Here is a 72089-nt window from a genome sequence, read left to right on the forward strand (position 1 = left end):
CCATGCCTTCATGTGTGCAAGAGTGAAGATGAGGGAGAAGACAAGAAGAGGGAGAAGAAGAAGAAATCCAAGAAGCCATCACCTACATGCACACACCAACAATCAAGCAAGCAAGCATAAACCTAGACAAGCCTACCACCATAGCCACAAGACAGTGTGTGAGAGAGAAGGAAAACTCAAATATGATAATTGGATTGTCTCGTTTCATATTTCTATGTCACTTATATACATGAGCTCTCTTTTTACAATGGTTGGCTTCCCATTTAGAATTGGGGGCCCAAAACTGATTTCCTAGCTCTATGTACACCTAGGGTGGGCTGACATTACACAAGTCATAAGCTTGGTCATCCCATATATCTTTTACAAGAAGTGCTTAGTGCGGTTACATAAAATGAGTCACATGAAGCATAACCATGCTTAAAAACAATGTTAACCAATGTTGTTAATGTTAACCAGTGTGGTTAACACTGATCATAGTTTGCCAATTGCGTATAAGAAGGGTGATGGCCTCTTGTTTTTGGGAAGCTCACATATGAATTTTTTCTCCACTCATAGTTTAGTTTATTTAGAAGGTTTGATGAATCTTCTCCCACCTCCAAAAGTTTGGTACATGTTTACTTCTCCATGGAATAAGGAACTATCGGTGTCTGAAACTTCAATGATTTTTGGTTGAATAAGTGGCCTAATTTTCTTTATTTCTATAAGTTCTCACTCACCTAATCTTGTATTTTAACTATCAAAGTAGAAGTTCATGTAGACTCATGTGCTAATAGTCCCTGTTAGATTACAAGTTTCGAAGTGCTTGCATGCATAAGATTCATGTGCTATTATCCCTTGAAATTACAAGTTTTAGGCACTACGGCTTTGTGCGTAGTCTTCTAAAAAGATCTAGGTTTCAAATACCTGATGATATATTTGTTAAGCCCTAGATTTGTCATCTATATCTACATTTGCTCTGGTGAAGCCTTTTTTGCTCATCTTGGAGTTATGTAGAATTGTTAATGAGCCAGTCATCTGGAATGTCTAGTTCTTACCAGGAGCCAATTATCAGGAGCCAATTATCTGGAATGTCTAGTTCTTACCAGGAGCCAATTATCTGGAATGTCTAGTTCTTACCAGGAGATAATTTCTGGGAGTAGGGCTTTGGTGAGAGGTTCAACCTTGAGGATTGTGGATTACCCCTTTGGGTCACCTCCTTGGATCCATCCTTCCTTAACACTAGGGAATGTGGTGTTTACTGTAATGTGAGGACTAAGAAAACTGCGACTTCTGAATTCTTGGATTCACTTTCATGTTTAGAACCTATGTCCTAAGATGTAATGTGAGAACACTAACCAATATCTATCTATACAATCAAATAGGAAATTAGGGCGACATTCCATGTATACTAGGCCATTAGACATAGAGAATTTAAGATACCCTATTGTGGCATCTCAAAGGTTCTATGTATACTAGGAAATTAGGGCGACGGCATCTCAAAGGTTTCTATGTATACTAGGAAATTAGGGCGACATTCCATGTATACTAGGCCATTAGACATAGAGAATTTAAGATACCCTATTGTGGCATCTCAAAGGTTTCTATGTATACTAGGAAATTAGAAATCTCAAAGGTTTCTATTGTGGCACCTCAAATATTTCTATAAGATTAAATAGGAAATTAGGGCGACATTTCATGTATACTAGGCCATTAGATAGAGAGGATTAAGGCCCCCTATTGTGGCATCTCAAAGATTTGTATATCATTGATCCAAAAAAACCTCGAGGGGTTCAGGTCCTAAAAATATGCATAGGGAAATTATGAGCTCATTTTGGGGCCCTCTAAGGAGTTTCATGCTCTTTCTCTCTCTAAAAAATGGGGCTATGGTGAGACCTACCAATTTTACGTGTGTCAAAACCCTTCCATGTGTGACATATGATTGAGAGGCTTATGATGAGTAGATTTCAAATATACAATCTCTGACAACTTTCAAGTAGTAATGCTCAAGATACACCATAAACAAGATTTATGATGCCAAAATGTAACGTTACATGCCACTTCACTATCCTATGTTAGAACCCTATCATGTTATATACCATTGGAAAGATCTTGAAGGGTACATTCTAAATCTACCAACTCCAAAAAGAATTGGGAATAATGTGCTCAAATTTCACCGTGGATCCATTTTTCAAAGAGAGAAAGAACATGAAACTCCTTAGAGGGATCCAAAATGAGCTCATAATTTTCTTAATGCTAATATACCACGTGAGTTCAAATGGAGGGGTTTTTTAATTCTAGAATTTAAGGTACATTAATAGAAGGGGTTTTTTAATCGATTAAAAGAAACCTGTTAGTCTAGGAAAAGGGGTGATTTTATTCATGAAGAATTTACAGATAAGGGGTTTTATAAATACCCCTTGAATGCACATTATACATAGGATTCCTTAGTAGTGTATGCCCCGAGAAAATAACAAACATTACTGATGCAAGTAGACCTTTACGGAAGAGTGGATATATGCCAATTGTAAGATAACATCTATGAGCTACATGCATACCTTCCTTAAGAGCTTTGTCTCTAGCTTTTAAAATAACAACTAGAAAAGGAAGGAAATGGTTATCATCTTGAGAATCAACAATTGCAAAATTACCTTGTTCCTAGATGAAATGAGTTGATGCTTTGAACTAGAAGATCTTAGACTCATAGATCATTTGTGGGTTGATCTCAATAAGTTTCCATTTTGGGTGTGGATTTGACTCATCTCAACAAATGACTAGATAGACGTATGCACACCACTATATACTTTAACGAGTTTCCTAGAAAAGGACCTAGTCATGCTAGATGAAGAAGAAGAGGCAAATGGGACTAAAGAATTAGTGTTCTCGTTGGTGTAAGCCACCATGAGATTTTGATAACTTCCAAAAAGATATGGAGCGGTGACCTCCAATATATAGAGCTTGATAACTTACACTAGTTTCTTAGAAAAGAACTTAGTCATGCTAGATGAAGAAGAAGAGGAAAATGGGACTAAAGAAGCAGTGTTCTCGTTAGTGTAAGCCATGAGAGTTTGATAACTTACAAAAAGACATAGAGCAATGTCCTCCAATATATAGAGATGGTTAACTGAAAAAAAAAGATGTGGTGAGCTACTAGGATGATCATTGCAATTATTTTTGAGCTCTACTAATATATTATTCAGCTCTCCCTCGTACTTTTGTCTTTCTCTTGCAAACCATGTTTTACATTTCTCATCCTCTCTAGGGGGATACCTAATGTCTAGATAGGAGAGAAGAGATGCAAATCTAACCTTACTAGGTGTACATTCCAACTTGTTTCCAAATATCATTCTAACTTGGTCATGATCTATTAGTGCTAGATATATGTTCTGTAATGTTGATCCTCCCATGATTATATCATAACACTATGTATTATGATCAAATAGCTTGACTTTAAAAATCTTCAGATCATTTATTTTTAGCCATATGTTGTTGAAGTACCTTGTGAGCTTGGCTTGTTGTTTAGACCCATACTGCCATTAGTTCTTTGGCTATCGAGTGTAAAGGTAAGATGGAAATACTGCTCTTTTAACTAGAGACATGGATGCCCTAGTGTTAATCATTGTATCAACAAATAATTCCTTAATGCCTTCGAGCTTGCATGAGATGCTAATGATGGGGATCTTACCTAAGTCATGGTTTCCATGCATGTTACAACTAGGCTTAGCCAAGTCCCCTTCTCCTTGGAAAACCTACTAAACTGCATGGTAAGATTATTCATGATTTCATTAAGCTCATAGATTGTACTATTCAGATAGAACAATCTTGTCTTCACACAAGAATATTGATTCTAAATTTTCAATCTTGCTTGGGACTTGGATTGATATATATTTTCAAGAGTATGGTTCTTGTTGTAATTGAGGCTCTATTTTTGGCCTGCCCTTGTCTAAGAGGGCTGCATCTTTGGTTAATTATTTCTACCTACTCCTCTCTTCTTTGAACTTCTCCTTTGAGAAGAGCATCTCAAGTTACTGGTAAGAATTCCCTAAGAGGGCTACATCATCTTTGGCCAATTATTTCTACCTAATCCTCTCTTCTTTGAACTTCTCCTTTGAGAAGAGCAGTAGGGAAAAAGGGAGCTCATTTTGGGGCCCTGTAAGAAATTCACTATTTTTTGATTTATTTCTCTCCTAAAAGACCTCAAAAATAGTAAAATACGGAAACGTGGCTCAGAACTTTCAGTAAGGACTACCGAACTGTCAGTTTAGAAAGGAATAAGATAATCTTTTGTCTAACTAACACAATTTTGCATTAAATATCTCCTCAGTTTTTTTTTTGTTTCCCGAAGATTCCGCATCTCTTTTGACGACATGTGCAGGCCTCTCATAAAGAATCCATCACTGAACTTGATGATTACACTTTTTCAAAATATTTACATGGATACCGCCACACTTCCACGATTCATGTTACAAAAAGACTATGAGATTGACAAGCAAACTTTGCAACCTCAAAAGCACAAAAAATGGCCGATACTAGTGAGTCACAATCTCAGAAGAAGCGATTACACCATCTTCACATCGACTTAGAAGAACAATATGCTCCAGTACAAAAAAGATGAAAGGATACGGTGCTGAATGCTCAACAACAGGAAAATCTGAGAAGAGAAGGGCTTCAACATATTGACTTATGGTGCGATGTGGAGCTATGAGGCATTTTGTATGTGAGCAAGGCCTAGTTGTATTCATAAACAACTTAATAAGCAAGCGTTTGTTCTTGTACTTTTTGAGTCTCTCCTCTCCACACACTTGATCTAGCATGAGAACCACATTTTCTCAACATGGTATTTAGAGCTTAGGTGATTTGAACCACTTGTGGTGTAGAATAGGTCAAATATCTCCAATTTTTGCTTATCTTTCTTGTGTGGAGCTCAACCCTCTTCCATTGGGGGCCTTCCAACAGCCGGTAGAGGCAAAACCTTGAGGAAATGTCTTCATGGAAGATGTACATAGAGGACTCATAGGCGTTGCATTTCGTACGGCCAATTGTGTGTTCCCTCCTTACGTCGCTGCGGCATTGATGTCTGTATGCGCCGACTGTTGCTGCGCTGGCCGTACAGCCATACGACGGTTGTAGGCCATGATAAGGCAAGTAACTTTAGGGCTTTGATAGTCCATTGAGTGGAGGTGCTACAGCTCTGATTTGAGCTCCAACCATGCAGCAACGCACTGGAAATCAAAAGAAAACCAATCGCCTCTCTCTTTTCCACTCAAGCTTCCATTAAAGCATGTTTGGTGATTTTTTCTTGCTCATATCATCACCTCCTTTGCTCTAATCAATCAAGTGATGAAGTAAATGTTTGTTGTTGCTGAGATTTCTCTTGGTTTTGAAGAGATTCCAACCACATGAGATATTCATAAATCTCATTCCTGTCAAGCTTCAACATCAACATCAACTTTTAAGCTTTCAAAGCTTTCAAATTGTGTTTTTAAGCACTAATTGTGTTGTTTAACATTAATTAAACTATTAATCTAGCAAAGGGAGGTTATAAAGTGTTGTTAAACACTAATAGTGTTATTAAACACTAATGGTGAACTAATCACCAAAATAAGTATTGTTTTACACTAAAAATGTGCTTTTTAGCACTAATTGTGTTTTATACACACTAATGGTGATATTAATCATCAACCAAAGTGTTGCTTAACACTAAGGTGGTCTTAACCATCAAAGGAGGAGGTCATCTACATTAAGGAGGCTCTTCTTCATCAACATGGAGGCCGGGCACACATCATAAGTGCCACATTACAAGTCTTTATTGCCAACCTGTTTCTTCCAAAGAGAAATGGTGCAACCATGAGCCATTGTCTTCATCTCATAAGTCAAAGAGGTTGAAGATTTCTGGTTTTTCATCATAAAACTCAGATTTTTGAGTGTTCTTAAAGTTGGGCACATGTACATTAAGTGCTCATCTTCAATGTTTATGTGTATTACCCTTGAGGCTCTTGTTTGTAAGAGGCATAGGCATGCCATAAGCCATATGTTCATTTCCCAAGCCCAAGGCAAGTTATTCCACTGCATATTCTACATTTTCATCGTATAAGATGAGTTGTAAGGTTGAGCATAGTATCCCTAAATGCTCTACCTTGTTGTTTGTCGTGATTTTAAGCATCTTTTGGCATTGTTTTTGTAAGAGGCATTGGCAACATTATGAGCCATGCCCTCTCCTTCTTGAGCCAAGGATGATCAACCTTATTGGTTTGAGCATTTACCTCAACCACTTACTCACTCTCATTAACCTTGTAACTTCAAACCCTAATGGGTATCATGTAACTAACATGCACAAAAGTTGTAGACACTGCCCTTGACCAATCCATAAGGCAAGTGGTAAGACCCTCCATTTCCCTTTCCCATTTAAATCTACCTCATTACACATGGAGGAGTTATATTATTCAAGGAAGCATAAAGCATGTTGGAGGACCATCTAAAAGCAAACCACTTAAGCAAGGGTGGCAGCCTTGTCATGATCATTGTGTGAGAATGGTCAAGGTGGAAAGGATGCGGTGGAAGCAATGGCATGTATGTCTCAACCATGCCATCTACAAGAAGTCAAGCAAATACAAAGAGTGGGGTGCACCATCATTGAGGTGTACATCTTCATCGACAACAACAAATAAAGACTTAGATGGCAACATTGTATTAGCCTCTAAGGCCCTAGGAACTCTTTTGTAAATCCTAGATAACTACACCTATATTCCAAACCTTGTACGCCTAATGTTATAAAGGCATCCTATGTCCAATACCACCTATTCCATTCTTTCATAGTTGGTATTGAGGGGGGGTATTAAGAGACTAAGGTTATGTAGAAGGGGAAGAGAAGAGTGTGAGTGTGAATGGACTTGAGGTCCACTTGCTCACCTATTTAAAGGTGGAGCTATGAGGCATTTTGTATGTGAGCAAGGCCTAGTTGTATTCATAAACAACTTAATAAGCAAGAGTTTGTTCTTGTACTTTTTGAGTCTCTTCTCTCCACACACTTGATCTAGCATGAGCACCACGTTTTCTCAACAACTTGCCCTTTTGAGTAAGTCATCGTCGCAAATGTCTTGGGATTTCTTCTTAGAGTTTTGGCTCATTTTCTTCTTTTGTAGCAGAGAGTCTTCTTCAAAGACTTCTTCTTTAGGCTTTCTCCATTTCTATTCATATTCCCATGGATTTCACTGGAATTCCCTTTTCTCCTCCTCTTGATTCCATGTTTCATGCCTTTTTCTATCTAACCATGATCTTTGGGTTTGCCTGTAAGAATGGTGATGATCTCTTGTTCTTTGGAAGCTTTCATATGAATTTTTTCTCCACTCGCTTTGAGTTTCTTTAGAAGGTTTGTTAAATCTTCTCCCCCTCCAAAAGAGTGGTGCATGTTTACTTCTCCATGGAATAAGGAAGTATCGGTGTCCGAAACTTCAGTGCTTTCTGGCTAAACAAGTGGCTTAATGTTATTTATTTTTTCTAGAAGTTCTCACTCATATGATCTTGTGCTAATAGACCTTGTTAAATTACAAGTTTTGAAGTTTCCATTTTGTAATGGGTCTATTTTTTGTATGCTGAACTATTCCACTTGAACGGATTTTTCCTTTTTGGGTCACCACTTTTGAGAAGCATCTATCATGACATATGTAGTTTCAATTTCTGTTAGCACTCTATATGATAGCCAAGGCAAATTGATACTCCCTCCCCTTCCAAAAAGGTAGTGCATGCTTTCTGGTGCAAATATTTCCATGCAATAATGACGGGTGAGTAGACAATGATCTTTCTTTAGTGAAGTAGAAGATGTGCTCACAGTCTGATTGCTAGAGTTTTCCATGATGATTTGGATGGGTGACTAACCTGTCAGTTGGGTGTATACACTAAATTGAAGTTTTATTTAGAACCTTGTTGGTATGTGGAGCAAAGGTGGTAGTTTTGTCTCCCATGATTTATTAGATATTTGTTAGTTTGTGGATAAGATGATATTGAAGTAAAAACTTGCTTCTTTCTTTGAGGTGAAATAGTGAACTGTGCAGGCACTAGGGGTTTGTGTGCAATTTTCTCAAAAGATCCTAGCTTCAAAGGGTTGATGATATATTTATCAAGTCCTAGATTTGTCATCTATATCTGCTGAGGCTTTTTAGCTTGTCTTAAAATTGTGCAAAGCTCTGAATGTGCCAATTATCTGGAATGTCTAGTTCTTGCTAGGAGATAACTTCTAAGAGTAGGGCTTTAGCAAACCTTGAGGATTGTGAACTACCCCTTTGGGTCACCTCCTTAGATCCATCTTTTATTGACACTAGAGAATGTAGTGTTTATTATCCTAAGGACTAAGTGGACTATGATTATTGCCAAATCCTTGGATTCACCCTTCAAGTTCCGGGTCTAACTCTTTTCTTGAGTAAATCAACAATTTGATTTTGACAAGGCTTTGTTTCCACTAGGGGTTTTTGTGCAGTCTTTAGAAAAGTTGTTGTCTTCAAAGAGTTTATATATTTATCGAGCCCTAGATTTGTCATCTGCATCTATTGAGGATTTTTTAACACGTGAGGATGAGAATCAAATACTATGGCTATAATCTCCTCCATTGGCTCCTCGATCATTTGAGATAAACCCTCTTCCTCCTCAACTTGCACGTCCACATACTAATGACCAAAGTGTGTTCTCTCCCCCTTTGTGAATTCCACATTGTTAAAGATTAATATGAGCTTGATCCATCCTTCAATACTAAATCATTGTTATGATTTCGAGGACCAATTATGGATTCTTGGACAAAAAAGCATCTGGCTCAATATATCACTGTAGATATTTCCATCAGTCATCATCATCATCAACGATGATCGCCACACTTATACCAAGGGCCTGTAACTTTACCCCATGGTTTCATGGAAATTATTTTCAAGGAAATAACATCGATGTTCTTGTAGTGCAAAGTATAAAAATCAAATTTATTAATTATTTTAGACCTATAACTATTAAAAACTATTTTAAATTTTTTAATTTAAGATAAAATTTAGAAATTAATAAATATTAATAATTTATGATATTATTAAATGTACAAATCTCATATATTTTGGAAAGTAAAATGTAAAATTCAAGATTTAGATTTTTTAAATCTTCCTTAGGGTTTACTCAATCAAGGTTGTCTTCTTTATTTTGACTTGACATGCCTCACATAAAAGCAAGTCTTATAAAGGTAAATGGAGTCAAAAATGTTTCTTTTTTTCTTGGGAAAAGAGACTTCTATCAAATATGAAAAAATAAACGGAAGGGAGATTCGAAACCAAGAAAATGGGCTTTTAATTTTGTACAAAATTTATGTTTATCTTTTTGGTACAAAAAAAGATTTATCTTTTTTATTAGAAAATTATCTTTCATATAAAAGAAAATTTTATTTGAAAGAAAGTTTTATATAAAGTGTAAAGCTCAAAAAAATGTATGTAAATTCAATGACGTGTTGGCAAATTATTCAATCAAACTATTTAATATTTTGATTCACTTGAATTAAATGCATGAATCAAAGTTTGGATCAAAATAAATGCCACCTAGACTGACACATTAACATCCCCTAAGTATCCACCATAGCTTCCTTATGTATAGAGATGACCAACTTGAAGAGCCAAACATAAACATGTATATCCCATTAAAGGATAATGTTCATGCATTTAGTAGCTAGGACACAAAATAATTTGTTAGATGTTATCACATTTGTGGTTGTAGACTAAGGTTCATATATGGTGATTATAATAATGGATAAAGGATATGAACAATTATGGTTAGTCCAAAGTTTAAGACATTTGACATTCCTCTGCAGGGCTATCTAAGCAAGCTCAAGTCATTATATTTGGTACATACAGCTATCTAAGCAAGCTCAAGTCATTATATTTGGTACATACATTAACACTACACACACTCAATACATAGTCAATAAGTCATGTTTATGCTCTTTTATTCATGAGTTAAATCCATCTTGTTATGATGAGCCCCTTCCCACAAATTGATATCAGAGCTTGATGGATAATGCGGGAAAAAATGGCATTAACCTCTTCTGTGACTTTGGGTAGATGGTTAAAATTCCTTGCGTCCTTTATAGTTTTAGGTTATAAGAGAGGATAGTCTCAAACTAGCCTTTAGTAAAAAGATTCATTCTCTTTATATGTATTCAACATTGGTTTTTAAGTTTTGTGTAAGAGGATTGCAAGAATTCTCAAGCCATTCAGAGATATGGAGATTTTCCAATTTAACTTTCTTTTAATGCAAAAGGACATCTTTTGTTGATTCCAAATTTAGCATCAAAATTTACTTTTAGTTAAGCATCACATAGACCATTCAAAAACTAAGAAAATAAGACAATTTGCTTAGGTTTTAGAAAGATTTAAGCATCACTTAGACCATTAATTTTTTTAAAAATAAGACAATTTGAGAGCAAGAAGTAATCCCCCCCACATCAAGCTTGTACCATGCTCATGAAGAGTTCAACACACATCTTATTGTGAAACAATTTGATTTTCCTCTCACAGTTGAAGGCCTATTTTAATCCTAACACTAATGCTCTCAAATGTTTCATTCTAGAAAATAAAGCAATCCAAAATAGCCTACAAAGTATCACTAGTCTTGTATTTGATTCACAAAAGTGGATTTAATCAAAGAAGTTTCCTTATGCTAATTGATACATTTTAGAAATACAAATACCTATGGTAAAAGTTTCAAAACAATCATGTACCCAACAAATTTACAACTCCCAAAAATACTAAAAGTATCATAAAAATAATGTAATAGTCATATCCTTAAGGAGATGCATATAAAGCATGTCTTTTTGGTTCATAGAAGGTACATGTTAAGGGCCTAAATGCATAGGAAGGAAACATTTTAATTGCATTTATTGTATGCTCAAAAAATAATTTGATGTAAAATTTAAAAACTAGATTTTTAATTATGAACATGGAAGACTATGTTTTTAAAATTACCTTGGCTCTTAATTTGTTTTCCAACGAATATCTTAGGTTGAGATTACTAGCAAGAATATATATTAAAGGCTCTAAAAGCCACAAAAAGTGGTTTTTTTCTATAGAATTATTAATATGCTAAGTAACTATAGAAAACCCTATTCCCAAAAAGTGATTTTTCTACAAAAGCTTAGCAACTATAGAACACCCTATTCCCAAAAAGTGATTTTTCTATAGAACTATTAATATGCTTAGCAACTATAGAAAACCCTATTTCCAAATTCACAAAGAAAATCCCATAAGAAGTTTCATAAATCATAGCTACAACATAGATGCTAAAAAATGCTTGATGCTCCACCCTTGTGTTGTTACTGTGGATGAGGGACGTGCTTTATTTTGTAAGGCCCACTTTAAGAGGAGGACTGGGCCTTCTGGCAAGCACCTAGGCAACATCAAGTAATTACCAATTTAGACACCATATGGTTAGAAGATGACTTATTGAGACTTAGCACTCTACTAAGTAGGATGCATACTTGTGCTAACTATGTGATTGTATTAGGGAGTTCTGGATATAGTACAAGCCCAGAATACACTGTTCTCGAGTTGTAGGGCTCATTTGAGAGTCCATAAAATCTCAGATGGCCATGTGAGGTGCATTTATAATTTATAATGGTACTAGTGAGACGATATGATTGGTTAGTCATTTTGGACCAAGTCATGGGTACCGATGTGGCCGACCCACATCCATGCTGCAACCCTGGGTACTATATATTAACTAGTTCGGCAACCTTAGCTCTTTATTGAGTTTATTGTGTTTAAGCACTCTTGTAAGCAAGAAATCCTCTATCTAGAGTCTATCTAGATCACCATTAAAGCTCCTTATCACCTAGAGCACATGGCAGACAACCATTAGTTTGTAATCAAAGTTTGTAAGCAATAATATTGTTTACTATTTCTGTTTACTCTCCACTATTTGTGCTATTATTTATTGTCCACTATTTTTGCTATTCGGTGCTTTTTACTGTGTTGATCCTGCTTCACCAATTTGTTTTCTTGAAATTGGAAAAACACACTAAAAAGTCACCCATAGAAGACTTGATGGGATTCCCTTGCTTGAGGATAAACCAAAATCTACCACACGTAGACACCATGTGAGGAAACAAATCCCACACGCCTTTAAATCCACAAAGGGCCCCTCCCATATAAAGGGCAGAGTGGGCACATCATTTGTACAAGGAATTATGGAGAGAGAGAGAGAGAGAGAGAGAGAGAGAGAGAGAGAGAGAGAGAGAGAGAGAGAGAAGTTCCTCTATTCCTATGTTAGGCTACATATAATAGGTTTGCTCTCGATGGACTTGTTTTACAACCATTATATTTGCCACAAGATTGTGTGCCATTTCTCTCTTTTTGGTTCATACTGACTGATTCTCCTACTTTCTTTGTTTTGTGTGAGGCAGTTGGTGGCCTAATAATGCTTCTTTTGGAGAAGCTAACCATGAAAATTTCCTCCCCCACCAAGAATGCAACTAAAGAGGAAGAACCAAAATGACCTTAACTAAATGATGAAACTCGTTATATATCCTTCACAATGGATTAAATCCTTCTATTTGATTCCTACATATGCTTCTAGTTTTGAATTTAATTCTCTTTCAATTCACTTGTCACACGAAAGTATATATGCACACTTAGTCCTCTCGAGTTGTTCCAATGGCCAAGTGTGAGAGGGCCATAACATCTTCATATGGTCTTCAATCCCCAAGCTATGTAGTTTGTTGATAGTGACCCCCCAAGGTACAATAATTTCATCTTAAAGATTGAACAATGAAAATACTAAAAGATTCCTTTAAGCTGCTTTGGGACAAAGAAATCAAAATTTGTGGTTGTAATCTTAGTACACCATTTCTATTTATATTAGGCATAAACAATTAATTGATTATGAGTTCTCAAACAACGACCACCACCAGTTAACTGCAAAGTGTTTTTGTACTACCAAACTAAATTAGGTGATACACACTTATATCGCTTAAATGCTATTACTTTGACCATTTATTAAATTATATATTTTATTAGAAAAAATATCTATATTGAAAAAAAATGTTTGCAACAGGCTTATCCATAAGGAATGAGAGAATCCACTACAAGAAGGTAGCCCATGTAGACAAAATAATGCAACATTGTACACCTAATACAAAAATGATGCAATATTGTACATCTAGTACAAAAATTGTACACCTACTACAAAAAGGATGTAACATTATACACTTAATACAAAAATTGCATCCTAGTTTTAGCCTTTCTCATGGCTATTGCATAAGGAATTATGATAACTATGAAACATGTATAGAGGTTTTAGTGTAGATGCTAATTTGATAAGATGCCAATAAAGAAAGGAGTCCTTCTATGATCATTAATACCAATACAAAATTTTCGCTTAAGTTTACAACATTGTCATTATGTTGATTCTTGATATCAACTCTAGAACTAAGTTTTTACTTTGATATCATGTGTGTTCAACCTTCTAAAAACACGTAACTTGGTAGAAAAAAACTTGATTAGATAAATGGTAAAATAAAAAATAACTTGTAGCTATAATACTAGATTTTTCACATTCATCAAGTTAGCTTTGTTAAATGAGTTCAAATATACAGGCAACATACATATGGAGTAGTTTATTTCTTTACATTAGTACCTACATCTTTTCTTTTGTACATGTACCTTTAAATGTTAGTGGCAAGCACACAAATTTCAACCTCCACTACTGAAGATTAAAGGATTTCATTACACTATAAATAATGCACACACCAAGTGTGTATATCTAGATAAGATCACATAGTTTAATGCCTCATGTTTACTATGCCACTAGTGACTTTGCCAAATATGATTGTTTAAAAAAACATTTTCTACAAAACTCTTATGCACTTACTTTTTTCTTTTTGTATATACAAATATTTTGAGCTTCTACAAAACCAATAATAACCAACCCACACTTGACAACACTCTTTGCATTTTCTATGTTTAAAAAAAGTGAATTTTCCTCCAACTTTGCTTGCAATATTTAAAATTAGAGATGAAATAGTATGAGAGTAGTTTTAACAACCATGACTATTATAGTATGAGAGTAGTTTTAAGAACCATGACTATTATAGTTTATATGGGAGGGTCCTGGGGACAAACTGATTTAGTGGACTTGACATGTCACCTACCTCCTTAGATGTGGAGAAAACATTTTCCAAACAACAATAAGGACTGAGTTTGGATGTTGGAGATGCATATGGCCACTTGAAGTAGAAGTTACCGCATTCAAAGTGACAAGAAAGGGTGCATCATAGATCATTGTTAAAGTACATGGTAATGCTTTATCAAGACATGAAGAGTATTTGATGGCGTCTACATGAAAAAGTGGATGTGGAATATTAATTAAAAAATAGAGTGCATGATGAGAAAGAAATCATGGGTAGTGGGTGCACGTGTTTGCCAAATGAAACGACATTAACTTGGCGAATAAAGAAGAGGTATATATTTGATAGGAGTGCATCTAGCGCTATTGATTGGATCTAGAAAAGATTTCTTTTGGATTCACAAAAAATTAATGTGTATTTGTAAGCATCCATGGATTCTATTTGCCACACAAAGATTATTGTCATTTCTGTACCAAACTTTATGACGTTAGTGTTGAATTGCCATCAAACTTTGTATGTGGCCACTAACAAAAAATGTATAGTCAGTACATTAGCGTGGGAACCTTAGTGTGGCATGGGGCCCTCGTGATTGCGTTGTGGAATGGATGGACTCACAAGTCATGCACTAGTGTAAATCTAGAATAAAAGAAAGAGAAAGTCATGCACTAGTGTAAATGGATGGACTCAGAAGTCATAGAGTAGTGTAAATAGAAGTCATAGAGTAGTGTAAATGTAGAATAAAAGAAAGAGAAAGAAACGTTTTTTAAACGTCATTTCTATACCTAGAACAAAGGGACCTTCTGTTTCAAAGAGGGGGCCCAATATAGGGGGAGATTCGAAGCCGTTCTAGTCCTTCAACTCGTTAAAGTTGAGCTAGGGAGAGCGAGTGAGGAGTCGAGAAAAGCTAGAGGTGGTAGCGTGGCAAGATATAAGAAGAGCGCGGGAGCTTACGGAATTACTTGGTCCACACAACACACGCACCCACCCCGGCCCCCTCTGCCTCCCTCTCTCTCGCTCCCATCCATGGCCATCATTTCATCTCGTAAAGAGACGGCTCTTCCTGACGAGGAGGCGGCTGTTGCTGTGGGTGTAGACGAGATGATGAATCTTAATGGTATCGGTTTGGTATTGCCGCACTCAATACACGATGGCCCTGCAGTTGATACGGATATCGGTGACAAGAAGGAGCATCACGCCTTTCCGGCCATCAATCCCTCATGCCGTCGCAATATCAACAGAAGAAGCCCAAGCCCCACTGACTGTGCTGCACATGACCATCACCACCACTTTAATCATTATCTTTCCAAACCCACTACTATAATACCGAGTGATGCTGGCCTTTGCATTTCAGCTAGCTCGTTGGGCGACCAAGTGACACAAATGGGAGACAAACCGGCCGCCGCCGTCGCCCCGCCTCCTGCAAGCTTTGCCCTTGCAATCACGCCGGATGCTGGTCATGAGATAGACCTTAAACGGAGAGGCTTTGCTGTTGAAGGCGGCGAGGGCGTTTCATTGAAGCACGGAGAAGGAAACTCCACCTTCACGCAGGCAACGTTTAATTTGACGAGCCTCCTCTTAGGTAAAACGCCATGTATTAAGGTGTCTCCTATCCGTATAGTTGACGAACTAAAATTACTTTGTGCTTTTTAACTGCCCATGCAAATAAACATAATTAGTAGCTACATAATTAGTAGCTTGGAATTTCATTATCCCCTTTTTTTTGCTATTGCGAGCCGGTTTTCCATTTCAATAATCATTAAGATTCCTATGGGCCTTCTTAGTTTTTTCATAACCAAACGCTTGCCACTCCCTTGACATCTAAGTAATAACTCTCGATTTTTGCAATGGAATGTTCCTTACTCTTCGTCTTCCAAACTCCCTTGGTAGACAAAAATCTATTCATTGCTACATAATTTCCGAATTCCATTGTATTTATACCTTCTTATGTTGCCACTTCCTTTTGGGGGACAATGATCATTTGTATTTGTCTAAAAGAAGAGAAAATATTCATGTTTTGTTCATTACCTAAATAGGAATTATGTCATTTCTATAGAGAAGAAAAATTGCCTTGCATTTGCTTATTATGGGAGCAAAAAACCAACTAGGATTTGTAATTCTAAATATTTCTATTTCTTGATCTCACTTCACTCAAACAAAAGATAGAACATTGTATGGTTTGGATTTGCCTAATGAGACCTAAGACATATACAGCCACTATTGATTGAACTAAATATCACTTGTGTAATCTTACAATGTAGAAAATAATATATTTTCCATTTCTTAAAGTGTGCGTTTTTTTTGCGGGGGATGTGTGAGAGTGAGTGAGTGTTTGTGTGTGTGAGTGTGAGAGAGAGAGAGAGAGAGAGAGATTATTTCGGAATTTAGTAGTAACCTCTTCGTTTGTTTGTGTGTAGGGTTGGGGATACTATCGTCGCCATATGCCATCGCGCAGGCAGGCTGGTTGGGGGGCGCGATATCTTTGATTGTCGCAGGTACGTACGCTTACGCAGCGCAGTTACTAATAAGGTGCCAGGAAAACACGGGCTGCGGGACGTACCAGGAGTTAGCAAAGCTAGCAGTCGGACGCAAGACGAAGATCGTGATCCAGGCCTTTTTCTACATGGAAATAACGGGCAGCCTTCTCGGCTACTGCATCTCTGTCGCCGACAACCTCGGCCACATTTTCCCTAACTCCCACCTCGCCCTGCCAGGGCTCAACTGCCGGAATGTCATGCTCCTAGTCGCCTGCCTGTGCGTGCTTCCTACAGTTTGGATACGAGACCTCAGCGCCCTGTCCTTCACTTCCGTCTGGTCCATTATCAGCACCATCCTCCTGCTCATTGCCGTCATGCTGGCCGCCACTGTCGTTGACCAGATCGGTTTCCGGCATGCCATTCCGTTGGCGGGCATCCGCGGAGCGCCCGTAGCTGCCGGACTGTACGCTTTCGCCTATGGTGGCACCACCGTCTTCCCCAGCGTCTACAAGTCCATGAAAGACCCGTCGAGATTCACCCAGGTACTTCAGAATGCTCGACGTTGTCCATCGGTCTTCTTTCAAGTCCACACTCTCTCTCTCACACACACACACGTGCCAGTCATAAGCCATAGACTCGAGGTAACAAATTTATGAATATTCCTTGTATAGGTTGATGCCCTTTTTCCAGGAACATTGCTTTTAGTAGTGCTCTTGTGCATCTTGTTTTGTTTTGTTGGTCATATATTTTCTATTTTTTAAAACCAATAATATATATATTATAAAAAGAAAAAGACAGCTTTACATAAACTTAGCTTTACATAAACTTCTTTCCATCCCCACAGTCATCCCTTAGAAATAGAAATACATGCCTTTTTCTTGTTTTTTCAAGATAACAAATCTTTTTCTACTCTTTTCCTTTTAGTTTTTGTTCAATTGCCCATGAAAAGGAAAGTGCCAACCTCTCACTCTTATGAAAAGTTGCAATTTCTATTCTTCTCAACCCTAGCCTTATGTAAAAGAGCTTAGTAGTGCACAAAATTCATGCTTTGAGAGCCTTAGTCTGAATTCTAAAAGAACTAATTACTAGGGTATTGCTCTCCTCAATGGCTTCTATGATTGAAGAAATATAAATGTTGATTACAAAAGATAAGCCTTAGACACAATATGCTAGTTACATTCAATATTCAAGATTTGTACTTTGTTTGGGTAATTTTTCACTTAAGGTATATTTTCTTTCTCTTGGGAGCTATATATAATTTCCTCTTGCTACTCATTTGATGGTGCGAAGGACGTACTTATGAAATCACAAGCATATATCTTTGTGCTTTGGTGGCATGGACACTACACTTTTGACATCATAGCATATTCTCTTTTTATTTTGGTTCATTGCTACCTAGCACATGTCTCATGGGAAACCCCTAAAGGAACTACTCATGCATTAATCTTATGAACAAAATTGAACTTTTAAGAAACCCTCAAGGACCCACCGTGTAAGAGGAGAAGCATGCTAGATCTCTTTTGCAAGGGAATGAATATTTTTTCCAAACCATACTTTGAAGGTATACGGAGTCTAATATGATTGAATATTTCATGAATCGACATGGCACATGTGCATATACAGAGTCATCTTTTTACGTCTAAAAAAATCATTACCATAGACTCAAAATTGAATATTAATGATTAAGCTCAAAAGATAATGCTTTTACCTTGATTTGTGTTTAATCCAATGTGCACCAAAAGAAAGATCTCAAGATTTAAAAGAAAGAAAAAACTTTTGTGAAGTGACCATGAATTCAATCTTTGCTTTGGAAGGGTTATTAAAAATCTTCAACTTAGAGAAACTTGATTTGTTAGGTCATTTTGATGAATTTAATGGTTTATTCGAGACTGAATTTTGTAGTTGGTCGGTGAGTTGACAGCGGTTTCTCATTGATATGTGCACAGGCGCTGTTGATAAGCTTTGCCATAGCCACCACGTTCGTGTGTGGGTTAGGGGTAGCAGGGGCGTTCATGTTCGGCAAGGAGACGGCCTCGCAGATAACCCTGAGCATGCCGGCGCATAGGATTACTACCAAGATAGTGTTGTGGATGACGGTGCTCACTCCCTTGTTCAAGTTCGCATTAGTGCTGTCCCCAGTCTCAAGAGCCATGGACATCAAAGTCACGCAGCGCTTCAAAGATTACTCGCAAAGGGCTCAGCTTGGCATTACCACCTTGATGAGGTCCGCTGTGATGGCCCTCATCGTTATCGGTGCCATGGCCCTCCCTTATTTCAACTATGTTATTGCCTTGATCGGATCCTCAATCACCATCGCCATCTGCCTCATCTTCCCCTGCGTCTTCTATGTGAAGCTCTGTCGAGAGCGCCTCACCCGTGGATCCTTCGCCCTCATCCTCTTCGTGGGTGCCTTTGCTGTAGTAGCTGCTGTCTGTGGTACCATTGTTTCCTTCCAAGGACTGGTGGACAGCAAAAAGGGCCACTCTACTTGAAACGGAAAATAAAAGACCTTCAACTTACTCAAGCATACACCACCCCATGCATAACGACGCTGAGCAGGGGTGGAAGTCTTCCTTGAGAAAAGATATTGTAGACATATTATATTGCGACTTTTGATGTGTCACAATATACCTCTTTGCTCTCAAAGCCTAATTACTTTGGATACTAGGTGGAAAATCTTCTCTCGCTCACACGCTCTCTCTCTCTCACACTCACTCTCACACACACACGTACACATGCACACAACAAAGGAAGACACTTATATAGAGAGATATGGGGCCCTTATAGAGAAGTTCTTCTCATGTTCTATTGGATATGTGAATACTTCATTATATCACCGTAAAATCTAAGAGCACATCAACCTCCTAAACACTCTGGATATATTTCATAAGAATGTTGATATTAGTACCAACCTAAGGGTAGAGCTAAAGGCTATCTATAATCTCAATCACAGTCATCAAATAATGTTCTTTCTGTGATTGAAGAATCAATCAAACGAGTAACCAAAAAGTCTCCCATTTCTTGATCAAAAGAATTGAACATTTAGAACATTTGACTCTTAGAGCACTCTTATCAATTGAAACATCACACATTAGATCCTCACTAATTTCAAATGTGAGCACTCAAAAAATGGCAATGATCTTTTGTGTGAGCGACACCACTACCTTTGAGAAGTCATTTCTATCTTGACTAACAAAGTATAAAATCCATATAGCTTGTTTGACAAGTGTTTTGAGCCTCCCACTTCCACCATGGTGAGACTAACAAAGTATAAAATCCATATAGCTTGTTTGACACGTGTTTTGAGCCTCTCACTTCCACCATGGTGAGACTAAAAATTATATAACATGAGTCCACAAATTTCTTTAAGGCTCACTATGCAAGTTAGAAGTTTTTGTCATAATAAGAAAAATAGAGAATTTTATCAACTTTGACATGTTAGTGTATTGCATGGATTCCAAATGAAGGGTGCATGTATAGCAACTTTTAAATGAGAAATTTATCTTTATTTACCTGCAAAATGGGTATCCTAATTCACTCTTAGAAGTGAATGTGAACTTTTAGCAATTTCAACCTATCATATAGGCAATGCACATGGCACAAAATGGTTGATGTAGTGTGGTATGGCATGAAACATGATTAAGTAATCGATATCCTTATCCATGATTTGTTTTTCATAAAATGAAATGAAGGTCATTGATATGAGCTAGGACTTATCATGTTTCTTACTATTTGAGAAGGTGAACATTACAATTTATGGTTCTATTGAAGAAAGCAAATTTAAGTCAAATATTTTGCAAGGCACAACACAAGGAAAACTCATGGTTATTACCCCAAGTACATAATGATCCTCATTAGGGTTCCAGAAATGCACTTCTCCAAGCTTGTGTTCCTCTCACTTTTAGTTAACCTTATCTATATGGCAAAGATGCAACACACATAGAAGATGCATGCATTGTTTCTACTAAGAGCACCAAAATGATGAAAGTTATGTTTCATATTGTGTTGCAAACCACATAGATTAGGAAAAAACAATTTAGTGTTTCTAATTCTAATTTTGAGAGTTACTTGTTCGATTCACCATTTCTTAATCTCACCTCATTCAAGAATAGATAAACTATTTTCATTTGCATAATGTGGCATATAACTACTTTTGATTAAGATAAATACCCAAAAGGGGATACAACTTTTTACTTAAGGAAGTTCTTAATTAAAGGGAAATATTTTACACAAAAACAATGTAGGTATAATGGTGGTGTGTGCGTGCGTGCATGTCTAGTTGTGGCGGGTGTGTGTGGGGGGTGTGAGGGTTTGATTTTCGGTGGTCGACCCTCCCCTGCACTATCTTCCACGGGGTTATAAAGACCCCTTTGGCATGGTATCAACAATAGAAGGCCGATTGGCGAGCGTGGAGCAACAGGGGGTATCCGACCTCCAGTGCCTTTTTGTAAACTCGGGGATTTTCAAAAAACTATGGGAATACTTAGTTTTTTCATAATCAAACACTTGTAACTCCATGGACAAGTAAATAATAACTCTCAATTTTTGCAAGGGAACAAGTTGTGCATTTGCATAATGGTTACTTACTCTTCGTCTGCAAAACTCCCTTGGTAGACAAAAATCTATTCATTGCCTAATCACATTGGCTATAAGGATACTAGGTGGAAAATCTTATCTCCCTCATGCTCTCTCTCTCTCTCTCTCTCTCTCTCTCTCTCTCTCTTTCTCTCTCACACACACACACACACACACACACACACACACACACACACACACACACACACACACACACACACACAACAAAGGCAATAATTATAGAGAAGTGGGGCCATTATAGAGAAGTTCTTCTCATGTTCTATTGGATTTGTGAATACTTCATTATATCATTGTAAAATCTAAGAGCACATCGACTTCCTAAACACTCTCACTATATATTTCATAAGAATGTTGATATTAGTGCCAACCTAAGGGTAGAGCTTAAGGCTATCTATAATCTCAATCATACTAATTTTCAAATAATGTTCTTTCTATATTGAAGAATCAATCAAACGAGCAACCAAAAACTTTGCCATTTCTTGATCAAAAGAAATGAACATTTAGAATATTTGACTCTTAGAGCACTCTTATCAACTAAACATCACACATTAGATCCTCAACAATTTCAAATGTGAGCACTCAAAAAATGGCAATGATCTTGTGTGAGCGACACCACCACATTTGAGAAGTCACTTCTATCTTGCTAACAAAGGATAGAATCCATAAGCTAACACTTCAATTTTGAGCCTCTCACTTCCACCATGGCAAGACTAAAAATTATATAACATGACTCCACAAATTGCTTTAAGGAAACAAATCAAATGTATTTATGCTCACGTTGCAAGTTAGATGTTTTTGTCTCGTTAATAAGAAAAATAGAGAATTTTCTCAATGACATGTTAGTGTATTGCATGGATTCCAAATGAAGGGTGCATGTACAACAACTTTGAAATGAGAAATTTATCTTTATTTACCTGTAAAAGGGGTATCCTAATTCACTCTTAGAAGTGAATATGAACTTTTAGCAATTTCAACCTATCATGTAGGCAATGCACATGGCACAAAATGGTTGATGTAGTGTGGTATCATGAAACATGATTAAGTGATCAATATCCTTATCCATGAGTTGTTTTCCTATAAAATGAAATGAAGGTCATTAATATGAGCAAGGACTTATCATGTTTCTTACTATTTGAGAAGGTGAACATTACAAATTATGGTTCTATTCAAGAAAGATAATTTATGCCAAATATTTTGCAAGGCACAACACTAGGGAAACTCATGGTTATTACCCCAAGTACATAATGATCCTCATTAGGGTTCCATAAATGCACTTCTGCAAGCTTGTGTTGCTCTCACTTTTAATTAACCTTATCTATATGGCAAAGATGCAACACACATAGAAGATGCATGCATTGTTTCTACTAACAGCACCAAAATGATGAAAGTTATGTTTCATATTGTGTTGCAAACCACACAGAGTAAGAAAAAACAATTTAGTGTTTCTAATTCTAATTTTGAGCTACTTGTTCGATTCACCATTTCTTGATCTCACCTCATTCAAAAAAAAAGAGAGAATATTTTCATTTGCATAATGTGACAGATAACTACTTTTTGATTATGATAAATACTCAAAAGGGGATATAACTTTGTACTTAAGAAAGTTCTTATTTAAAGGAAAATATTTTGCACAAAAACAATGTAGGTATGATGGTGGTGTGTGTGCACGCGTGCATATGTGTCTACGTGTGTGGGGGTCGGTGGTCGGCCCTCCCTCAACACTCTCCCATGGGATCAACAATGAAAAGCCGACGAGCGGGCGGGGAGCAACACTGGCCGTCCGTGCCTTTTTGTAAGCTCGGCCAAAAATCCAAACTCGAGGCACTTAGTAAACTTGGTCAGCAAGGGAGATTCAAACCCGCGTCGCCATGGTCCCAAGGCAAAACCCTACCATCACGTCCACCCATGTTCATGCTCTGGACCGTCGGCCATTAGGCCATAAGCTTATTCCGCCTCGCTGAGCAATCATATGGTAAAGATCGGACGGCTCTTTACCAACGAGTCACGAGTCTTTGTGACAGCCGTGGGAGATAGTGCTGAGGGTGGTGGACTCTTTGTTTGTACGAATGTAGGGGGTTGGCGCAGGCAGGCTGATTGGGGGAGCCATATCTTTGCCAAGAATACACGGGCTCCAGGTTGTTCCAGGACTTAGCAAAAGCTAGCAGTCAGACGGAAGGACGGAAGACCAGGATTCTGATCGAGGCCTTCTTGTACATGGAGATAACCGGCAGCCTGCTCGGTTACTGCATCTCCGTCGCCGGCAGCCTGGGCAATATTTCCCCTAAATCCCGCCTCGCCCTGCCAGGTGTCAACTTCCGGAATGTCATGATACCGGTCGCCTGCAGCCTGTCCGTGCTTCCGATAGTTTGACTGAAAAACCTCACCGTCCTTTCTCTCACGTCCTTCTGGTACAGCGTCAGTACCATCCTCCTGTGCATTGCCGTGGCACTCCATTCCGTTGGTGGGCATCTACGGAGCCCCAGTAGCTGCCGGACTGGACGCTTTGGCCTTTAGTGGCACCACCGTCAGCGTCTACAAGCTCACGAAAGAAACCTCGAGTACTTTCAAATGCTGGACATTGTCCATTGGTCTTCTCTCTCTCTCTCTAGCCTTAAGTAGTAGGGCTTGTGAAAGAACCAATTTATTTATTTTTTGGTGAATTTTGATTAGATGATGTGTGGACGGTGGACCTATATATACTTTCCCTCTTTTCCAAAGTAATTTCTTTTGAAATCGGAAGGACGTATCTTTGAAATCATAACCATGTACTTTTGTTTTCTCTTTGTGCCTTGGGTGGTGGCAAGGACATAGTGACTACCTTACACTTTTGACATCACGGACATACTTGTAAGATGTGAACTTTCAAGCAACCCTCGAGGAACCACCCATACATTGGTCTTGTGGACATAGCTTTGAACTTTTAAGAAGGCCCCCAAGCAGCGAACCACCCATGCATTGGTCTTGTGGACATAGCTTTGAACTTTTAAGAAGGCCCCCAAGAAGCGACCCTAGTGCTGCACGGTAGACCTAAAATTTGAAGGACGCCCCTATTTTTTCTTTCGAAGGGCTTTTCTTTAACTTGCTTTTTTTTTGAAGGGCTTTTCTTTAACTCGCTTTTCTTTATGAAGAGATTGGAAGGGCATATAAGTAAATTTCCCAAAATCCTTTCCTTCTTTTGAAGGGTAATTGTTGTGAAGGTTTTGACCCTTGGAAGGGTATTGAAACCTTCAAATTCTAGCCTTCCTAGTAAGAGGAGAAAAGGTGCCTTTCTTTTCACATAACAGACTCTCTTTTGCAAGGTTATGAATAGAAGCACTACTCCTTATTAAGACTTTTCCTTTAAATTTACAAATACCCAAAAAAATCTACATTGAAGGTTACAAATTGTTAGACAGAAATTAACAAAAAAAAATTAAAAATCTCACATAATGAATTGTTCAAAAACCTTAAAATGCAAACTTATGCCTTTAAAAACCTTTTAATATTTAAATTTTAAGTTGTGATTTTTTTGGAGGAAGGCTTGAAATTAACAGGTAATGACACATTTACACCCAGCTTGTGTATACAACTCACACACACCATCGCCGATAATTTGTACAAGGATGCGCATTCATCGTAGTCAGCGAGACGAATGAGGATCAAACCCAAGTGATAGAAGCATAGTTGCAGTAGGTGCAACAAGAGCTGTATGGACAGGGATATCAACACAAACACTCCCTGCTTGCAAGGATGAGAGTAGACCAAGTGTCTCTCTAGAGTTAACCTCAACTCTTTCATCATATGGTCTGAGGTTAAGCTGTGAATATATAAAAAGAAAGGAGAAGATGAATTTTAAGATGTAAATATTATAGAAGGAAATATGAATATTAAATAGAGAATATATAAAACATCAAGGCTTGCAAAAAAATTGTTAGGTAGCCTAGCATTAAAAACGCTCGTATACACACACTACATTAAAGAAAGGCATGTGTTATGGCTCACCCAAACCCTCGTCGAAACACATCCAATGAGAAGATTACCTGGCGAACCACAACTATCGTAAGGATCTTTTCGATGGCCGAGCTCGTAACCCTTGAGGTTTCCAAGCACCACTACATGATGTCTATGTTCCGAGACGACGGTTGTCGCAGAGTTCGAATAAGCGTCTATAATCTAGTCTATATTAGCATCGGTAAAAATGTCTATATAGTTGTCGAAATTTCCATCGTTAAAAACGTTACAATGAAAGTCAAAATTTTGATTTTTTAATTTTTACCTTATTTATATCCTTACCAATATATTTATATATGTTTCTTTTTCACTTTTGGTATATTTAAATACTTGTAAAAAGTAAATGAAACCAATAAATACGTTACCATCAAATCATAACATGTGAGAATATTTGCATGTTTACAAAATCAAAGTTAATCATTATCAACTCTCTCATCTTCAAAAAGATCATTTTTAGCACGAAAAAGATCTTTTTAAAGGAAAATCCCTCCATCTTCAAATTGTGTGGGAATAGACAATGCATCTCTGTCGACCTCTAAATCTTCTAGCTCTGGCTCTAGTTCCTCATTTGTTGTTAGCTCTTCATCAAGATCACCATGTAATATGTCTAAAACATCTCATGTGTCTGATTGTTCGATCTCTATACTTTCATCTAGCCCTTGCTCTTGCTATACTTCGACATGTAGTGGAACTTGATCTTGTTGGCCCACACCAATCTCTACTTCATCTCCATCTATTTCCATGTCTTGATATATTTGTTTACTACGTGGTGCCACTTGGATTACAAACCACCATCTTAAATCTCTTGGGTCCTCCTTAAAGATTATTTGCTCACAATGCTCTGGTAGTACAAATGTGTCTTTTTGGTCTGTCCATATCTTTGTGAAGTCCACTTGAACTAATCCGGATTTGTCTCTTCGTACGGTTGCATGTGCTCCTGATGTGACTACCTTGAATCCCTTAACATCAAAGATAAACATATGCTCCTTTCTAAAGCAAACCTTCATGATATCTTGCATTTCCCAAAGTAATCGAGCATGTTCACATCTGTATTTGAATCACTTGCACTAGTCCTACTTTCCTGCATGAAATTTGCTTTAACACCATAATCGAATGTTGTTCTCTTCTTATCGATCCACTCCACTCGAAAATGGCATCCATGTGAACATAGTGCTGCGAATTTTTGATACTAAAAGAAAATAACACCGTTAGATTATGGAGAAGTTATAAACAATATTTGGAAAACATGTGAACATATTGACGCTTAGAATGAATGAAATCACCTACACGGTAGTCACAACCGTATGCAAGCTCCTCTTCCCCATCCGTAATAACTTCATCACAAAGTTTTTCTTCTTGTAAGGTTTGTTGAAGCCATCTACTTGATGGAAAGTCTGGAAATATAGCAAGCGATGAAGGGTATGGTTGGCGAGCCATAGTCCGCACTCCTTCGAAAAGCTTGACGAGCTCGATTCCTTATATTTGTATGGTTAAGATGTTGGTTGGGAGGAACTTCTCCACCAATGTAATTGCTTCTATGGCATTTAAGCGGGATACTTCCAAAGTGTCTTTTCTTATCTGCTTCAATGAAATCCAACAGACCATGGTGCCAATCTTGTATAATGTATCCCTTATGATGTCAGTGAGGCAACCTTTTATGGCCACAAGAGTTCTTGCTTTCGTGTTTTCTTACACCTACATAGTTTTCTATTTTTTGCTGGGTTTTTTTTTGCAGGTTGTATATCTCTACTATCTATCCTTAATCTTTGAAAGGTAAGCCCTTTTTTTCTCTCCCTAATCTCTCCATATTATTTTGATTTTGTGCTTTTAAAATGTAGTTAATTAGCATGCTGATTAGTGTGGGTTTTATGTTTTCGTGATGCAAGAACTTTGACAACTAATCTCAGAGGTAAACCCTCTAGTCTTATTCTTTAAAAAAAAAAATATTTGTTACATGTCACATGTTCGTATGCTCCTGCTCATAACTTGCATATCCACCTGGATAACCATATCCATACACATATGTAGATGGATGACCATACATATACCCCGAAAATCACCCTCGGCATTAGCACCCAACCAACTATCCCACCTACTCCATGTGTCATGAGTCCTAACAATTTTTTACTTTCATTGCACAAGCCACCCCCAGAGCAAGCAGCAATGGCTAGGGCCTATTTTACCCATGGCGAGCCGAGTGTAGACCCATCATCAACCACGACCACGGTCACACCTACACCCATACCATCCCCTACTCAAATCCCCCAACCCTTGGGCTACTCTAACCGCGTAGTTGTCATAGGGGTGGTGGTGGTTGTGGTGGTGGCAGTAGTGCCACGGATGTATTTACCCCTCCATGAGAGCGTCCACCCATACAGAGTGTGGCAGCGATCTTGTCAAAATTTTGGTAGTAGCCCTCTCCCTAATGCAGATCAGCATCTTTACACGGTGTGGGAAGAGAAGGTCATTCTTGAAGATGTTGGTCAAGAGATGCGTAGTCTTGTGAGAGGGAACTATGTAAAATAGTATTTTCCCATGACACTTTAGCCAAATTCCTCCACCTTCCATCAGAGAAGAAAAAAAGAATTTGCAATCAACTCAAGAGTGAGTTCAAACCTAGCCCAAGTAGCGAGGAAGTACCTAACAAGTGGATCTACGATCTCATGAGAGATTGCATGAAACACAGGAGGTCCGATGTCACCCAAGCGGTGAAAACAGGAGGAGAAAATCCTTCGTTAATTGACCAAGAGAGATGGGATGAGGAGGTGAGGAAGCATGATGAAAATCCTCAACGATACTCACAGCAGCAAGAGGGAGCAACGACAAAGCGACTAAAGAGCATGGGGAGATCGCACCTTGGGAGAGCAGTGGATGGGACTCATTTTATGAGTATTTTGTAAGTATCCATGCTTTCTGTAGCCTCTCGTTTGTATGTCAACTAGTGTATAGTTATATGTTTTTATTTATGTTTTATTTTCATGTATACAGGAGAGAGTGGTTAGACGCCAGGCTACCAAGTTGGAGGAGTGTTATGCATTCAAGCATGGCACTTATGCCTTGCTTAAGCGCATTGAACACAACGGTGAAAATATAGATTGGACAGCTGTGGTTTTTCAGTGAGTACGTCATACCATATGCCAATTTGAGGTTTTTGGTAAGTTTGTATATACTAATTCATGGGTATTGCATTGTTTTTGCATAGAGAAGTGCTCGAGCCTCCCTGCTCGTTGATGCTAGCTCACAGATTGGACACCTACTTTAGCTGGCATAGTTTAGAATTGTATAGATCTTTTTGGTTTTGGAATTGTACAAATCTTTTTTATACCCCTTTTGGGCATGTATAGGTCGCTCATATATGCGGTGATTTTTTTTATAAACATTTATTGTATAAGTATGCATATCATACAATTTGGATCAATGTCTCATTGTGGTTTGACATTAAGCAATGAAACTTGATTATGTACATCAATGTATCTTTGTCTTAAGTGTGTAAAATTTCACTTGAATGCAACAAAATCTTCAAATATTTAGCATAATGGTACATCTAGGTGTATCCAAGTATAGAATTGTATCTGTATGCACCATAATGCTAAAAATATATATATACTTGTGTCCATCAATACTCTAGTCAAAATAAACGTCAGTATGCACCTGCATCCATCGGTATAAGCGTCAAAAAACACCTGCGTCCATCGGTATTTCAGTGGATATAAAAGTGGTTATAAACATCGGAATAAATGTGGGAAGAACTAGTTATTTTTACGACGTTGTTAGCCATGCTATTTTCAACGAGGGTACCGGCGTGTGTATATAGACTAAGGTTCAGACGTTTTTACCGATGCTTATACAAGCTTCTTTTTAGACGATGTTACCGACATTTTTGTAGCGACATTTTTTTCGACGCAAGTATAGACGCTCGTTGGTTTTACAATGAAATTTTTTTACATCAGAAAAAACGTCAATATTTTATTGTCTTGTAGTAGTGAAGCTCCACAACTCCTTGAGAAGCAATTCCACCATGCCACTTGTGAGCGTTGTCACACCACCGCATTGCACTACGTGTACTCATCCCTCCTCTCACCTCACTTCACTCACACATAGTCACTAGCATGGATTAGAGAGAGATTAGCAAGAGCAAGACTCTATTGCATAATGGGAGAGTTTTCTGTATTATGAGAGATATTCACTTATATACATGGCCTTAAGTGTTCACACTCACTTAAACTATAGTTAATCGGGCACTTTAGGCTCAAAAGAGGTTCTAATGCTATTACAATGACTACTCTCATAATATATCCATGAAGTACCTCACTTGGGACTTTATCCTAACTTACTACCACACGATCTTGAAGCGGAAATTGCCATAAGTATTTCATCGGACCATTACGAGCACTCGTCAAAGTTGTAGATTTGGACACCATTGATTTCTATCTTGAATGTATGACCTTTTAGTGTATCTACCTTGATTCCTTGATGTAAGATAATGGTGGTAGCTCTTGTTAACCCTAGGAATAGGTTAACATTTCCCCCTTCCTGATGTCGATCATGTGATCACATCGTTGAAGACCTTTGTGTGGGGAGAATTGATAAGTTTTGTTGATGACTTTTGATGTTGAGTGACATTCAATGGTTCTTATTCCTCTCCGAAAGGAATAAGAAAGGCTAGTTAGTAAATGATAAGGTTAGAGATTAGCGATAACTCCTATAACGAGTGGAAGTGGTGGGGGTTTTTGCGAGTGATTGCATTTTTATATTTTTTGAGCATTTTTATTTTTATTACACGTATATTTTTTCCTCACTTTGTTTTTGGTAATCATTAGTAGAGATACATGTTATTTATGTTAGTGGGGAATCTAAGAGATTGTAATTATGGGAGAGAAGAGAAGGAAGGATCTGGAGGAACGTAGACAAAATCATCAAAACGAGATTGTGATTCTCAGTTCCTCATCTGATTCATTGAAGTGACATTCAACATTTGAAGTTTTTGTTTGGAGAGGTTTGCAATTTGAAGGAAAATTCAAGGTGATGAGTTGTACCATTGATCAAGCTTGACCAAGCTTACGCCCACCATGACCCCTCCATCCAGAGATATACCTGGAAAGTTATCGACCATGGTGAGGCTCTGGTGCAAATGTCCTCCAGTGCATAAGTATGGATATGTACTCATGGAGCAGCTGCTACATTAACTTAGCCAAAAGAATAATAAGATATAAGCTTAACAAAAGCGTATTGGCTATTGAACATCGTTGGGAGTTTCTTGTGATATTCTACCTTTTTTAGGTAGGCCATACTGTGACTTTCTTTTGTTTTTGTCTTTTCTTTTTCTTTTTCTCTCTTTTTTTTTTTGGTTACCACCTTGCAAGCAACAAGTTCTTGTGGCTACTCTTCTTTTTGAGAGAATAGGTTCTTATGTTTGCTGTGCATAGTATCTGCACTCATGCTTCATCTCATCCAAAGGGGTGAAAAGAGCATTTTGAGTCTATCTTTGATGCGCTCATAAGTCTTTGTTGTAGACATGGGAATTGATTCTTGAATTCGTAGCTCAATTGTAGTCAAGGTGGTAGAGACATTGACTGAACACGCAAGCTCTTGTGCATGTGTTATATGCACGATATGGGTTGAGTGGCTTTCTTGGGCCTCCATTCTTGTCGAACTTTAGGTGAAGCTGCTGGGGTTAAAGGTGTTGGTGAAGTGTTCCTCCCTTTGTTCAATCGTGGCAAAAATATGATGGGATTTCCATCATAGTATCCTTTCTCCTGAAGCACGTGCACAGGCACCTATATTTGATGAACATTAAGAGTTAATGGCTGATGACTTTAAGGCTTATTTATTTGAGTAGGCTTGGGGCACTTCCTGATGCACTTGGGAATCCAAGCTTTGGTATTACCTTTGTAGTACCCTTGTGCTTATAGTAATCTTTTTGGTATCCACACTTGTAGTACCCTTGTGCTTACAGTAATCTTTTTGGTATCCACACTTGTTGAGTTGTTGGAGTTCTTTAAGGGACTCGCATAGGCTTTTGTGGATAATGTTGTGGAGTACTATGGTTCTTCCTTGACCTTTGAGCTTTGCGTTGAGGAAGAGGCTTTGATCGAGGCACCCAAAATGGATTGGCACCTTTGTAGTAGCCCTAAGCTTTAAGTAGCTGCTTTTCCACCCACATGTGGATACCATTTGGATACTTGATCTTGGCTGTCTCGGTGGAGTTTTATTTTTGGATGAAGTGGAAGGTTTTGGGCCCTCCTTCACATCGGTTGGTACTGAGCTTGCGGTTTTGAGACTCATATGTGTTGTTGAGACAAGCGATGAGGCTTGCGTCTCTTGTGGTGTGGCTGATGATGATGAGGATTTTGAGCATGCAGCCTGCTCTTTTGCTGAGGTTGGTTGATCTAGAGGGGTTGGCTCCGGGGCTTTTCCAAAGAGTTCTTTTTTAGAGATAGATGGTTGTGCTTGGGGGACTTCTTCAAGAATAGCTGTTGATTACAAGGTTTTGGCATTGAACTTTGTTGGGTGAGGATGGAGGTGAAGGGCTAGATACATTGTCCGAGTTGGTCAGTGACGTAGATGGTAGGTCTTTGTGTAGAGAGGCTTCCGAGGAAGAGGCTTGTAGATGTTTTATGTATGAAGTTCAAAATTCTTCAATACCTTTTCTTTCTTACTGGTCATCAACATATTATATACCCCTAAAATTTATAATTAATGGAAACCTTTGGTTTTTGTTTATCAAGCTCTATTTCTAAATTTTATTATTTACACGACATTGAACCTTAGATGTATATATATATATATAATATATTTATATAAATACATACACACACACACACACACACATAACACACACACACACACACATATACACATCATAGAATAAAAAAATATAAATATTATATATAAACCTCAAAAAGCATTATACATCCTTCAATACCAAATTTAAAAAATGTTTGTTTCTTTCTTGCCAATAAACAAATTTTATATCCCTAAATTTACATTTCATGAAAACCTTTTGTTTAATTTTGAAGGAAATTTCGCATTCGCTTGAGACAAAACATTGTTTTTTCATCAACACTGATATAGAGCAAGTTAAAAAATAAGACATGAGCAAAATAATATAAGCATAGATGGGTTGGTGAATGTTATTATATATAAACCCAAAACTTTAAAAAACTTGGGCAAATCTTTAAAACTTTCTATCTTATATGGTAGTGTCATGTATTTTTGGCAAATCTACCTCCAAAACACACTAAAAGCTAAAACAAATTGGGTGATTTTTCCTAAAAACATTTCTAGTAAAATAGCTTGACAATATCAAAGACCTCTCTAAAATAGTCCTTGGAATAAAAATAGCCCCTATAGTGTTTCCCTTTATACAAATTCTGATGTTATTTTAAACAATCCATCTATCAATATGGCATATGATCATATCTAGTAATCTATTGATCTTCCTATAAAGTCATCTGATATATAGACATGGCACATGTGCATCTTGGCAGATCATTTATCCAATTTAGTGACAGATGATCAAGAGGTTGGAATAGAAGATGATCTTCTTGATGCTTATTTATTTTTTATAGAAATGTAAGCTCCGTGGTATGCTGACATTACTAATTTCTTAAGCATAGCTCAATATCCACCTATCGTAGATAAAAGGGAAAAGAATAATTTTTATTTTAATCAAGGTCTTATAGTTTGCTGGGTGGATACCTTTATAAATATTTTCCACATGAAGGAATTTATCATCGTTGTGTGTAAGAGAAGACGAGGTTCCTATTACAATAAAATATTTACATGGCTGGCCATGTGGGGACATTTTGCAAGTGAGACAGCAGCACAAAAGGTCCTCCTTATAGGATATTGGTGGGCCGACCTTATATAAGGATAGTTATCATTATTATCAGAAATGTGATAAATGTCAACGAGTTGCCCGGCCCCAACAAAACAATTTTATACACCTTTGACACATGAAAATTAGTATTCAGAAGATTAATTTTGTAGGACCAATAGATCCTCCACATCATGTTATCGATCCAGCTGATATATATTAGTATGTACTGATTATGTGACCAAATGGGTAGACACAAAACCTCTAAAGATAGACCGAGCAATAGATGTGGCTAAGTTTCTCTATGAGAACATAGCTACGTGTTTTGGATGCCCATTAGAGTTAGTAAGTGATCGAGGTTCTGATTTTTTCAATGAGATGATAAATGAATTGATGGATTTATAAGATAAAACATAGGAAATCTACACCATATTATCCAAGAGTGACTCATCAAGTGGAAGTTAATAGTAGAATCTTATGTGGGATTTTAACTAAAATGGTAGTAGAGAATAGACACGATTGGGCTGAGCAATTATATGAAGCATTATGGGCTTATTGTACAGCATATAAAGTTACTACACAAAATACTCTGTTTGATTTAGTGTATGGAATAGATGCAATATTTCCTATTAAATAGGAAATTCCCACATTAAGGGTAGCTTTAGTAATGTGATTAGGTGATTATGCATCATTGAATTTTCATATGTTGTTGATGTTAGTGAGGCTTGATGAGGAAAGATTGTTAGCTCTTAAAATTTTAGAAGCTATGTAGAAACATAGGAAAGATTGGCATGATCGTAACATTAAGATTTATAGGTTTCAAGAGGCAGATTTATTTCTAGTTTTTATGGCTACACTATTACAAGTTTTTGGGTAAGTTGAAAGTTAAATGGTTTAGGACCTTTTCTAATAGAAGTATTTGATAATGATTTCTTAAGTATACAAGACTTATAAAAGGAAAATCAACCATTTAGGGTTAATGGGTTAATGGTTAAATCTTATGTAGTTTGAGATTAATGTGGTATTTAGAATTCCTCGTTTATGATAATAAAGATATAGGCGAGTAGTGTAGGGGATTATGGTTTTAGTTTATGAGGTTTTCTTTGTTGCGTTTGAAATGGGGGAAGCTGATATTTTCGATGGAGTTCACATGACGAGTGTACCTGCTTTGGAAAAGGACATCATGGTAGTACATAACCGAGGAGATTTTTCTATTCCCTCTTTTTGTATAAATTCTTGTTACTATTTTGCATATAGAGGTGAGAAATGTTGTGGGATTTCATTTATCAATTTATTCTTTCTTTAGTTTCAATCTATTGCCCCATGATGCTGAGATTATGATTGTCATATATTACAAGAAGTGTCATGTTTATGTTGGCAATGCTGTTTGATATTTTAGGTGATATGGGGCAGGGCTTGTTAAAGCCTTAGTCGAAGTCACCCCTCAGCGAGACACAATGAGCATAGTGTTTTTTATCCAGATAGGGGGTCATCCTAGTAAAGGTTACCTAGTCTAGAGTTAGTGGGCTGACTATGATGTTTTGGTGTAGTTGTGGTGTTGTGAAATAGGTTTTAATTTGGAAATGTAAAGGGATGTTGGGGGCAAGAGGAGTTGTAGCTACACGAGGACATGGAGATGAAGAAATGAAGTTTTAGCCATAATGTGCAATGTCAAGTGTAAAGAGATGTTGGTGGGGACAAGAGGAGCTACTGCACGAGGTAGTGGAGATGAAGAAATGAAGTTTTGAAATAATGTGCAATGTCAATGTATTCAAATTTTATCCCTATTGTTGTTAATTTTAAATTAAGGTGTTGGTTTTTTTAATGTTATTAATGTGAGTGGTTAATGAATAAGTGTGGGGAAAAGCATGTGTGCGAGAGAAAGTCATAACTTGTGTATATTCTATGAGAGCTTTCTAGTTAGATGATTATTAAATCTTTACCTTTTTTAGAGGTTGATTTGGTCCTAGCTATACTTAAGCACCACTTGTATGAAGTTTCGAGGGAGCATGCTGAGCTACGTAAGCTAGCTTTCTAGTGAAGGGTTCACAGCTTGTGTCTAATATTGGAACTGGGAAAGAAATTTTTTAAAAAAAAAATAAGCACCATAGGAAGATAACCATCACTATGAGGATACTCGATAGGTTTCCAAGGGGTTCTTTTTGAAGCTGATGCCTTGGTTTTAATGGGTGGGACTCTATGGGAGGTGGAAATTTAAAAGAAGGTTTACAAGAAGATAACTATCACCACGAGAGATTCTTAGTAGGCTCTTTGGTTTTCGTAATGAGATTGACCAATGCCTTGGTGTTTATGAGGTAGGACCTTACATGAGGAGGAAAGACAAATAAAAGATATTATGGTTTAAAAATAAAAATAAAAAATTATGAGAAAGATGGGGAGAAGTTTGTTAACAAAGGTGGGGATTCAATTTTTAAAAGAATAAATCTAATTACTAAATAATTCTTAGTTATTGGATTAGATTATAAGCCTTAGAGATTTAGTTTACCAAGAAGTTTGTGTTAAAGACTAATGTCATAACCATAGATACTGGCTAGAGTAGTGCTTTGGTATGTTATGGATGAGTGTTAGTTTCTAAGTAGGTGAGTTTTATATTTCATCTTTGTAGCATTCTTCTAAAGATGTATGGTCAATTATGGATTAACTAGGATGTTAACAAGGGTAATGACAATGTATGTGTAAATGAATAAATGTGTGGCTTAATGTTGAAATGTTGTTAGAGTTAGATTACTAGTGAGTGTTATGTGTGGTAGATTGAAGGTGACAGAAGAAGCAGTGGAGATGTGGAGTAGATGGTTTGGGATATTGTGCCCATGAGGATGCTTCGCAATGACAACCCTTAATTATGGGGCTATTTATAGTAGTTTACCAAGAAGGTTATGTTAAAGACTAATGTCATAACCATAGATACTTGTTGGAGTAGTGCTTTGGTATGGTATGGATGAGTGTTAGTTTCTAAGTAGGCAAGTTTTACTTTTCATCGTTGTAGCATTCTTCTAAGGATGTATGGCCAGTTATGGATCAACTAGGATGTTAACAAGGGTAATGACAATGTATGTGTAAATGAATAAATGTGTGGCTTAATGTTAAAATGTTGTTAGAGTTAGACTACTAGTGAGTGTTATGTGTGGCAGATTGAAGGTGATAGAAGAAGCAGTGGAGATATAGAGTAGATGGTTCGGGATGTTGTGCTCATGAGGACGCTTCGCGCGACCGATGACAACCCTTAATTATTAGTTAAAAAATTTTACAAAAATAGATTAGTTTAGCTATTTTTATAAATTTAAGAAATAAAAATTAGTTATTTTTAGTAGTAAAATTAGAAATTTTAGATTATTTTTCAATTTTATTTTGGTCATCTATCCCTATTTCTAGGGTGTCTCTAGGGTGTATGGCTCATTTTTGAGCTATTTTAATGTATTTTGACTGAAAATTTAATAAAGTTCTGAGAGACAAAAATGATGTTGCCAAGCCTTGTTAGGATGTAGAATGTGTGGAGAATGAGGAGGAGTGCATAAAAATACCATTTTTAAACCATTTTTAGCATTTAGGACCAAATTTTGAGCCAACAAGGCATAAGAGATGTGAAAAGGCATGAGTGTGAAGGGGTCATCCTTGCTTTAGTTTTTCCCAAGAAAAGGAGGCATGGAGAAGAAGAGAGAGTAGAAGGTGATTTTTGTAGAGTATTCAGCAATTGGAATGATTTTCTTGAAGCCCAAGCCATTATCTATCATCTCTAGCATGGATGTCTTCGTCTACTCTCATCATTTCTCTCATATTAATGCTTAATGATGGATTAGTGAGTGATTAAGGAGAGGGATCTAAGTAATGGTTAAAAGTTTCTCTAGAGAGGTTGTTTTCATCTTTTAAGGGGCTTGGCATCATTATTTTCTAAACCGTGCATCAAAATCAAGAGATTTGTGGAGGTATTTCTCTCTGTTTATTCTTAAAATGACCATAATTCATGAATATTAAGAGTTTGAACACATGATTAATAAAATATTTATTATTAGATGTGTATTACATCATAAATGATTGATTTTATTAGTTATGTCACTAGATACATATTGGTATTGATGATGATTTCTAAAGAAACTAAAATGTTTGTGCAAAAAAGGGTGAAAAATGTTTGTGTAAAAGGGTGTTTATAGAAAATGAAGTTAATATATATTCGTAGCGTGAAATGGATTAATTGGCTAATTTTTTGGAGGATTAATAAGTAAAAATGGATAAAGATTACAAGGGTACTTTAAACAACGAAAATGCTAATTTTTATATGTTTTTTCATCTTTAGAAGTTTTGGATTGAATAGTTTCGATCTAAGGGTAGTTTTTTTGTAAAATGATCATAATTAGGAAATGTGTAAAGGGTAATAATTGAATATTTTGTGGGGATTTATGGAGGATTTATGTGTGGTTTTAAAGAGTAAAGTCTTAGTTCTACTAAGAATAATGTGTGAGTGAAGTGTAACCATTACATGATATGTTTTTCAGATATTTGCTTTGTTAAATGAGTGTTATTATTGTGCAACATTATTCTAAAAGGAAATATAAGAGTCTATTAAATATATGTGTAGAGTAATTTAAATGAAAGTAATGTTTTGGACTACATGCAAGTCCAACATTTTGGGATGATTAGACTATATTGAACAAGTAATTGACACTTCAGTAGCACATAAGTCTAACTTGGCCGAGCTAGAACCCTGTAAAGAGAGTTATTTAGGAGTATAGTATTCATGGTTAGCTTACAGCCTAAAAACCCCACTTTCATACACACACTAAATTAAGAACGTGCTTGTGGAACATGCTAGAGTGTTCTGATTTTGATGCCATTTGATCACTCCTTCCCTCATCATCAAGGGTTAGTGGTGGGGAATGACTTCTTCTTTCTTTTTCCTATTGAACAAATGTTGAGAGAATTTTGCCTTCCTTGTAGGAATCATGTCCTTTACATTGGGGGACATCCTTACCTTCTCTTGTCAAGTCTGCCACTTCCACAAGATCTACCATATTTGCTGAAATAACAAGCTCAAAATGATTGAGAGATCAAGATAAAGCCAATAGATTCCTCCCAATGTTGAGCCTCATAAAGAAACCCTTGAGATCCTACCCTCAGAATATTCACAGCCAAGCCGTCCTATTGGAAATGAGCCTACCCAAGTTCATTTATTTCAAAACCCTAATATCATAAAAAATAGGATTAGAAAATTAGGTGGACCTTGTTCTATAGTATGATCTTATCAATGATTTAGAAACTTTTTAACCAAACATCACTTTCAGACAGTTGGTGGTCTTATCCCCTCCTTATAGGATGATGTTTAAAGCACTTCTCTCAAAGAGAAGGGGCTTCAAGTCACTAAGTGCACCAAGACAGGAGAACTCTCCATTTGATAAGGAAGTACATGAAGTGGATGCTTTTATGGACCTGAAGGGCCTTGAAGTAGGAATGTGGATTAAAGGATGTTATTTTCCAGATACGTTGATATATGGTGGGTCTACAATGAATATCATGAAAAATGAAACAATAAAGGATCTTGGGCTACAATTTCAATGGCTGATCAAAGCATAGTGAGGCCTATGGGTATCCTCCCCAAAACAATCATGAAAGGGAAGGATTTCTCGCTAGCATACCTAGTAGTCGCCTATCATACGGAATCTCTTATCGAATCCTCCTTGAAAGACCCTAGTTATATCAAGAAAGAGAAAAGATGGATGGGCACAAAGGGACTCTTAGCATTGAGAATGGAGCACAAAGGGACTCTTAGCATTGAGAATGGAGTAGACAAAGTGGTCTTGAAGTTTTCCTTAGGGTTTAGAGAAAAGGGTTTTACATCCTTGGAAGACTCATCAAGTGCCATGAAAAATGTCACCCCAAGTGACAGCTCCAACGAAGAACACAATTGCAATTGTGAAGACCTCCCAAGTCCCAAATGACAAGTAAAGAAGCTTTTATATTAAGCAGGTCAGAGATTCCAGTGAATTCTACCTTCCTTTCAAAGAGTACCTTACCCTCACAAGGAGCCTAGGTGTTGAAGTAGATTTAGACAAGCACATTGAAGAATGGATGAATGCATCCCCAGCCTATGTTGCAATTCTAAAAGAAAGCAATAGTGAAAGTGATACCTCTAAAATAAAAGTGAAGAAGAGTTGATTATTCCACAAGAACAATCAATATAGGAAGGATCTAGTGGTTTGTCCTTGCCAAAATAATTGCCATAGAAAACCACAAGACATGATGATTTGAGGTCTGTGCCTGTCACAACTTCAAGATCTAGATGTCAAGAAGGAAGAAGAGAAGAATATGGATTTCTTGATGATGTTGATGAACCAATCTTTGAGGAGCATGAGCTGAACCCGATGCCAACAATTTGAGGTACATTCATCGAAGAAATCAAAGGCCGCCAAGAGTTACACTTGAAAGCAAAGGACAGAACACCATGAGTACTCAAAGTGGGTAAGTCTCTAGTTCAGGGCTTTGCAAAAGTCCTTGAATGGATATTGGATGTCTTTTCATGGTCTTATGAGGATATTAAAGGAATTGATGCATCGTTCTGAGCATCATACAAACCTTGAGCATGATGCTAAGTCTACTCAACAAAGGTAAAGAAGAATCAACCTGAATTACCCTATCATAGTGAAGAAGAAACTTTTAAAGCTTTTGGATGTTTTCTTTATTGACCCTGTTGAGTGGGTTTCACCCATAGTTATGGTTCCCAAGAAGTGTGGAAAGCATAATGTTTTTGTAGATTATAGGGAGCTAAATTCCAAAACTGATAAGGACCATTTTCCTATACCCTTCATGGGCCAACTCCTAGATAGAATGGCAGGCCATGAGATGTATTATTTCGTAGAAGGATTTATAAGATAGAGATAAGATAAATTTCACCATATAATGGGGATCCTATGCTTATCAACAAGTGATGCCTTTTGGGTTATGGAATGCAATGATGGCAGCTTTCCAACAAGCCATGCACAAATTCATTGAATTGTACGTTTGTCTTTGATTAATGTAGACAATATGAGATTTCCCTCAATCCATAGAAGTGTATATTTAGTGTAGCCTCAAGGATCCCTATAGGGGAAAAGGAGAAAACTCCCTCTCACAAGGATCCTTGGCCAGGGAAAAGGTGGAAACACCCTCTAGCATCAGTTACATTTTTTCCCCGAGTCCCTAGGATCCTTTCCTCTTCCCCCAACCTGGATTTTTTGTGGGATAGTTACAATTTGTCTTTGATCAATGTAGACAATATGGGATTTCCCTCAATTCATAGAAGTGTATATTTAGTGTAGCCTCAAGGATCCCTTATATGGGAAAAGGAGAAAACTCCCTCTCACAAGGAGCCTTGGCCAGGGAAAAGGTGGAAACACCCTCTAGCATCAGTTTTTACATTTTTTCCCCGAGTCCCTAGGATCCTTTCCTCTTCCCCCAACCTGGATTTTTTGTGGGATATGTTCAACATAATGATGTGTGCATCCCTAGGTGGTTTCCTTCCTTCATGTCATTTTGATAGTGACATCCAAAGGTGAAAATTCTCAAGCTTATTTTTTACCTCCTTGGGTGGACAGTGAATTAGCCTCATAATCGAGTCCCCTTCTAGCATTATGACCTCGTTGCATAACAAGGCAAAGAAGTTAACTACCTCCTTGGGTGGTTCCTCATCATTAAAACCCCTTTTTACATCATTTTTCTCTACAATGGGGATACATTCCTAGTTTCTTACAAAATTAGGTTTTCACCTCCCTAGGTGGAATTCTTCTTGTTGATGGTTTGACTACACCTCCTTAGGTATCCCCTTGATAGCTTCAACATCGACAATCGCTCCTAGTTTATTCTATTAATGCTCCCTATCATGTTTTTATCCTTCCTAGTTTCCTCTCAATGTTTGCCTAAAGCTATCCTAGCCTTGTCAGGTACCAATAGCAGTCTCTATAAGGTAACCCCTACCTAAACATTTACCATCCCATCACCTCATTATTGAAAAGATGCAAGGGGGGAAGAGAGCTTGAGCTCTTGCAAGCACACACACACACACTCACAAAATCCTAATAGAGAACACACAAGGTGAGAGGTTGAAAATCTTCTTCTACTTCACTCAACACTCAACACACCATATACAAGATAAGAGTACACATAATATGAAAGGTACTCCACCAATACATACACGGGTTCTCTATAGTGTGAACCCAACTAAATGAGCTGGCGCTATAACTATGCCAGTCTCTAGAATGGCTGTCACACAGCCTGTTGTCAGGCGTTTTTTTGAGAGGTCTTTTTGGTCAGTGTACTTATGGATGCGTGGTGTGAATGAAGGTTTTGCCTGTGAATGCCTTGCCAGGTGTACAGGGTGGACGGATTTGTTTTGAGGCTTGTGCAGGCCTGTCCGAAACAGGGTCCATGGAGATGGTATCAGTCGCTTGGTCGTCTTGAAGTGTGTGCGCGTCCAAAGGATGAGTGGGCACTAGCCGGTTTGTGTTGAAGGTATGGCATGATGGGCAATAAAAGGTAATGGGCTAAGGTCATAGGAACATTGGTGTGAAAGGAATAGCATGGTGGCTATTTTTTCAAAAATAATAAATAAAAATATAAGGATAAACCTGGCCAGCTATTAGAGTTGGCGTGGAGCTTTACTACACTGCCAACGCATATTCCAGAAGACGGTCGAAGGTGGCGAGTCGGCAGCCTGCAGATGAAGAAGGATCGACCGCCTTGTTTTGAATGGGGGTTCCCAGGCACAACACCAGGATTGCAGAGGAAGGAAACGGCGAGCTGGTGGCGTTAAGGACAATGTGTGGCTGGTGTAGAGGCCAACGGGGAGCCTCCCTGGTGAAGAAGCTGGTGGGCCGACGTGTGTAGAGGCCGCCTATGGGCTGATGGGCGCAGTGGTTGGCGCAGAGCAAAATACAAGGAGAGGCTGATGAGGACAGACGTGGGCCTCCAGTGTGAAGAGGTGAGCACAGCTGGTAGGAGCTGTGCGTGGGCTGAAGTATAAGGACCGCCAGAACAGGAGGTTTTGGCTGGTGGACAGGCGAGTGGAAGCCGCAGAGTGGCTGGCATCAAAGACGAGGTGATGTGGTGTGGTCGCCTCGTGGAAGAGAGGTGCTGACAAGCTTGGTGAAGCCGTGTGGGAGCTAGTGGAAGCACCGGCGGGTGTGCTGGCATCAAAGGGAGCTGCTAGCGAGGACAAAAGGGATGCAGATAAGCTGCAGGTGACTGGTGGCTGGTGTGGGCTGCTTAGGAGACAGGACAGTGGACAGAGTGGGTGTCGAGTGAGACAGAGACAGGTGTTGCTGCTTGGTGGTGGGCCGGTAGCAAGGCAGATAAGCTGCCTGGGTTTGTTGTGAGGCTGGCAGAGGATCAGCACAGAGAGTGAGAGAGATGTTTGGGTAGCTGCTGTGCTGATGACACATGCAGAAGTGATGGGTCGCAGAGAGACTTGAGGGTTAGCTGGTGTGGGCGCCTTCTGAAGTGAGAGTGGCCGGGTTCATTCTGGTGTGGTTGGTACAGCAGAGGCAGGCAAGAGGTTCGTGATGATTGGGGATGTGGTGTATCCTCTCAGCAGTGGACAGGTCTGAGCCTGTGTGTTTGTAAGTTGTGTGAGTAAGGCTTCTGTGTCGGGAGAAGCTTGTATGAAGTGTTGATTTGGAAATATATTGCTCAGTGTTTACTTGGTGTATGGTGCCCCTGTTTTATGCTGTCTGTCTGGCGTGGGTTGGGTGGTGAAGTGTGAGAGAGTGTTCCAGCCGGTGGCTGGTGGTGCCCCCGTTCGTGTGTGTTATTCCAAGTTTGCGAGGTGGAAGGGCTATAGAGGCAAGGTTTTCTTTCTTTTTTTCACCTCACATCCTTCTGGACTATGCTGAATGCTGCTGAGCATGAATGCTCTAGCAGATGGGGGGTGGCAAAGTATGTCAGGCGTTTTTCTGAGTGGTATTTCGAGCTCGTGTATATATGGTGTGCATGGCAGTTGTGAAGGATTTGCTTTGAAATGCGTCTTCAGGTGTTCAGGGTGAACAGTTTTGTGTTGAGCTGTTTTGCAGGCTTGTCTGGTGAGAGGTCAGATGGAGGTGGTTTCAGCTACTCGATGACTTTGGGTGTGTACGCGTTCCTTAAATGGGTTGGGCACTTGGTTGTGTGTGAAGAGATGGGAGAAATTAATGATTGATGTGGCCGATGTATTAAAGAGCATTGGTGTGAAAGCTAAGGGGGTGGCCATCTTAGGCAAAATAAAAAACATATATATAATATTAAATGGCCAAAAAAGCAAGTAAGCGTGGAGCTTTATTACGCTGCCAGCGCATCTCCTGAGAAGAACGTAGAAGCTGGCGAGTCGGCAGCCTGCAGATGAAGAAGTGATCGACCGCCTTGTTTTGAATGGGGGTTCTCAAGTGAAGCTGCAGCTTGGCGACAGAAAAGCGGAAGAGGACAGGGCTGCTGGGAAAGAGACGGAGGCCTCCCTTGGTAGAGGGCGCCGACGAGCTACGCAAACAGTGGAGAGCACAGCTATTTGAGCAGCTGGCGGGCGTAAGAGAGTGCCGATTGGAAAAGGGTCGCTTTGTTTGTGATGAGGGCAAGGGGCTCTCTTGGGCGTAAACTGCAGGCCACAAAGGATGCGCAGCAAAAAGGGTGGCTGCAGGTGGCTACGGGGGGCTCTCTAGCGTGGTGGAGGAGCGCAGTGTAGCTGCTGCAGGTATATGAAGTGGAGCCTCCGGTGTGCAGGTGAGCGTGGAGCACTGTGAGACGCAGCTGGTGGTTAGACCGTGGGCTAGCGTGGGTTGGGTGGTGAGTGCGAGAATTGTTCCAGCCGGTGGTGTATGGTGCCCCTGTTTTATGCTGTCTGTCTGGCGTGGGTTGGGTGGTGAAGTGTGAGAGAGTGTTCCAGCCGGTGGCTGGTGGTGCCCCCGTTCATGTGTGTTATTCCAAGTTTGCGAGGTGGAAGGGCTATAGAGGCAAGGTTTTCTTTCTTTTTTTCACCTCACACCTGTCATCCCACTGGCCGCATATCACCCAAGATCTCACCAACCATGCCAGTGGTATAAGTGTGGGGCCTATCCCCCAGGCGGGTCATCAGTGTCCACCGCCTCACTAGACGAGCTCGATATCTCAACACTCCCCCTCGAGCTCAACTCCATCTCATGTACACCAAGCGAAGCCCTCAATCTGCGGAGCTTCTCTGTACCCAATGCTTTGGTGAAGATGTCAGCTACCTGATCCTCTGTGCTGACATAAACAAGGTCAAGGTCTCCTGCCAAGACCTTTTCTCTGATGAAATGGTAGTGGACCTCTATATGCTTCATGCGAGCATGAAAGACTGGGTTCCTGGCCAACTGTATACTGCTAATGTTGTCACAAAAAATGACAACTTGTCTATCCACCCACTGATAGACCCAAATCTGCAAGTAGCTTTCTCAACCAAGCTACCTCACATGCTGCCATAGCAGCTCCTCTGTACTCGGCCTCTGTACTCGATAGAGAAACCGTAGGCTGCTTCTTGCTGCTCCAAGTCACAGCAGCACTTCCCAAAGAAAACATGAATCCACTAGTAGATCTCCTATCTGAGATACTACCAGCCCAATTAGCATCTGTGTACCCATGTACACATATCTCTATCCCAGTCTCATAGAATAATCCACAATACAAAGTAGAACTCACATACCTCAGTATGCGTCTCACTGCATCCAAATGCGGTTTTCGTGGAACCTGCATAAACTGACTCACCAACCCAACAGCATAGCTCAAATTTGGTCTGGTGATCGTCATATAGATCAAGCTTCCTACTATGCGCCTATACATAGTAGGAACCTGCATAAACTAACTCACCAACCCAACAGCATAGCTCAAATCTGGTCTGGTGATCGTCATATAGATCAAGCTTCCTACTATGCGCCTATACATAGTAGGATCCTCCAATATCTCTCCTGAATCTGCACTCAACTTGCCATTCTGATCCAATAGCACAACAGAAATAGGCTTACAGCCTGTCATACCATACTTGGACAACATGTCCAAGCCATACTGTCTCTGCAGTAATCCAATACCATGTGGTGACATAATCACCTCAATGCCCAAGAAATATCTGAGCTCCCCCAAATCCTTCATCTCGAACTTCTGTCTAAGCAAGATCTTTACATCAAAGATCTCTGCATCATGGTCCCCCGTAATGATGAAGTCATCTACATAGATGACAACAAGCACAACCCCTCTATCTCCATGTCTCACATACAGCGAGAAATCTGCATTGGCTACATGAAAGCCAATAGTGACAAGATATTCAGAAATCTTCTTGGTGCTTGTTTTAAGCTATACAAGTCTTTCTTCAACCTGCAAACATGTTCGGGGTGACCCACATCCTCATAACCAGGTGGCTGCAACATGTACACCTCTTCTTGCAAATCCCCATGCAAGAATGCATTCTTTACATCCATCTGATGTAAAGACCATTGCTTTGACGCAGCCACTGCTATCACAACTCTCACTGTTGCCATCTTGGCAACTGGGCTGAAAGTTTTCTCATAATCAATGCCATATGTCTGCGCATATCCTTTAACTACCAATCTAGCCTTGTACCTGTTTATGCTTCCATCACTGTTATGTTTTACTTTGTACACCCACTTGCATCCAATGGCTTTCTTGCCTTCAGGCAATTGCACTAAATCCCAAGTCTCATTTCCATATAGTGCATCCATCTCCTCATCCATAGCTTTCTCCCAACACACATTTCCAACAGCCTCATCAATGCATGTGGGCTCAACAACCTGCACAACCTTTGCCATATATGCATAGTGATGTGCCACATAACCATCATAGGTAAATCTCTGCACAGGATTTTTCACTCTCCCAGATCTTCGCAACTTTTCATTCATGGCTTCCATAGCCTTCTTTACACCAGGTGTTCTCATAGCTGGGATCCCAAGCTCCTCATCAAGGCTCATATCTGAGCCACTAGACTCTCCATCAACATGAGAATGCCCTGCAGAAATGTCAGGCATACCAAGGGGCTCAACCACTTTCTCTTTTCCTTTACGTGATGTACTAATCACATTTGTAGGACTGGTATTATGATGCAGCCTGCCACTCCATGGTCTATCAACAGACCCACTAGATGAGGACTCTCCTGGTCCACTCAAAGACTGTGATTGCTGACCTGCATTCTGTGCAACCACACTTCCACTCACATCAGCCCCAACAGCTTCTTTTTCAGCAGCATACCAGTTGCTCATCTCATCAAAGACAACATCCCTGCTTACCCTCAACTCACGTGTAGCAGGGTTATAACACCTGTATCCCTTTTGCTCAAGGGAGTATCCAATAAACACACATTTTTCAGCCTTTGGATCCAGCTTAGTTCTCAGCTCATCTGGCACATGCACATATGCAATGCATCCAAAGACTTTCAGATGAGACAAATCTGGTTTTCTACCAGTAAACCTCTTCTCTGGAGTTACATCATGTATGGCTGCAGTTGGGGAGTCCTGTTCATGATGTATACTGCTGTAGGAACAGCCTCAGCCCAATAGCTATGCGGCATATTCTTCTCTTCCATCAATGCTCGCACAATCTCAGCAATGTGCCTGTTTTTCCGCTCAGCAACTCCATTTTGCTGCGGAGTGTATCTGCATGTAAACTGTCTCCGAATACCATTCTTCTTCAAAAATTCAGAGAACTCATTGGAGAAGTACTCTCCCCCTCCATCTGACCTTAGGCACTTTACATATTTTCCTGTTTGCTTTTCAACCAAAACTCTGAAATTCTGAAAGTGAGTGAACACCTCACTCTTCTCCTTCATGAAATATACCCACACTTTCCTTGTGTGGTCATCAATGAAAGTCACATAATACCTGCAGCCTCCCATAGATCTCCCATAGATATGGTCTTCGTAGGACCCCATACATCTGAATGCACAACATCTAGTGCATTTTTGCTCACATATCTGTTACGTGGAAACACATGCTTTGTTTGCTTCCCAAATTGGCATGCTTCACATATTTTCTACATACCTTCCACTTTAAATTTTGGCAGCCCTGTCACAATTCCTTTAGTCTACATAGACTTCAATCTCTGCACATTCACATGTCCAATTATTTTATGCCAAATGTCTGTGTCTGCAACAATTCCTGAACCGTTTGCAAACATTGCAGCACTCATTTGAGGCATGTCTACATTCAATGTAAACATTTTGCCCACTCTGTTGCCTTTTGCAACCAACCTGCACTTGTCTTTAAAGTGTTCAACATAACAACCATCAGGGTTAAACCAAACCTGCAAACCCTGCTCAATCATCTAGCCAACTGAAACCAGATTCTTTGTTATGTTCGGTACATGAAGTACATCTGCAAGGTACTTCACTCGCCATCCTACATAGACAATGGCACATCTCCCAACATGGGCAATTGGATGAGCAGTGTCATCCCCTGTTTCCATAAAACCTGGTCTTTCCGGGTTTTTCATCTCCTTGAACCACTCCCCATGACTTGTCATGTGGTTCGAAGCACCTGAATCCACATACCATACATTATCTTTTTGTGCTGCATCAACATTTTTAGACATGGCATTCACGACATGCTGCATAACAAACAACCTTTCATTATCCTCATTATTCCTGCTTGAGGATGCATAGTTGTTTTGCTACACTTTTCCATTTTGCATGTCAGCCTGCTTCTTATAACATTCTGCCCCTGCACATGTCCAGGCTTACCACAATAATAGCATTCACGTGCATCATTATACTGCCTTTGCCAATTTCCATGGCCTCTTTGACTCCCCCTGCCTCTGAATTTGCCTCTTCCACCTGCGTGTTGTTGTTGTTGTTGTTGTGTATTCTGGGACTGTTGTTGCTGCTGCTGTCCATAATTTTGATTACCTGTTCGGCCACCTCCTTGACCGCGTCCACGGCCTCCTCTACCTCTTCCTCTTCCTGAACTCGTGTAGAAGGCCTGTTGCTCTGAACCGTTTTTGCTTTGTGAAGACTGTTGGTCTTCACCCAAGCTCTTCTCTTCGATAATCAGCATAGACCCAAATCTGTAAAGTTGGGAATGTTTTTTCGAGTCTGAATGGACGTCTTGAACGCCTTGTATTGTGGCCCAAGACCACGTAGACAGACCTCCACCTTATCATCATCATCTACTGACACACCAATAGATGCAAGGGATTCCACAATACCCTTTATCTTCAACGTATAGTCATTCACAGACATGCTCTTTTTCTCCACAGTATGAAGTTCATTCTTCAACTATATCTTACGTGCCTTGGTATTTGTTTCATAAAGCTTTACCAAGGTGTCCCATGCCTCCTTGGGGGATTTGGCATCCTGAATGTGCCCAATCATGGTGTCCTGTATACTAACGGAGAGCTAATACATGACTTTCCTCGCTCCTTGGTTCCAGTCTTTAAACTCTTTAAACTCTTTCACATCTGCAGTAGTAGGATTTATGTCCGGTATCTCCGGTGCCTCTTCATGGTCACCTTCTATGTAGTCCCAATAGCCCTTTCCCATCAGGAAATTCGTCAACCTGAACCTCCAAGCATGGAAGTTATTCTTATCTAGCTTCTCAGCCACAATCTGGGTTATCCCATCATTTGACATCTTGCCAAACACACAATTTTACCAAAAACAGCACTCTGGTTTGTCCTGCACAAACTGCTGTATTTCCTACAGAAGCGGTACTGTAGTACTCTCAAATGTCACAACCAGTGACCTCAATGTGCATACATACACCCAATGGCAACTGTAGACCTCTTTGCAGCACCCACAGTGTCTGCACAGTCAATCTGTCTTCCTGCAGTTCTTAAAACAGAGTTCTGCAGAGAATCGATGACTTACCCGCAGTGCTCGAAATCGGCTGCTTTTTGAAAAACGGAGGTCCAGACGCGCCCGAAACGCGTTTTTGGCCCAGAAAATTTTGTCCAATAGGACATCATAGTTGCCCTATAGCTTTACTCCCGCGAAGAAAGCTCCTCAATCAGAGATCGTTGCCGGTGCCTCCCGTAGAGCTCCCGACAAGGGTGTAGTCACCAAGACAAATAGGGAAGAGTAGTTGAAGCTCTTACCCTCGTACCGCTTCCTGTAGTTCTCTTGCTTGCAGCTCAGCCCTTAGCATGAACCAAGCTCTGATACCATGAAAAGATGCAGGGGGGAAGAGAGCTTGAGCTCTTGCAAGCACACACACACACTCACAAAACCCTAATAGAGAACACACAAGGTGAGGCTGAAAATCTTCTTCTACTTCACTCAACACTCAACACACCATATACAAGATAAGAGTACACATAATATGAAAGGTACTCAACCAATACATACACGGGTTCTCTATAGTGTGAACCCGACTAAATGAGCTGGCGCTCTAACTGTGCCAGTCTCTAGAATGGCTGTCACACAGCCTGTCATCCCACTGGCCGCATATCACCCAAGATCTCACCAACCATGCCAGTGGTGTAAGTGTAGGGCCTATCCCCCAAGCGGTCATCAGTGTCCACCGCCTCACTAGACGAGCTCGATATCTCAACAATTATGGCCTCCCTGGGTTTGATACCAATTCTTTCCACTACATCGTAGAGCATACACCTCCCTTGGTGCTCCAAATAGGACAAGCTAGATGTGTGACTCCTCCCTGATCAAGTGTAGGGATGACTATTTTGAATACTAACCTATCTTTTTGTAGATAATGATGTTGAAGTCTCACCTCCCTGAGTGACATTGTCTCCTTTGTGAGATGAGTCCAATGCCTACCTCCTCTCTTAAGTGTGGGGACATTGGTCACAATACAACAATCGATGAAACATTATAGATGATGTATAAGTTCCATCGATGACAACAATTGGATATTTAGGGGGTCCCTTTACCCTAACTTTTAGATGCATTTTCTTATTTAATCAGAAGTGTGGAAATATATTGCATCTACACAAGAATTTTCCATCCCTTTCCACCCTAGCACAAGCTCTTTGTGTTGTTCCAACTGTTGGTATTAAGAGTGGATTAGCAAATCTAAGGAGGATCAAACATGGTTATAGTCATGGTTAGGTCATGATTATAAACATGATTAAGAGATACTAATGAGACATGACTTAGGCATAATCATGGAAACACACGAGTTACTTCTTCATTAGCAAGAGCCTCTTATATAGGCAAGTAGTACATGACCACATGACATCACCTATGATGTCTTACAAGCATAAGAGGCCATCTCCCCCATGTGGGTATGCCATAAATGAGCAATATTCCCTCTAGGCTATATTTGAAGTAGGCGCCCTTTTGAGGATGTGTCTTGAGTAAAGTAATCAAGGTTAGATAGCCCCTTTCAACCTTTGAATGGATTTGGGTGATATATCCAACAAACCCTCCTTCAACCAAATCCATGACAATGCTACCTTTATGATGGCAATTCTAGGTTCTAGTTACAACATACAAGAACTAGTTATGATGACCATGCTGGTGCCCGTAGGTCTTATTCCAGTTAGGTTTACAATGCTAGCAATGATGGATGATGCTAGAATACCATAGTAAAGCTTACAATGAGATAGTTATGTTTAGGATGGAGAGGTTTTTAAACATGGTATGGGCTATCCCTTGATTTTACTCAAAAGGCCCAATCTTCTTCGATAAAATTGGCCTCTTCGGAGGCCTCTTCTTGAAGCTCTTCTTTGTCTTGACTTGCGAGAAATGCCTTTTGTGCCTTTTGTTTGAAGAAACAATTTTCTTCAATATGATTGTCCTTGCCGCAGAATCCACAAGTCTTCTTCTTTCCTTTTGTGTCGATGAAGTTCTTCTTCTTGAAGTGTGACTTGTTGTTGGAGAAGTATGCCCCTTCCATTATCCCTATATTCTCTTGCTTCTTCTTGTACTCCTCAAGGAGTGCAGCTTCAATGGCTTCTAAAGTAGGATCTGGAAGATTCATGAGAGTTGACACTAAGTGCCCATATTCATCATAAGGCATGCTTTTCAATAAAACTGCAATGGCATCTTCCTCATCTATTGGTGCTCCTATTGTTGCAAGTTGTGACATTAGGCTTTTCATATAATTAAGATGAGTAGGTAAAGACTCAGAAGCCTTCTTTTCAAGTTTAAAGAATTGGATTTTCAGCCCTATCTTGGAATGCTTCCCTTTTGCCCCAAATAATTTCTCTAAGATTTCCCATGCTTCAGCTGAGTTGTTTGCATTAGAGATATGATGTATGTAGTTGTCACTTAGACCTAATGCAATTATGGCAAAAGCTTTCTCATCCCTAGGTAACCATCCTTGTTCACCATCTCTAGTGGTAGGTTTTTTCTCCTTTCCACTAGCAACTCCCCACAGACCTTTCTTCATGAGAATAAATCTTACTCTAACTTGCCAGGTATGAAAGCCTACCCCATTAAACTTATCAACATGAAATGAGGATGTAGACATGATGATAAAGCAAGGTCTTACCACTTGGGTATCCCTCAAGGGAAGTGTCTAATGCTTTTACAAGATTAGATACCTTCACCAAATAGATGAAGGTTATTTATGAAAAATTCAGACCAATCATGCCCTCCTAAAACATTGTTTGCTCTTGAGTTGTAGACATTGTTTCTTACCCGTCTCCTTGGCTTTCTACTTTTCTTCTTAGGCCTCAAATGTTGAATATTTGATGATTCAGCATCAGATGGTTCAGTCATTGTGATTAAACAATGATGTAAATTTCAACATCATCAACATATAGAAATATCACCACATACATGAAGCTCAACAATTTTTGAAAAATTGTGTCACTAGATGTCCTTGAATGAGATAGAAGCCTAAGTCTAAACACCAAATGCCTTTAGCACCTTCAATAGCAATGACTTGAGGCCAGATTAAGCACTAATTACTAGTGATTAAGTGAGTTAATCATTCATGCTTTAACTGTTATCAAATGAGCTTTCTGAGATTATGTCAGACCTGAAGCCACCAAACCACTAAACCATTCAAGAAAATGACTACACAGGCGTGTTTGTAGCTATTGAAAACCCCCAAAGCCAAGGCAAATTAGTGAATCTTGCTCTGGTTCAATCGGTGGACTGATTTTCCCCAAAAAAATTGGCGCCGGTTTTGTCTGCAATGCTGGCGTCTTTGCGCAAGATCCGCCTAATTCCACCAAGCTGCAGCTTCTTTATGATGTTGAGAATGCATAGCTTGAATCCCGTACGAATTCGTGGAGGCGACTGTGAGCTGTGGATGCTCCAAGGCAACCCTATATTTCAGGCTATGAAATAGGAAGGGATAAGCTTATGATTAAGCTAATTAAACACTAATGATGAGGCAAATTATGGCTTAATGAGAGGGATGAGGTTGTATTAACGTGGCTCTGATACCAAATGTTGGTATTAAGAGTGGATTAGCAAATCTAAGGAGGATCAAACATGGTTATAGTCATGGTTAGGTCATGATTATAAACATGATTAAGAGATACTAATGAGACATGACTTAGGCATAATCATGGAAACACACGAGTTACTTCTTCATTAGCAAGAGCCTCTTATATAGGCAAGTAGTACATGACCACATGACATCACCTATTATGTCTTACAAGCATAAGAGGCCATCTCCCCCATGTGGGTATGCCATCTCCCCCATGTGGGTATGCCATAAATGAGCAATATTCCCTCTAGGCTATATTTGAAGTAGGCGCCCTTTTGAGGATGTGTCTTGAGTAAAGTAATCAAGGTTATATAGCCCCTTTCAACCTTTGAATGGATTTGGGTGATATATCCAACACCAACATCCTCCTTCATAGTCCCCACATTTGTTGCAGCACTATATTGCACTTGCACAAGAATGTTCCCTCCTTTCCCATCCTAGCACAAGCGCCTTGGGGCTTGTTCTAGCACTTTTTCAAGTACACTACCATGATGATCCTATTGATGCAAGTTCTCCTACATAATCCTCACATTTGGTAATAACTAGCTGCTGTTGTGGATTTTTCACTCCGAGTCCATACCAGCTTGTTCACATGGCTTACATGTTTAGTGTTTAGCTATCCATGACGTTGAAGGTGGAAAATGGAAACATGCCTCTATATAACGCTCTACTCCCTCACTACTAAAAGGTCACAACTCGAGCAAGAACAAAAAACTCCCTCTACTCTCACCATAGTGCTCAACACTCATATCTCAAACCCATCACGAAAAATTTGAGAACACTTAGTGAAGCACACCAAGCTTATAAATTGGGAACGGAGAGAGATATACAAAGAGAAAAGAGAAGAAAATCCATAGCATTAATGAACGTGCAACAAAACTCATGAGATGAGAAAAAAATACTACCATCATTATTCAATTATACCTCAAAGGGAAACCCATACAATCATGTCATGGGAAAAGAAGCTCTCCTTGCATAGAATCTAAAAAACTAGCATGATGAGGGGAAAAACTAGCATGATGAGGGGAAAAACCCTTGAAGAGGGATGAAACATTTGATGTGAAGCTCAACTTCTCTTCATGCTCCAATTGATGTCAAGTTCTACTTCTACTTATTCTCCATGCTCTCAAGCCCTACCTCTAGATCTCTAATCATCATGAAAATGAAGCTAGATGGTGGTTTATATAGATTTTGTTGGAATGGGCTAGTCTTCTTCTCCTCCTCTACTTTCCTTATTTATTTTAGCCATGCAGCTTCTTTCATGCAAAAAAACTTGCTTTAAGAAAAAGGGGGGCTACATTTGGATATTTTTGTATGCATATGTGGCAGCCAAATTAGATGCTTTCATGTCATGGGCAAGGCACAATAGACGTAAGCAAAGTCTAAAGGACAATGGGAAAGGCCAAAGGCCTCTCAATAAAAAAGTTCAAAGGTGCCGAGAGTAGGGATCAAACCTAAGACCAATGCTGGTAGAGCCCAATGACCAAACCACCATGCCAATGCCTTCTTTGTAACCTCCTAGGCACCACAAAACTTTCCAATTGTGTAGAGCTCCATAAAAGCCATCTTCTTCCTTCTCTCTCTTTTGGATGGGCCAAGAATGGTTTAGATTATTTCTATTGCTGCTTTCAATATGTAGGGCTGACAAGAATTCACAAATGAATCACATGGACTCATTTAAGAGCTGGGAATGAAGAAAAAACCCGCATCATATCAGCCATCCCCTTGAAAGTAAGGCATTCATGCCTTACACCAATCACAACGGCCTATGCCATCTAGTAGTCACCACAAAAAACCAATTAGAAAATGACATTAATGTCCCTCTTGGATCAAATACAAAACATTATGACATCCATATCTCAACTAAAAGTCCTCCTGGATCAAATATTTGTAGCATAGTCAAGACAAGAAAACACCACCTAGATCTTAGAGACCAAGCTCCAACAACCATGAAGAAATCCCAAGCATATTGGATCACCCTATTATTTGCTCCATTACATAGGCTTAGAGGCAAGCCATCCCCCTTGTTTTCATGTGCATCCTTAAGAAACCAAACGTAACCCTCCTCACTATCAATATGACTAGCATGTAAGGAAAACACATTCAAAGCATAAACATAGGTATCCACTATTCCAACAAGAGCTTCCTGCCCCCACCAAACATAACATTAAAGGTACCAAAAACCATATCTAGAAACAATACAAATCATTGTAACATGATTTAGATCCAAACATAGCAACCATAGCACCTATCTTGGGCACCATTTGATTACTTAAAATGCTCCCTTTTTGTGGCTTTTGGTGGCCTAAGAAGTCATAGACTAGTGCTTAGTACTCGTCATAGCCCACCCTCTTAGTTGGTTGTTTGTCACATGTGGTTCAAGTCCCAAGTAAAAACCCATCTAAAACCAAGGTAATTTATACTCCTCAAGTGCATTATGATCACCTAAAATGTACCATTTTCATGGTTTTTGGGCTATGTGTCTCCCCTCCCTATGTGCACCCGCCCTTAGTCAAAACATAAATGAATAAAACATAAACCAAAAAAACACATCCTCGCTTTGTAACTGCCAACCCCCTTTCCTTTTGTTCTTTCTCCTTGCTCATGTACATGGAGTGTTGGCCTCCTCGATGCAGGTAAAATTTCCTTCTCTCGGTCACAATCGACACCACACCGAATCCGCAACAATCACTTGACTCAAAGGACGTAACACAAATTCTCTCAATTAGTGCATGTCCATTCAATTATATCACATCACACAACTCTTAATTATTTTTCTTGATGCTTTCATGCAAATATTTATACACGTAATGATGAGGATCTAGGCAGCTTACGACTTGGATCTTAGTAATGCACCAAGATCTCCTTATCATCGTCCGGCATGCACCAAGCTCTCCTTATCATCGTCCGGCATGCTCAATCTTGCATCAGTATGGGATGTTTTATGTGGGAGCCTAAATTATTGTCATTAAATGCATTTTGAATTGATGGGGGAAAAGAAGAAGAAAAAGAAACGCTCCTATTATGGGGAAAGAGGGCATGACAAACCTACGTGTCCTCTTCATCCATGTTCATCATGCAAGGAGGTTGGGCATAGAAGAAAATATCGTACACTTGCATTGGCAAAGAATTTTGCTAATCTTGCACATGCCATATCACATAGATCATTGCATAAGGCTAAAGTTAACTAGAAAGCTTATCATGCATCTTTGGATAAAGCACATGAATGGTTTCATATGCATGGACCAAAAGCAGAGAGCACATAGTATCACTTATGTTGCTTGGAGGCATTGCAATCAAAGATGGATGGGTTGTATGACATCTTGGGAAGGAGAATGTTTATGAAGAAGATAGTGCACATATGTCAGGATTTAGTGGACAATGAGGATGATAGTAGTGGTGATGGGAGTAATGTTGCCCTTGATAGTCATGTGATGATGAGATGGATATGGTGGAAGCTGAGAGTGCATGGGAGAACCAAGAAGATCAGAAGTGCCAGGAGGTATTATTAGATGTACCTAGCTTTGCATTAGATATTTCCTGTGGTTTTGGCTGATGGTCGAGATGATATAAATGCCAATGAGCATAGTTTTGGCTCACATGTCTATGATGATGTCATATTGCCTCATGATTTCAAGATCATTCATGATATGGTACATGATGGATGCCATGATGATATGGAGTATGTAGCCATGTGTTCTAGATAGAGAGTGTTCTCCTAATGACAGTGCATATATGCAAATCTTTGATCCAATTTCTAGTGGTGATGTAGTCCATGATACTCTCTCATTGATTCTTGATGATGATCTAGAGGAGTTAGCTTTGTCTAGTATTGATATTGATGCAGATATGATGAGTATTGATATTGATGCAGATATGATGAGTATCTTCAGCTCTATTTATGGTGATCTAGTTCTTCATGTGAGCATGGAGACTCACATTGATTCTACTACACATAATCCAGATTTGGAGGCTCTAGCATTTGAGTCTACTATGCATGATTATGGTGATCACATTGATATGACCTTATTTGATGATTCTCCAAATTCACATGATATTGATCTTCATGTTGATGATACAGTGATTATGAAGTTTTTTCTTTCTCTTTCTCATCATGTTGTTGATATTGATTCTCATGATATTATTTTTAATGATGCCATAGTGGTCCATGATGTTGTTCATGATATGTATTCCATGCATAATGGAATCCGTGTTGATGGATTTTTCCATGTGATGGAGGTTTTATTCCATTATTTTACTAGGCATGATGGGGCTGATTTGCCTATCCATGCAAAAGTGGGTCTACAAATATTTACAAGGGATATATTCATCTTGTTGCCTATGATGGGTAACAAGGCACTTAGTTATTCATGGAGATTTCTCTATGCTCTTTCATATGATGGTTATTCATCGACATATTCTTTTGGTGGTATTCCTTTCTTGGCATGTGTCCCAGTTTTTTGGAGGATCAACATTGTTATATGTACCGATTTCTAGAGTTTCTTCATCGATATATCTTTATGGTGATAGGATATTTTGTCCTATGATACAGATGCTGGAGCTTCATGTAGATTCTTATGTGGTAGTTTTGCATGGTCCACTCCATGTTCTTGGAGTGTGGATATCATGGTTTCATATATTCATGTTGTATGATATAGCATGGTATTGCATTTACTTCATGGGATTTCATTTCTAGCACACATCTATCATCTATGTGGGTTTGATCTTCGGATTAGGAATCCAACCCACCTGGTGTGCCAGGTGTTTGGGGATGCACATACATGTTCTTCAACATTAGGCATTAACCATGGACATTACTCACATTTATATGATCATTTAACCTTAGATAATGTTGCACCCATTCATATGTGCCTTTTGGGAGCACAAGCCTTTATCTCCCACATGTTTTTAACTATCTCAATCATTATACATACAATGGAAACATGAAGCTTTAATGGAATGCTAATATTTCTGCTGGAAATTCTATGCCAACACCTACTTTTGCACCTATTTTACTCACATTTTGCAATGGTTTTTGGCTCCATTTTTCCTACACTGAAATTATGAAGTGTCCTTCTTAGCTAAGATGAATAAGAACCACCAATCAACTCCAAATTTGTTGAGATGTCAACAACGTAAAGTCAATGAAGTAAAGGTCAAGCCATGGTAGTGTACGTGACAACTAGCCATGACCAACAAGGGAAAGGGGAACCCCTACCTCACTCATTCTCCCACACTAAAGAACCATACATACTCTCTTCCCATCATGAATTTTGAAACATCCTCATCAAGAGAAAACACACATCTTCACAAGATAGGATTTTAACTCCAGTATGTGCTTCATGATCCATAATCACAATATGAAATAAATTACAATACTACTTCTTGATGCCCAAAACTAATGTGGAAATCACAAGAGCCCTCACAAAACATCAAACCTTGAAGCTATTGAGATATGGAGCTCAACTACTGCTATGGACATTGATGACCCACATGGGTGATAGCTTTTGCACTTATTCCACTAGCATGGTTAGTGAGATTATGAGAAATATATGTTACCAGGGTTAAAATTGGATGTGTGATATCCACTTTGGTGTACTAGAGTTATGGCATAGTTATAGCACTAGCTCATGTAGTCGGGTTCACACTATGGACTGACCAATGTATGCTAGAGTTATGGCATATTTATAGCACTAGCACATGTAGTCGGGTTTACACTATGGACCAACCATTGTATTCTATAGTAAGAGAGTACATTAGGGGAAATTCAGGATCCAAATGGGCCCGTTTAGAGCCCATTAAAATAATATAAGGTCAGCCACCAATGAGAGTGCTTGGATTCTAGATCCATATAACATGGGTCTTTTTTATCAGAGTGGTCTCCACAATTTCGAGCTAAAAAAAAAAGAATAAAATATATTGCCATAAAACTCAAAAATACAAGAATGTCAGGCCTGAATACCACCTACCAAAACTTATGTCAAAATAACTATTTGGAAAAGAGGCCATACTAATTGAAAGCTAGTCTGATTGAAGACTTTCTCCATAATTTAAACTTAGTTCTCTTCGTTTCCTACCTCTCCTATAGCATCACTTATTTCCGCCATATCTTCTTCATCTCTTCTTCTTTTTCTCTCAGCCTCTTTTTTCTTCCATCTTAATAGTGTGGTAAACTTCATTAAGCTATGTTTTCTAATCATGATTTCTTTGTGATTGTATTTTTTTTAAATGTTTGTTAATCTTCCTAACCATGATGTCATTTGTGAAAACTTATAGGGTTATTTGTCAACTCGACTACAAGGAAAACGGAGTGCAAGGTTTCCAGCATTTCTTTAAAGCTTTATGTTTGTTATTTAGATTGTTAAGCCCAATGAAATGGTAATAATTTTTGGATTTCCCTTTGTTGATTATCTTATTAGAAAACACATCTGTAGCATTGACAGTGTGGAGCTTTTTGACAAGAAGGATGCTGATGGCAGCTGGATCCCTCAGTGGCAGTTCAGGGAGTCAAATTGGATCACGATGAGACCCAGCACTTAAGGAGTATTCAATGTAAAACAAAAAGACATTGGTGATCCTAACAAGCGTTGGAAAGGTAGGATTGTGGATCTTTTCGACAAGAAGGATGCTGATGGCTTGGCTTCATTATATTAGTCTTTTGCACATTGTGTCGTGTGTCACGCAAATGATTGACCTTTGTCTCTTCAGTGGGACAATAACTCGTTCCCTCGAGGGGGATCTCTAAGATATCTTTTATCTTTATGTCAGTGATGAGGCTTACTGGCTTTAGGGTCATATCATATCTGAACCTAAGAAGCCGTTAGCGAGTACATGTCCTTTGACATCACTATTACTCTGTGTGCATGGGCAGCTAAAACTTAGCTATCTTGAAAATTCTTAATGGGCCAATTCTCGGTAGCCTCATGTAAGCAACCCGTGTCCAGCCCTGCCCCCAACGCATACAATATTGGTTCCTTTCTCAAATGGATTTGACAAGGCACTGGAATGGGAGCTTTAGAATTGTGCACTACATATGCCTCTACACCTTTCGTAGTTCATGTAAAACGGACCTATGCTGCTCATACCTTCAAGTCCTCATTGATCTAAGGCTGGAAATATTATTTCTCGGTGCAGCTTTCTAACCTATTTTAGGATCCTTCCAAGACGAGGAGGACCTGGCAGTCTTCATTGTCCATGCCATCTATAAAAAAATTGAACAGATGGCTCAAACGACTAACCAAGAAAAATTTTGAATAGAAATCACTATAGTGCGATATGTAGACAATGAACACATTCAAACCCATACATCATGTTGTACTGCATTCACAATAAAAAAAACTCCAACACAAAAAATAGACTCAAATGACAAACAAGGAAAAACCGTTGGATTAAACTCACCACAACGCAATAGGAAGACTTCCAATACATTTAAACCCCCCATATTGCGCTCTCTGTATTTAATTCACAATGAAGGAAACTCCAACACATAAAATTGGCTCAAATGACCAATAAGGATGAATTTTGAATAAAAATCACTAAAACGCGATATGCAAACAACCAATAGATTGAAACCCATACATTGCGTTATACTGTATTCACAATCAAAGCAACTCCAATACGTAAAATAAGCTCAAATGACAAATAAAGAAAACATTTTGGATAAAATTCACTACGATGCAATAAGAAGAAATCCAACACATTGAATCCCTCATATCACGTTGTATTGAATCCACAATGAAGGAAACTCCAACACGCAAAATCGGCTCAAATACAACGCGATATGCAAACAACCAACATATTCAAACCAATACATCATGTTGTATTGAATTCACAATCAACGAAACGTAAAATAAGCTCAAACAATAAACAAGGAAATAATTTTGGATTTTGAGATCGAGATCAAACCCAATACTGGGTTTGAAGAAATGCCTAATGAGATATTGTTTGATTTTATTTTTAAAGTTGACCAACACCATCACCAACCTCAGATATAACGTATGTTTTCTTGCAATATCTCCATCAAGAGTATGATCTTGTCTGGACGCGCATATCTCCAAGAGAAAGAGCATCAATACCAGGGGACAACTTTGAATGAAGTGATCCTGGACAATGTTCAGTATGTGAATGTGAACAATATTGTTTCTTCCATATCCCCAAGAGATAAGATAAATAGGGATATTTCAAAGGGCTGGAGGGTAAGAAGAAGACACAGTAAGTTCCCAATACACAAGCGTAAATGTCATCTTGTTGACTACCACTACTACGGATTTATTTGCTATTTGGATGTGGTGCTTGAGGATGAGAAAGTTTTAATAGAAAGAGGTGAGGAGAGGTCAGAGCTCAGGAACCTTTAAGAGCAGAAGATGATGAGGTTCACGAGGTTGCAAAAGGAGATAAGCTTGGCTGTGGAGAGGGAACTCATTGATGATGAGCAACTTGATATCAATGCCCTTAGAAGAGAAGACACCCAAGTTGTTACAGCTGACGAGGACCTCGCTATGGTAGCAGAAAGAGAGCACATTCCAAACTTAGCCCTCCCTGTATATCCAATAGGTGACAACTAGTATGTCCTCTTGATACATATTCAAGCATTGTTTGACATCAATTAGGACTACTATCTCGCCACCATCATTGCACAAAATCTTGAAGAAGATGATGATTTTGTCGTTCCAAGTGTGGAAAAGTATCTTCTACTAGATTCAAATGTCACAGTGAGTACCATACTCCTGCTCATATATTATCAATGATGTACAATGATTCTCTTCACTACTATGAAGCCAACCTTCCCACTGAAGAGGAATTTCAAGATATTCAACGAAGACTCAATAGTTTGCAAAATCAAAGAGTTTTCAACTATCCAAGATGACAAGTCATCAAGCAACTTATGGAAAAATGATTACTAGATTAAACATTTACCTAACTCCTAAGAAAAAAATCTCTTTTTAGATGATTTTTAAGCTAAGCTGGTCAATGCCTCCCATGAGCGACTCCCAAAGGAAGAGCCAAGATTGCATTCGGAGCATCCGCTCTTCTTTCATTGTCGTGCATGCTTCTTAAGGCAACATTTTGGCATCTTCAAGGAGGAGCCATACTATCCACTCTCTCGTAGCTCGTACAATCACGAACTCAATGACCTAGACAGCTTGCAATTTGGAGTCTGTTTGCTCACTTTATTAGAAAAAGACTCACCCGTGGAAACCACCTCTTAGGGCTAGAGTGTGCTTACTTAAGTCTCTTTATATGGGGGGAAAAAGTAGAGTGTCCTTAAATGAAGGACAAGGCTGGCTAGAGCCAAGACCAGAGGGGCTGGCAGGGTTTATATAAGGTCTGGGTGCGGGTATGGGCACGGGTAAGGAGAGAGGAAAAGGGGGTGGAAAGGATGGTGTATGTGAAAGTACGTTGATCTATAATTGCATGAGGAGCCCGACCTGAGGTCACATGTGTAGGTAAGCTAGTGTATGGCTGCATTAGTCTATGGAAAGGGTGGTGCCTGTAATAAGTGGGCTAAAGGTGGGTGTACTCTGGTCAAATCCTAGTACATTAAACCTAATGAGAATAGATGTATCATAGAAACATTCACTACCTAAATCATCAAACCCTAGCCTAGATTATCCAACAATACACCTTGATCATCCAGACAAGACGCAAAAGACATCACAAACACTCTGAAAACAACAAAATACAGAGAATACGTGAGTTTGTTGCAAAAGATTAGTTCTCTTCTCAGGATTCAGGTTCCCTTCATATATCCAAGTTGCATGCCAAACCATTAGTAACTAACTACTAGGGTTGGTTCACAAATATAGTGCCAGCATACTATTATTAATGACTAATGGTACTTTATGGATTTAACACACTTGGCACAACCTGGTGGGTGGATTTGCCAAATCCAAACTTGAACCCACAATTTCCCTTGATTACTAAAACAAAAAGGAAAATTTTACTAGACCTTCACCTGGTGCCCACAGCACAATAAAGCCATACTAAGTAACTGATGGAGAGCCTAGTGCAATACTAGGATCAAACCAATCCTCTCATATAGTTGTCTAGCAAATTGTACCAAAAAAATCCTACTAGCTTATTGATCCTGAGAAGATAATTTGAAACATTTACTCCTCCATATTCTGCAAAGAAATGTCCACTCCATCAACATCTACCACCACAGTAGACATACCTTGAGAATAACCACATCAACCAGTTCCTACAAACTTGGTTGCATACTATCTGGATTGACCGATTCTGCCTGCAAATATGTTAACACTTGACTGACCAAATTTGTAAAATCGTCATCTTTAATTCCCTTATCTTGCCTTTTTACATCTTCTTGAACCTGATTATCCAAGTTTTGAATTTTTTCCAGCTTCCTGTTCTACCAATGCTACAATTTTCAGATACACATTTTCTTCCAATGCTTTTGCTAACTTCTTCTCCAACATTCTTTTTGTTGTTTTTTGCAACAAATATTCCAATCCTTCACTCACAAAAGAACTTGAGAATCTCACACGGTCTTTAGATTAAATCTAGCATTCTATCCTTCACCGAAATCCACACATCGTTCCTAGCTTTAATCATAAACAACTGCATCTCATCTAAATTTGCATTAGACACAAGAACCCCTTCAATGTCTACATCAACTTCATTTTGAAGAACCTATTTCTCCACCTGTAACAATGGAGCCATTCTTCTTTGCAACAGCACATTTTCTTCTTTCAAATCAGCATTTATCCCTACAATTTTGTTGCAACTCCTCTTTTACTTTACTTTCTGAAACATTTCTTCCTTCCATTCTCTAAACATCTTTCTAGATAATTTATTCGTCATTTGCTATGAAACTAAATCCAAGTTCATTTTCAACTCTTCAATGTGCTTCTTATGATTGTTTACCATGCACACCATGTCATTTTTCATCTTTGACACTACACTTTCTGCATCTTTCAACTGTGCCTTCAATATTTTCAATTCACCCTGCTTCTTAATGAACATCTACTGTTTAGTCATAAACATTTTGACTATTTCCAAAGACTTCAAAGCCTCTGCATAGTGCACTTTACCTTTCATTAAACCTTGATCCCATGTGCCTGAATCAGCAACATCAACTATAGTGCTCTCTTCTTTCTTTCTTTCTGAAATATAACATTGAGCCTCTTTTCCTAATTGATCGAAAACTACATGCAATTTCTTTTTGGAAATCTTCAACATAGATCCTCTTGTACCCTTTGACTGAGTAACAGCTACATGCTTTGCATCCTACAAAATAGGTGCAAAGAACTGCTCATCCACTTTCTTCACATCTCCCAAGGACATTACCTGTGTTTTAACCTCATCCTCTGAATACCCACATGAAATCAAATCCTGATAAACGCTCGTCTTATAAGCATTGTTAGCAAAAGGTAAAACTTCATTTACATTGTCTTCAACCTTGTGTTTTTTCTCTACTACTGAACTTGCTACTGGGCTTCCTATATTAGTTGTTGGTTCCATTCTTTTTCCAAAGCCACCAAATCCACTCCTTCCTGCATAAATGACTTGACTCTATCAAACAATGCTGCAAGAATGGTTAAACATCTAGATTTTCCTATGGTTTTGCATTTATCTTTTTGCCCAACTTCCAACATCAATCGTGAATGAAACACTCCCCAATTTAGTTCACTCCTTGCTCAACATAAAACAAAACACCACAGTTTTCTCTATCAATATAATTAGTCTTCACCCACAATAACACCCTTTCCAACTTCCAACATCAATCGTGAATGAAACACTCCCCAAATTGGTTCACCTCCTTGCTCAACATAAAACAAAACACCACAGTTTTCTCTATCAATATAATTAGTCTTCACTAACAATAACACCCTTTCCAAGTACTAATGCATCTGCAACTTCCGACATTCCGACAGATTCTTCAGAGCAAAATACCCTCTCGAGCCTACTGGCTCCCTAAACTCCTTAATCATGTCATCATTGGAACACCTACATACCACTTCAGATGATCCCAAAGGAACTCAAAACACCTTTGATATTAAATAATCCGACACAGTAACTCTAGGCATCACTTCCCTCCTCCCATTCCTTCTCAGCAAATCAAGCTGAAAGGAAGAATATGTATTCCCTTTCCAAGCATGCCATGGTAGATTGGCAAACTACCCACAGCCCTATTTTCTTGAGCCAAACCACATTTTCCTCCCTTATTAAATCGAGCTCTATTTCTAAATCTTGAAAAGGTGTAGCTAGGAGAGAGGCTTTGCCCTTACCTTTGCTCATCATCGGGACGGCTCAATCTCAATCACCTCCAGCTCTTCCTCAAAAGTGACAGGTGACACATCACTCTCTGCAACTAGTTCCACAGGCGCTATGCTCTTAACTTCCCTCCTAGGTAGTTACTTCTGGGCTGGCACCTTTGGACGTGCCATCTTGTGCATCAAGGAATACAAATAGTTGCAATGCTCTAGTGATGTAGCCTGCATGCGGAATGAACCTTTACTTTCCCCCTGAGGCGAGCAAACTATCTTCTCCTTTGTGCATGATATTTTCAAGTCGGCACCCACAAATTGATGCAAATGGCTATCACTTCCACACAAGTGATTAGGCCTAGAATTCTATGTAACACCCAGTGCATTCACACCTACCTCATGACCCATAAAATTTTTAAGACAAAAACCATTAAGCAAACTTTTTAAAAAATTACCTTGAGCATCCTTGACCCAAATCCTGAGCAATCTTAAAAGGACCTGAATAACAGAGTCTATGCTTCCTAGGAAACTTCCCCAACCTAGGATTGTAGACCATTATCCAATCACCCTTCTTGAATACCTTAAACTTAATGTTCTTGTTCACCCCAGCACTCCTTCTACGGTGTACCACCTCCATCACATAAGTACTCAGAACTCTTTCTTTTTCAAGATGCAACAATTGCTCTTGTATATGTCGTATAGACATCTGTGGTGAAAGCTTATGCTGGACTGTAGCCCTTAAACTAGGTACCACTACTTTCAACTCGTACACCAATTGGAAAGGAGTCATCCCTGTTGTGACCTTGAAAGTAGTTCTAAAAGCCCACAAAGCTAAATCCAGCTTCTTCTCAAAAACTATCTTCTTCAAAATACAAATCAAAATCTTATTTGAACTCTATGCTTGCCCATTGGCCTAAGGATGATATGGAGTTGATTTCTTATGCAAAATCAAATGCCTAGTGGTTAATTCCTCAATCACATCATTTAGAAAATGAGATCCTTGATCACTAACCAATTCCACCAAACACCCAAACCTGGTCATTATATGAGTTTACAAAAATTTGGCCACACTACCCTTCTTATTATCTTTCAAAGCCTAATCTTTAACCCACTTAGTACAGTAGTCAGTAAGCCACAAGAATGTACTTGTTCTGTGTATACTTTGCTGGTGGATTCACTGGACCCACAAAATCCAAGCCCCACTTTTGAAATGGTTCTAATGGTAAAATTGGATTGTCTAGCATCCTATCAACTGAAGAAGGTTGGCCTAATTCCTGACAAACCAAGCACCCCTTTTGCATATTGATGAGCATCTCTCAACATAGCAAGCCACCACAAACCTGCTTGTAAAACATTTTTGCCAATAATAGGGCCTGAAAAATGCCCCCCTGATATTCCATCATAGGTCTCCTATAAAAAGAGGATTTGTTCAAATTGTGGTACACATCTTCTGATGACTTGGTCTATGCCTCTTTTATACAACAAACCTACAATAACAACAAAAGACTTACTCTATAGGGCCAATCTCCTCCTTTTATCCGTAGTTAAATTATTTGGCATCACGCCATCTGACAAGAAACCGAGCATCTGTTCATAATATGAAGTAGTATCTAGCCCTTGAACTTGAAACAAATCACCATCTGGAAGCTCATCAGAGATGCTGGTTCTTCTACCTCTCCCAAATGATTTAAATAGTCAGCTACTACAACATGCTCTTTACCCGAGGTATGCACAATTGAAAAATAAAATTCTTAAAGAAGTAACACCCACCTAGCTAACCTCCCTCTAAGTTGTGGCTTCTCAATCAGATTCAACAATGCTTAGTGATCTACATGGAACATCACTTTATTGCCCAACAAATAATGTCTGAACTTCTGCACTGCATAAACCATGCCTAATGCTTCTTGTTCAGTTATTACTGAATAATTTCTCTCAGTAGAAGACATGATCCTTCTGGCGTAATACACTAACCTAAACCACTAGCAGCAGGCAAAAGGGAGAAGATGGGAAGAGCTAGGTGCAAGCAAAAGGGAGAAGATGGGAAGAGCTAGGCACAGGCAAACCAGGGGGGGAGGTCAAAGGCGCAAAGGGGAAAGAGAAGAATAAAAGAAAGAGCGGAGGAGGAGCAGGCACGAGGGGGGGCGCAGGAAATAGAGAGAACTAGGGTGGAGGCCATTGGCAGCACAAAACCACAGCGAGAAGGGGGTGCAGCATGCTAGCAACGTTTGTGTTCCTTTTACAGCAAAATGATTCCTAAATGATGTTTTTGGCACATCTTCAAATCTAATTCTTACTTGATGATATCCAGACCTTAAATCTATCTAACTAAAATATTTAGTACCTTTGAGTTGATGAAACAACTCATCTATCCTGGGAATAGGAAATTTATTTTTTATTGTGATTGCATTAAATCCATGATAATATATGCACACATGCATAGATCCATCTTTTTCTTCACCAATAATATTGGTGAATCCCAGGGGGAATTACTCTGCCTAATAAAGCATTGTTCTAAATATTCAGCCAACTGTTTTTCAACTTCTTGTCTTTTAGACAAACTTACTCTATAAGGTGGCTTACTAATTGGTTTTGAATCCTTTAAAACTTCTATGGGATGATTTATCCCTCTATCCGGAGGTAAACCTTTTGGTAATTTTTTTGAAAAAACATCTTTAAATTCTTCTAATAAATTGTTCAAAGAAGAATTAACTACTTCACAGATACTTGAATCGAGCTTTTCACAATGGTTTTAAATTGAGGCATTACATGACAAAAAAACATTTGTTCCATTTCATTATCTTGATGAAGCTTTTGGAGCTCAATATTACATATCAAAGGAGAAGATGGTACATTGTGCTCTCCTTGAAATGTAATAAATTTTCCTTATGCTCACATTAGGAGAATTATGGACTCTCCATTTTTCCCCTTAAGGGGTTTCTCTCACTTCTCTCTCTCTAGAAAAAGATTCTAAAATAATGTTATAATATTAGCTCTTGTAGAATCAAGGAGATATCTTTATATTGTTTTTAAAAGAGATTCACCTATTATTTTATTGTAGGACTATCCCATCTCCAAAGTGAGGACCACCTGTCCTCAAAATTCTTAAATCTAAAATAATAATATTCTATTTGATCTAAAAACATGAAGCATCTAAGATGTGACACTCTTAAATGCTCACTTGACTTTTCAGCTTCTAAATCCTTCCAAATAGATTGCATTTACGTATTACAAAATGGGAAAAGTTAAAAAACGGAATAACTTGATGTAGATACTAGATTTTTGAATTTCTTTTTACCCACGCCTACCTCTATGCCAAAGGGCAACCTTGTCTCACTAATCTATTAATATCAAACCTACCTACAACTCTTCCATTCAACAGCACACTGGAGAATCCACCCAAGTAAGAGTATAAATGCATGTTGCTATTTTGGTCCCAAAGCCAAGTTTTTCCATAACTCTTGCCACAAAAGACCAATGGATCCTGTGTTGATAGGCTTTTTCTAGATCCAGTTGGAGCATGATGCATTTTTGTTGGGTTTTGATAGCCACATCTCTTCCTACAATGCAACAAAAATGTTTTCATATATTGACTTGCCCTTGATAAAACCATGTTGCTTTTTTTTGGAGATGACTACTCACAACACTGGGGTAATTCTTGGAGCAATCACTTTGGCCAAAATTTTGTAAATCATAATTCGCAAGGTGATGGGCCTCCAGTGACCAAATCTATTACAACAAGAAGTTTGCTTTGGAATGCGTTTCACCAACCGTTCTTTGAAGTCCTTATCCATATATCCTATATTGAAATCTTTCCTACAAATTTCACCCACAATATCCTTCAAGGGAAAGCCAAAAGGCTATAAAGAACTATGTGGAGAGTCCATCCCAGCCTGGGGCTTTATCTCTCCCCAACTTTAACAAGGCACACCAACATTCCTCCACATCTATATCCCTTTCTAGCCACCTTGCTTTGTATGGATCCACATTTTGGCTAAGTAGTCTCAACAACCTATCTTCAGCTTGAAACCTCCTCAAGGGAAAATATTCCTTTAGGCTAAGAGTAGAGCTCATAAATTTAACCCAATTCTTAGCAGCATCATATCATTCAAGGGAAGACCATCTTCATCTAAGATGCTCCTTACAACCTCCCTATCACTCTTCCCTTTTGAGAGTTTGAATAAACGGCTGTCAGGTTTTCTTTTGTTATTAAAGAACTCGGGGGGTCCACTATAAGTAAACCCTCTGTGTATGACATGCATTCAAGGCCTATTTTAAAAATCTCTTATCTGTGAATTTTTCATGAGTAGGGTCGTTGCAAGATCAGGGTGTCCAGTTTTATCCAGTTTATGCTGGACTGGGACAATGCTTGGAGAGCAAATTTTGGGGGGCAAGGTACCCTAAATGAGATCAAGAAAATAAGAGAAAATATGCTTGCCCTTAAATTAACCCAATATAACTTAAATTAATATAAATTAGTCTAATTAATCAAAATTAATCAAAAATATGATGAAATGATAAATAAATGATCTTTCCATACTTAGAGTGATCCAATTTATTTTTTCATAGATGCACCATTACAAGTACACTAGTCCCTATAGGTTTTAGATGATTCACATAAAAAATGTAACTTTACTAATTAGATTATTAATATTTGCAGGCCTTCTGATAGTCTGGAAGAATTTTAAAAAAGAGATCATTAAAAATCCAACCATTGGATTTGTAATTTTTATTAACCACCACATTTTACTAATGTCTCAGTATCTACCCACTCTTTTGATCTACAAGATTGAGGATTTTAAGTGGTAGCGATTGTGGGTACAAAAAGTGGCGTATATTATAACACTTTAAAGACTTTGAAATATTTAAAGAAAATAGACAAATATCTTAAAATTTTCTTGAAAAATCAAGTTAAGCTCCATATTATGTGAAGATCTAAGGTACAAAGTGGGAATCTCATATGAGTTTATATGTAAAAGATATTAGCATTTTATGGAATCGGTTTAAATTTGGGACAGGGTGTATACATTGACTTTGTACCTAAGAAAATGAGGACTTTTGACTATCTAATGCTTAATCAAATTATGCAACTATATTTTTAACTTTGAATATGATGTTCCAACAAAAGAACTTGAAACGAAATTCCTTCATTTACTAGGAGAGATTAGCCACTAGAGATAAACAAATGCCTGTTTTTTTACTGTTTATAGGGTGCCTGAGTGGACAAAACTGGGCACCCTAATCTTGCAACCACCCAGTAAAACATAACCTTTCTATATTCGACTTGTGAATACCCCCTATGGTACCCTTTATATCCTCCTCTTCCAAAATTGATAGGGTTTTCTTTAGCTATCAAGCTTAATGGGTGCCTCGGGGGGGTCACTCGTATAAATATGTAAGTATCACGTGGGTTCAACAGAAGGACATTTTAAATATTTAAAACTTACAGAAATATATTTACAGAGGGAATTTATTTATTGTATTTTAAATTTTTTTTTACAGATTTGAATAGGAAAGGATACATTATATTCACTAAAAAATTCACAGATAAGGGACTTTTTAAATAGGCCTTGAACGCACGTGATATAGAGGATTTACATATAGTGACCCCCCCGAGATGGGTGCCCCAAACTTTGAGAGTTTCTGTTGATTGTAGCTCTAAAGACCGTATTAGGTATTATGGGAAAAATCCCGCATTATGGGAATTTTGAAATTGAGAGGTTTCATGTATTAGGGGAATTTCCCACTTAATGTGGGAAAAGTTATTGTGGAATTTCTTAATATAGAACGGGGGAAGGTAGTGTTGAGATAATCACTGTTCGAACCAAAAAAGTGATATAATTAGTATTTGTGCATAAACATATTTTGAAAGGAGTTTGATAATCATGTAGGAAGGTGGTGTTGATAAACACCATTAATAAGAAAGTGGTATTTGTTTCTTTGCAACAAGGACCTGCACCAATTGAGTTGTACACTGCACAAAATTTATGAAACAATTGAACAAATAAGATAGAAACATTATTATATTAAAAAAATGTAGGAGGCACAAAGAAAAATTTCATTCAATAAGTGAAAATAAAAAATAAAGAAGATAGTACAAATGTACATCTCTTTTGGATATTAGAGTTATAACCTAAAAATCCACATTGTCAATATTGCATCTACAAATGCTACTCCTCATTGAAGGAACCATCAATATGAGCTTCATCCTCACAAGCCAAGCCTAAGCATGGTTTTGCTTTACGAGCTTCCTTTTCTGGTATCTTGATTCTTTTGTATGGTGGTGGATTCCTTGGTCTCCACGACCAAAGAATTGCATCAGCATTTTCCCATACTTGTTGTTCTGCCTCATTAATTTGCCAATATCCCTTCCAACAATCAGCATAAGCTTGAGTATCTGTCAAACCTTTCTTCCTTGCACAAGGTCCCCAATATTGAATCAAGAGTTTCTTGTAATTTGGTGATGTAGGCTCATCATCAATATCCGATTCAGCCATAGCAAGCCAAACTGGATAGATGTTTGTGTCATCTGGGTGCAGCATAACAAAGTGTCCTTGCTGAACATGTAGCATAGGGTTAAATGCCTCCCTTGGTTTATCTCGTGCAGGCCCACAATAATGATCATTATGTTCTTCAATACCTAAGAATCTTTGTGCCTGCAATTGTTCAACATTCATATCATCTAATTGATGGGACCCTTCAGATTTTGGCCAAAAATCTGTGTACTTTCTTGCCTCTGATTGAATTGGTTTTCCAAGCTCTTCGATTACATTACTCCAATAATCTATGACGGGCCTATAATATCTTGGCACAAATGAACCATTACTTAGATTCTGCCAAAATTTTATGTAACCCTTCAATCCTGATATTACTTCTGCATGCATCTTTATATGCTCGGCCATTGGTAGTAGAGGTGGATCTCCTTTTGGTAACCTTGGTTTACCTTCACTGTCTGTCTTCCAAAGACGGATACTTCCACTCCAATTACGAATAGCTACATGTGCCTTAAATTGCATTACCGGTGTGTCTCCTTCCATGAAGAACCTGAATAGAAGTGGTTTGGAGTGACCTATAAGTGCTTCTTGCCCATCACAAATGTAGCCATCACAATATGCCTTGAAGTCAGGGACCTCTGTAAGCAAGAAGGGAACTAGAGAAGAAGTTGAGCTGGTTCTTAAAGTATCCGTCAAATGTGGTAAAGTAAAGGTTTGCCCCACTCTTAATTTCTCTGAAAACCTGCTAAACATGGCATCTATATCCTCATGTGTATGTCTGACCATTAGAAATCCCAACTGTACAGTTTTGAAAGCACCACGTGCAACAAGCAATGACAAATAGGCAAATAAGTACCGATTTTTATTTTCTCCAGCACAATTATCTAGTTGTAGCAACAAGTTTTCTGGCAACTTGCGAAACGAGGAAACCCAATTCATTGTGTCTCCCTGATTTATACATGGTTCAACAATGGGATCTTTACCATCACTCATATTGTGGTTGTCTAAA

The 72089-nt window shown here is 38.7% G+C and overlaps 1 protein-coding gene and 1 pseudogene across 1 annotated transcript; one reads left to right on the top strand and one right to left on the bottom strand.

Annotated features, from left to right (window-relative positions):
* The first annotated feature begins 14933 nt into the window (after positions 1-14933).
* LOC147621047 (amino acid transporter AVT1H-like) lies at positions 14934-19266 on the top strand. The gene is made up of 3 exons (XM_086825294.1): positions 14934-15695; positions 16531-17132; positions 18537-19266. The coding sequence occupies exons 1-3, from the start codon at positions 15140-15142 to the stop codon at positions 19080-19082; spliced, it is 1704 nt and encodes a 567-aa protein (XP_086681420.1). The 5' UTR covers positions 14934-15139; the 3' UTR covers positions 19083-19266.
* Positions 19267-25844: 6578 nt separating this feature from the next.
* LOC147621048 (uncharacterized) lies at positions 25845-26613 on the bottom strand (annotated as a pseudogene).
* Positions 26614-72089: the final 45476 nt, after the last annotated feature.

Source organism: Cibotium barometz, chromosome 31 (genome assembly GCF_041138505.1).
Source record: "Cibotium barometz isolate CiBa-2024 chromosome 31, ASM4113850v1, whole genome shotgun sequence".
Classification (NCBI taxonomy): Eukaryota; Viridiplantae; Streptophyta; class Polypodiopsida; order Cyatheales; family Cibotiaceae; genus Cibotium; species Cibotium barometz.

Bases quoted from the DNA above. Each gene is read 5' to 3' on its own strand.
- LOC147621047 (XM_086825294.1), top strand. From the start codon at position 15,140: ATGGCCATCATTTCATCTCGTAAAGAGACGGCTCTTCCTGACGAGGAG. The intron at 15,696-16,530 runs GTAAAACGCCAT...GTTTGTGTGTAG, and splicing joins TTTGACGAGCCTCCTCTTAG to GGTTGGGGATACTATCGTCG. The intron at 17,133-18,536 runs GTACTTCAGAAT...ATATGTGCACAG, and splicing joins ACCCGTCGAGATTCACCCAG to GCGCTGTTGATAAGCTTTGC.